General features: G+C 42.5%; 1 long non-coding RNA gene across 1 annotated transcript; it reads left to right on the top strand.

The window, feature by feature from the left end:
• Nucleotides 1-21,389: 21,389 nt before the first annotated feature.
• On the top strand, nt 21,390-60,850 carry LOC140694631 (uncharacterized). The gene is made up of 3 exons (XR_012070209.1): nt 21,390-21,628; nt 24,196-24,310; nt 60,617-60,850. It is a non-coding gene; the product is annotated as an uncharacterized lncRNA (long non-coding RNA).
• Nucleotides 60,851-72,089: the final 11,239 nt, after the last annotated feature.

The raw sequence follows: 72,089 nt of genomic DNA, 5'->3' as shown, positions 1-72,089 counted from the left end.
GATTCTCCTTTTTTCTTTCTATTTGATCATCCAAGGGGTTTAGATAGGGTATTTGTTTTAGGGTAAGAATCTTTAAAAAAAGAAAACCCTTGCAAATAGCGTCTTGTTAGGCATTTGGACAAGACAACCAGTAAATTCTCCCAGCAGTATTGAACCCCCTTGTTCCTCCAGGGGTTCTCCAAAGTATACATGTTCCAATTCTGACCCAAAACCAATGAGACTTTTCTTTTTTTTAATCACTTCACCACGGACAAAAGATATCACTAAAGAAGGTGAGAAAAGAACAGGTCCCCATCATCCAGAGTCCCTACCAAAGAGCCCACAGAAGTAAAGAGGAGATGAAAGAGAGAAACGTTTTATTTATACACACCGCAGGAGCCAACCAGAAAAGTAACTACCATGTTAAATGGTGAAAGTTAAAAGGCTTTGTTATCAACCTAACTGAATAGGGCAAAGGGAGAGGAGAGAATTGGCTTCCATGACAGGTTTTCTTCTACATCTATTGAATCTCAGGTATCTTCAGCTAAAGGGCTTTTGTATTAACCGTGGGTTCCATCTGACTTTCCATTCCTCGAACTTTGTTCTTCTTTTTCAAGATTCACTCATGTATTCTGAGCCCCTGGATTTTCCACGTGAATTTTAGATTGATTGTCAATTCCTGCAAAACACCACCTGGGATTTGGGTAGGCATACTTTGAATCCTTAGATCTATTCGTGGACTACTGTCATCTTAGTAGAATGAAGCCTTCTGTTCAATGAATATGGGATTAATCTCTGTGAATGTAGGTCTTAATTTCTCTTGACAGAATCTCTCATGTATTGTAGTCTTCAGTGTCCAAGTCTGGGACTTATTCCTCACTTCCTGTGGATGCTGATTCAGAAGATACATGACCTCCTGGAGAACCTCTACTGCCATGGAGCTGACATGGAACTGAGTCCTGAGAAGGCTTTAAATTCTTTTAAAAATAGGATTAATGTACTTTAATTACTCCATAGATGAGTAATAAATGGGTCACATTAACATAGGATTTTATTCCTTTTAGAATTAGTAGAGTAATACACAGTACGAAAAATTGAAATATTGCCTAAAAGAGAAGAGATTAGTAATTCCCACACACAGAGGTGACTGTCATGAATGATTTGGTGCTTATGTCTCAGTCTCTGTGTCTCTCAGTATGTCTCTCTCCATCTCTTTCTCTCACACACTCACAATCAGATCAATTTACATCTATACTGATTTCTCACGTATGTGGTCGTGCAGATGGGACCTTGGATGCAGACTGTGGGTCTGCATACTTCCACCCTGAGGCCTCCCTTGACATTGGGTTGAGACCAGGCACCCGCTTTTCCAACTGCACAGCATTCATTCATCCACATGAACCAGAACGAGTGGACCCCATCCCCTCTCCATCAACATTAGTGTTTCTTTAATTCCGACTGTTTCAACCAGTGCTGTGATGAACACCCTTGAAAAGGCATCTTTGAATAGGTGTGTAAGGATTTTAGTGGGATGAACTGTAAGGATCAGAACTTCTGGGGAAGAGATGCATCTGTGGCCCTTTGATGCATCCTGCACCCTGTTCTCCTGAAGTGGAGCGTCCCTTCACTCTTCCCTCCAGGGGATCTGCTGGAGCCTCTGCCTGCTTACATTGTCACCAGGGCTGGTTGTCACCTGACTAAAGACCCGCCAGTGTGATGGTGACCGGTGCTGTCTCTGCAGTGTTTCCCTCTGCCTGTGTTCTCACCTGAGAGGTCAAGCATCTCTAACACACACTGGCCACCTGCATTGCCTCTCATTGGAACTGCCCATGTCTGCTCTGTTTCTGTTTAGAACACTGGGTTTCAAAAGATTTTTGGACTACAGGGATGGGAAACCTTTCTCCAACCTTGGGTTATGAGGAATGCTTTTTCCAGGTTGCGGTTTGTGTTTCAAGCAGTTTTTCTGGGCTTTTTCTAATTTTTTTGATTTGTTTGGTTTTGTTTTTGCCACAGGAAGAGCTAAGCATCTCCCTTCTGTCTTCTGGCTGTGGTGTCACAGGGGGAACAGCAGTGTCTACCCTGAGATCATGCACAGAGTTACTAAAAGGGCTTCATTTTGTACATCACATCTTTAATCCTCCTGGATATCCCCTTAAAATAATAAAAATGCTGTTTCAAGTGGAAACAAAAAAATCACCAGCCCCAGCTGAGAACATGTGGGCAGGCACAAAAAGCCAACTTTCATAAAGTTTCATTGAAAGGGAACACCCAGGAGAGGTAAAGACAGGCAGAGAGAAAGAGGACTTGGGGTTGTCAGGGGCTGGGTGAGGAGGGAGGGGAGTGCGCTCTCTGGATCCATGGTTTCACTTTGAGGAAAGAAATAGTGTGAAACTAGATGGTAGTGATGGTCGCACAACAGTGTGAATGCCCCTAATGCTCCTGAATTGCACAATTTAAAAGGGGAAAAGTCTATATTTTAGTACATGAAACTCTAAAAAGAAAAATAAAGGATGCCATAAATGATGTGAAACAAACAAAGGAAACTAAAGAAAACCAAACAAAAACATCTCCAGCGGAAGGGACGTCAAGTTTGGGGGGGGGGACTGACGGTGGGATATTGGAGATCATTTTGGAGAAGAAGGTGTGGGTGGGTGCAGAGGGGGCTTTGCCCCAGGTGTTGGTGATGCCTGAACTGGTTCTCCGTTGCCCAGCAGTCCAGGTGCAGATGCAGGTTCAGGAGGAGCTGCAGGAGCGGCAGGAGGGAGCTCGGGGTCTCCTGCTGGATCCAGATCGTCCTTTTTTTGGTCTCTGACATCTTCCCCTGCCCCTGCCTCCTCTGTAACTATTGGATGTGGAGAGAGTTTTAAGTCTTGTGGAAGAGCTTATGCTGTGAGAGAGGAAAAATTTATCCACCTGCCTCCTTTTCCATGTGCCTCTTGAAAGACAGAAAACTTCCCAGAGCTTTCCAGACAGCTCCCTCCCAGAAAGTGCCCACAGGATGTGTTCTGTGACTGAATTTTTCCAGACAGGTGGTCTGAGGCCATTCTTTGCTCTGGTCCCAACAGTAGCCTCTGGGGACTCCTCCCTGTGTGGCCCAGCCCTCACCCCTCCCTCACCTACACACATGCACCAGCCCTGCCTTTCTGACCTTCGGGCTCTGCTTCGGGGGCTCCTGGTCCTCCACCTGACTTGCAGCGAGTTGGGCACGGTGCTCTAGGTCAGAGCCGGGTGTGCTGAGCTACCCGTCAGCCCCGAGCAGGTCCCTGGTAGAGCCCTGGGTGATGTCTGTGTCGGAGGCTTGCCCCACTGATTTCTGGGCCATGGTGGTGGGGACTCATCATTATCCAGACCCACCTGGAGCCTGCGCTGGCCCTCAGAAGAGTGGCACACCAGCCCTTCACTTGGGGAGGGGGCGTTGGTGTCCTTATTCATCAGCTTCTGTTCAGTATGTGGTATCTGGCTCTGCAATGACAGTGACCAGCAGCTGACCGGCCTGGAAGTCTCAGAGCCCTGCCCGATCAGGAACACACCTCATTCTGTCCACTCGACCCTCTACTGCCAGATCAGACTGGGATCTTGTTCAGCTCAGACACCCGGGAGGGAAAAGACATACCCAGAGAGCATGGGCTCCACCTCGGGCAGCAGGACCCTTCCCAGGTTCTCCACATCCCAGCCAGCCAGCTTTGACCTGGGCTGTGGATGTGACCGGGCCCCCAGGCCTCTGACTTGCTCTTGCTTGAGGCAGAAACCCATCCCCAACATGACTGCTCCACCTCCACCAGCCAGGAAGGGGCCGTGGTTCTACCTGGGTGGGATCTGAATGGTGGCCCGGCCTGGGCGGGCCTGCCCTGGGCCTCCCTGTGTTTCCTGTGGGTCTCTCTGGCCAAAAGGCTAGAGGCGCCTTGAGTGAGACCTGACCCAGCGCTGGCAGCGTTGGTACAGCCCCTTGCTGCGGGCTTTCCGGGGGCTGCGGCCTCGGGATACTGGGATGCAGCAGAACATGCCTCTGTCTCCAACTAGGTGAGCTGAGTAGGGACTTCTCTACAGAGTGGGTGCCTGGTCGCTTCAGTTCCAAGTTCTGTTGGGCTCTATTGCCAGGGAAGTGAGGTCACTACCTGGGGTCCACTTATCCAAGCTTCCTCCTGACACAAAGCTCCCCAAGCGCCTTTCTGGGCTGCCGATCTCTCATTTCTCACTCCATGCCGTGTTCACACACAGTGACACCAACTCAGCCCCCCCATAGCCCTGGGGAGGCCTGGATGCAACCAGTGCCGCAGCTTTGAAGACACAGCTGGGTTCATACCCGGCTCTCCCCACTCAGCAGTGCTATCCCCTGGACAAGCCACGTGCGTCTCAGGGTCTCCCCAATCCCCCATCGGCACAGTGGGTATCATTCTGGCCCCTGCTTCCTAGAGAAGCCATCCTGTCTCTAGACCTAGAAACACCTACTGCTTCTGTCAACCCCAAGGGCTGGCATCACAGGGAGCTCGTGCACAGACTCAGCAAAGGAAGGACCCCACAGAGGCCTGGCGGAGCGCAGAGCACATGCCACACAGGCCGGGGTCTGCCCTGGGGTCTGGAGAAAGTCACTTTCCTTGCTGCTTGCTTCCCAGCTCCCAGTCGTGAGACTGAAATTAAATACAACTCTGACATCGTCTGCTCTGGCATACAACCTCCTAGGTCATTCTGTCATGTTGACATACAGGTCCAGTGTCTCATCTCGGCCTCTGTGGTGGGCTGCCCCACAGTGGCTACCTATTTTTTTGCCTTCTGTTCCCACACAATTGTGTGATCCCCAAACCCTCCCCTGGAGGGTGGATGGACTTTGGGACCAGGTTCTGACATGTAGACTGACTTGTGAAAATGTGCGTGAGTTCCACTCATTTCCAGCTCCAGTGTTTCTTCTCTCTGTCTCTGTCTATCAGTGCCTCTCTCTCTGTCTTGTCTCTCTCTCTGTTTCTCTGTCTCCCCCTGCTTCTCTGTGTTTCAGTCTGTCTGTCTCTTTTCCTGTATGTATGTGTACATATATTTATATGTATATGTGTGTATTTATGTGTGTGTGTTGTTCGGGCCCACGGCATGTCACGTCTGAAAACCCCTTGATGACATATTCATTATTTTGAATTCATGTTACTGAAGAAAAATTATCTTTGAAAATTGTGCAAGAACGTTGGTGGGATCTTTCCTAAGGATCAGCACTGCTAGGGAAGGGATGCACCTGTGGCACTTTGACGTATCCTGCACCTTGTTCTGCCGGAGAGGAGCGTCCATTTGCTCTTCCCTCCAGGGGACCTCCTGGGGCCTCTGCCTGTTCACGTTGCCACCAGGGCTGGTTATCACCGGGCTAAAGACCTACCAGTGTGATGGTGGCCAATGCTGTGTCTGCAGTCTGTCCGTCTGCCTGTGTCCTCACCTGAGAGATCAAACAACTCTAGCAGACACTGGCCACCTGCACTGCCTCTCGTTGGAACTGCCTGTGTGTGTTTTGTTTCTTTTCAGAACACTGGGCTTCAAGAGGTTTTTGGACCACAGGGATGTGAAGCTTTTCTCTGACCTTGGGTCAAGAGGAAAGGTTTTTCCAGGCTGTGGTCTGTCTTTCCGTCTGTCTTTCTTGGCCTTTGTTTTCTGTTTTTGTTTGCTTTTATTTTGCCACAAGAAGAGCTAAGCATCTCCCTTCTGGCTCTGGTTTCACACTTAGGACAGCAGTGCCTACCCCGAGATTATGCCAGAGTTACTAAAAGGGCTTCACTTGTTACGTCTCATCTTTAATCCATCTGGGTTTTCCTCTCAAAATACAAAAATGCTGATTCATGTGAAAACAAACAAAAATTCACCCGTCCCTACTTAAAATATGTGGGCAGACAGAAAAAAAAAGCCACCTTTTATATGATTTCATTGATAGGGAACCTCTAAGATAGGTAAAGACATAGGGAGAGAAAGGGGATTAGGGCTTGACATGGGCTGGGGGAGGTAGGATGTGGGGTGCGCTTTGTATACAAGCTTTTACTTTGAGGAAGGAAATAGTCTGAAACCAGTGGTGTTGGTCTCACAGCATTGTGAATGCACTTAATGCTCCTGAAAATTGCACAATTTAACATGGGAAAAGGCTAAACTTTATTATTATAAACTTGAAACTAAAATAGAATATACTCTAATAGAAAAGAAAAAAATCTGACTCCATAGAAGATCTGTTTTTTGGCTTTAACCCTGTGCCCTCTTTTCTAGGCTTAGTCCTACTAGCTCTGCACCTTTTGTAAAACAATGTTGCCTTTAGCCTGAAATATAGAGAGCCTATTTTCAAGGCTTTGATCTTTAAGGTTATTAACACTTTTGCAGTTATATAAAGACAACAAGTTTCAGAATAGAAAATAACTTTTGTTTTGTTAGAGGGTTTACAGAGGCATTATGACCTAGTCTACGTAGACAGCTGCAGACCAAGATAATGGCAGACTAATATGTTGGAGAACCATCTTCCCCAAGTCAGACTTCAGGCTCCTTTTCTACTAAAAAGGGGAGGGGCTGTGGTTGGTTGTTGCAAACTTCTTGGTGTAGGATTTCTTTGTTCTTGGAATCCTTTGCAGCTGTCCACGTGGGTCAGATCATGGTGTTCATGTAAAACCTGCAACAAAACATACTTTTTCTATTCTGCAACTTGTTATCTTTATAGGAGTGCAAAAATGTTAATATCCTTAAAGTTCAGAGCCCTGAGAATAGGCTCTCCTGTTTATTTCAGGCTAAAGGCAACATTGTATTACAAAAGGGGCAGAGCTAGCAAGACTAAGCCTAGAAAACACGGCAGAGGGTTAAAGGAAAAGGAACAGATCCAATATGGAGTCAGATTTGTTCTTCTCTATTACAGTGACTTTTGGTGAGAGCTATGATGATGATTCCTGGGTGGGTCCTCCACTGTCCCTGGCTGGAGTTCAGGCAGGATCACTGCCAGATTCCCCATGACTTTGGACCTAATCTCCCGCAGAGAAAGTGACAATTATTGGATTAAAATTACCTGTCAAAATCCCTTCAATTGCCTGTAAACTATACCACAGCAGGGGATGTCTCATTCACCAGTCAACTGCCACTCTCCACTGATGCAAGGGAACAGCGTCGCGGCAGGATCCATGGTGGCCTGGACAGTGCACCTTCCTACTTTGCTCTCCAGCCTTGGCTTCCTAACTTTGATGCTTTAAAAGCTTCCGTCCCTCTTCCCTCTGGCCTGGTGTGAATGAACAAGATCCCTGCACCCACCTGGGCTGAGCCTAGGTCACGCACACAGCCCCATGCACACAGCCCACCATCTGCTGTCTACCCCTGGGCTCAAGTGCACCCTCTGAACTCCCCCACCCCAAAGGTCCGCGTGCCCAGTGCCTCCACCCTAGGGATCCAGATCACCATCAGGACCATCAACCACCCAAGGCCCACAGGCCAGTGGCTGGCAGCCTGGGATCACCCTGACCCATCGGGTCAGATGAGACACAGGGTGTGGGCATCAGGGAGCCAGGGCGGGAATTGGAACCGCCTTCAACCCAGCCTGCCTCGCCCTGTAGACTCAGACATTAACTATGAAGGTGCACACTAGGCTGCATCCCCCACTGGTGGCAGTAGTCATCATTACTGGAGCCCGGATTTCCCCACCCCAACCACAGGGTGAGGGGTGAGGGAGTCAGCTCAGGGTAGGGGTGCACTCAGAGTGAAGGGGATCCCACGGTGAGGGGGTATAGTTTGAGGAGTGTGGGGCCCGCTCAGAGTGGAACTGACCTGGCTGAGAGGTGAGGGGTACAGTTTCAGGATGTTGGGGGTCCTGTGGTGAGGCATGAGTGTGTAGGGGCCATAGGTTAGGACCTAGCAGGACGGAGTGTCAGGGCAAGGACTTCGGTGTGAGGAGAAGAAGCCCTGTCTTCAAGGTCTGGTGGGAAACTGGGCCTGGCCAGGGGTGGGAGGGTAGTAACAGGGAGGGGAAGGTGAGCAGGGGAAGTGGGGCTGGCGGGGTGTGTCCTGGCCCAGGGCAGTCGTGGTTCTAGTTCTGTGCCAGGACCCAGTCGGTGGCGGGGTGAAAGCTCTGGGAATGGAGACCCGGCGGGACGAGCAGGAGGGGCCCCAGCCGGCTCCTCCCGGCCCCAGTGGCCAGGTCCGGTAAAGCAGGAGACCCACCCGAGCAGTTTGCGCTGTAGGCGGGAGGAGGAGGGGCGCGCACGCGCAGACGGACAGACGCGCGGACGCCGGAACCGCCCAGAACGCGTGGAAGCTGGCGGCAGCCGGTTGCTCCTGGACCAGCTCCTGGAGGAGGAACATGGCCTGGGGTCTGGGCCGCCGCTTGCCCTCGGCTCGGCTGCCGCTGCTGTTAAGGGGGCGCTAGTGGGGGCCGCTGCTCAGGGAGCCGGCGGGTGACGCCTGGGCTGTGCAGCTGGGAAGGCGCACAGGGAGGGGTGCGGAGGTGAGGTCCCGGCCGCGCGTCCCGCTAGGACCCTGAGGCGGGTCCCAGCCGCCGCTGTGGTTCGTGGTAACCCCGCTATTAGTAGTTCCTGAACCCCGCGTTTGTGCCGCCGCTTACACCCGGATTTAGGAGAGCAGGTACAGCCCCAGGAGGTGGGAGTGTGCTGGACGGCTCCGGAGCATCTCCAACCAGCCCTCAGACCATGGCCTGCTCCTGGGAGGCGGGTGCGGTGCGGTCGCGGGGCCTCGGATGGAATGGGGGCTGCCCCATGAGAGCCCCTGGATTTGCTCCCATCTTCCCCGCGGGCTGACCTTGGGGGCGGCCTCTAAAGCCCCAGGTTCATGGGACTCAGGTTACAGGTCAGTCTGCTCCTGGGAGGTGGGCTCGGTGCGATCAGTGTGCTGGGATGGCTGCAGCAGCAGCAGGAAATGGTTGCAAACCCCGCTCTCTCACAGGGCAGCCCCAATCAAGCCATGGCATCCACCGCCAATCCCTGACAGCACAGCACCCGCCTTCCAGGAGCAGGCTGACCTGTAACCTGAGTTCCACGAAACTGGGGCAGCAGAGGCCAAGCTCAGGCCATGCGCTGGGGAGTTTGAAACAAATCCACGGGCTCCCATGGGCAGACCCCATAACCCGCCACTGCCTTCGACCACACCGCGCCCTCCTCCCAGAAGCAGGCCGACCTGCGGACCGTGCCTGGAGCAGCAGAAGCCGAGCCCTGGACAGGCCGTGGGGGAGATGGGGGCAAGTCGACCAGTTTGCCAGGTCGCTGCCCATCTCCCTGCCGCTGCCCCAGGTTCGTGGATCACTTTTTTTCAAGTCAGTGGGTTCCTGAGAGGCAGGTGCGGTGCAGTCAGGTGGCGGGGGCTGCGGGGAGGGGTGCTGCCCCAAGGGGAGCAGGTAGACTTGCTCCCATCTCTCCCAGGACCAGACCTGGGGATGGCATCCGCTGCCTCAGGTTTGCAGGACGCATGTCATGTCAGCCTGTCCCTGGGTGGAAGGCTCAGTGTACTCGGGGCAGCCTCAGTGGCTGACAAGGATTGTAGATGTGGGCTCTAGCCCACCATAACTAACTCTCCTTTCTTCTCTTGCTTCCTCAGTTGGTGGCTGTATCGGGTTTTTCATTATAGGTTATTGCTGGATAATGAACATAGGTTTCTGTGCTATATAGAAGAAATTTTATTTAAAATCTCTTTTTATATATAGTGGCTAACATTTGTAAATCTCAAACTCCCAAATTTATCCCTTCCCATCCCCTTACCCTGGTAACCTTTAGATTGTTTACTAAGTCTGCAAGACTGTTTCTGTTTTGTAGATGAGTTCACAGTGTCTTTTTCTCTCTTTTTTTAGATTACACATATGAGTGGTATCATTTAGTATTTTTCTGTTTCTGGCTGCTTTCACTTAGAATGACGATCTCTAGCTCCATCCATGTTGCTGCAAATGGTTTTGTTTTTTCCTATTCATGGTAGAGTAGTATTCCAGTGTATAAATATGCCACAACTTCTTTATCTAGTCATCTGTTGCTACATTTAGCTTGCCTCCATGTCTCGGCTATTGTATACAGTGGTGCTATGAATACTGGGGTGCAGGTATCTTTTCACATTGGAGTTCTTTCCCGTTATATACCCAGATGTGGGATCGCTGGGTCATAGGCTAAGTCTACTTTTAGTTTTTTGAGGGATGTCCATGCTTTCCATAATGACTACACCAAGCTGGATTCCCACCAGCAGTGTAAGAGGGTACCCTTCCCTCTACAGCCTCTCTAGCATTTATCATTCATGAACTTCTGAACGATGGCCATTCTGACTGGTGTGAGCTGATACTTCATTGTAGTTTTGATTTGAATTTCTCTGTTTTTTAGTGATATCGAGCATTTTTTCATGTGCATATTGGCCATTTGTGTCTTCATTGGAGAAATGCTTGTTTAGGTCTTCTGCCTATTTTTGGATTGAGTTGTTTTTTTTCTGTTATTAAGTTGTATGAGCTGTTTATATATTCTGAAAATTAAGGCTTTGTTAGTCGTATCATTTGCAAATATTTTCTCCCATTCGTAGGTTGTTGTTTCTTTTTGTTTTACTTATGGTTGCCTTTGCTGTGAAGAAATTTATGAGTTTAATTACGTCCCTTTTGTTTATTTTTTCTCTTATTTCCATTGCCTGGGTAGATTGCCCTAGGAGAACTTTGATAAGATTTATGTCAGATAATGTTTTGCCTATGTTTTCTTTTAGGAGATTTATCATGTCTTGTCCGTCTGCATCTTAAGCCCGTACTCTAGATCTGTGCTTCAGTTTTGAATTTTGAGCTTCTTGGAGAACACCTACTCTTAGCTCATATGTCAGATTCAACATGTCTAAAGCTGATTTCATAATCATTTTTCTTGCAGCATCTCCACTTATTCAGTGGTATAATCATTCTTCCGGTCTTGAATACCCTAGGCTTGGAATGGTCTTTGATTTATATTTCTCTCACCACCCTCCACATATTGTCGGCTTCTGGAACTGTATGCTTTTGGTTTCAAGCGTCTATTCTGATTGCTGATACTCTGATGAAGAGCTTTCATCCCTGATACATGAGTTTTTCCTTCTGCTGAATTCTTGGATATTCTCTCCCCCCGCTTTCAGTCAACCTACAGTTTTGACGCTCCAACATCTAGAGTCAAGTAGAGACTTACCACAACCATATCTCAGCCAGGTAGTCTCGACCTTCCATCATTTTGGCCTTACCTTATGTGTTCCAATCATTATGTGACTTAGCCTCCTAGGGTAACCTGTGCCTTATTAAAAACCAGGAGTCACCAGCCTTTTCCTATCCAGTCTTCAGTTAAAACAGCTTAGAATTGCCCTGAGAACTAGTTGGAGCCCCATTCCCTTCATAGAGTCTTCCCTATTTACTTCTAGCTCCTCTTTGTATTCCTGCAATGTTTATGATCGGTAGCCTGTAATCTTGGCTTTGAGTACTGACTTGGTACCATTCCCCGGTGGTTTCCAATGTGTCTCCTCACTTAGCTGGTAACTGGAGAAGACTCCCTTGTTCAGCCTCCTTTATAACCCTCACCCTGCTTAGCATCGGGCCATAGCAGGCATCCAGGCAGTGCTTATCTACTTTATTTATTCGCAGGGGTGGTGGTGTGGATTATTGCTAATAACTATTAATTCAGTGTTGCAATTAAAAAAGAAAGCCAAGAAAATCCATAAAACTTTATCTCCATGTTCAGTTTAGCTCTTTACCTCAATAGTTTTCTTAACTCTGTGTTTACATTCACATAGTGTTCAGTGCTTGTACAGTTCCCTGAGGCAAGCAGGTGAGATATCATTATGTTTGACTTTCACGTTACATTTCATATTGGATATATTTGTGCAATGACAAAACCTTCTTTTATAAGTAAACAGCCGGAATCCCAGAGAGACTAAGAGCCTAACCCAGGGTCACCTGGTTAGAGTTTGGCACAGGTCAGGATTGCGTTTCACATCTTCCAGCTGATCCTCTTCCAGTGCCTTTTCATTCCAGTGCTGGGAAATGTAGCCCCATCAGCCAAACGGCCAAGTCGCATTGCTGCCCCTTTACCTGCCAGTGATGGCAGTGCTACAAAAAATGGCAAAGGAAAGGTCAGAAATAGGAGTGATAAAAGACATGGAAGTGCTGGAAATGGATCCTCAACCTCCTCCTCCCTATTTGAGCGCCTCACAATTGTCCAACTCTGACAGTGCTGTTCATTGTTTATAACAGAGTCTTTAAAATCAGACTGATCTTTTATAGGACATGCTTTTATCCTGGTCCCTTTCCTGCTAGTAGTCACCGTCATGGGCAGAAAGTGCCTGACTGGGCTCTGTTTGTCACGTTGGTGGGAGGGAAAATGGGAGAGGGAGCGTGTTGAACTGAAGCCGAGCTATTTACAGCTCTGTTGTTCTAGGATCAGAGCAGTTCCACTCTTGCTTTCATCACCTCTCCACCTCCGAGTCCAGCCACCCACTCCTGCCTGCTTCCCCACATGCCACGTCCTGGGGGAGGACAGGGTGGTGGGCAATGCCACCTCCGCCCTCCGCTCTGGGAGGTGCAGGGGTCTGCTTTAACTTTTGAGCTGTTTTGGTAATTGGGCTTTTCCAGCTTTTCTAGACATCTCCTTTCCAGCTCTGAGAAATTGGAGATGTAACTTAACCGTACATGGACTATATTGATGTATTCAGTGGCATTAATGTGATGTTGTCTTTAAGGTGTTCTGTGACTGGATAGGAGGTTTTTAACTCACAGGATGCTTCACATCCAATTCTAAAGGCCTACAGGATGCAGGTGTAATTCAAGTTCTTACATGTCTGTAAGGCAGACATGAACATTATTTGATAATATGACCATATGTTCATAGATTACGGTTAGTCCGCCGGCTCTGTATCTAATAAAAGTTTAAATTCCAAACGCTTGAAGAAAATTTGCGGACCATGTCTTTTTGCCTGTAACTAGTTGCAAAAACTGAAATCACAGCTCTACCACAAGCCACAGTGTTTCCCAGTAGAGAAAGCCCTCTACTTTTACAACCTGTAAGTAATGCGGTGGTTCTTTGGGTGAGATGAGGGATGCCACAGTATTTTGTAGGGATAGTAGAGTGGCATGACAAGTATTCTGGGACTGGTTACAGTTGAATCTCTACTTCCTGTATCCTGGACTGATTACAGAGGCAATGTTAGTGCGATAACCAGCTTCTGAATGCAAGTGTAGCTAGGAAGACAACAGAGAAAATAGAAGGGTTATAAAGTAATGGAGGGACTTCATAGCAGTACAAATGGTGACTTTGAGACCACCAGCTGCTGACGTGAACTTGGCAAGAATTTGTGAGAAGCGGTGGGTGTCATTGCAAGCAGGAGAGTCCTGCAGCTTTTGGGGTGAACAGGCAAAGGGGAGAGCAGATATGGTGGCTACCCAGGGTCTATTTGTGTCCTGAATGTGAAAATGTCTGGTCCCCTGTTCAATTTGCAGCCACAACTTCACATGACTCAGGGCATTATTTCCACCAGAAAACCATAAAAACATAAACAACCTCTGTTTCCCAAAGTGTTTGTTCTCGATCTGAGATGATTGTCCTTTGGTGGGAGGAAAGTGGGCGATGGGGCCTATTACATCACCCCCTTTCACTGGAAGTCTACCTCGCTGCTTTTCACCCGACTCCTAGAGGTGCTGTCATTCTGTTACACCTAGGCCTGTAAGACGGGCTCGACTGAATCCTCACGTGAAGAGGAATGGTTACGTGCAGTTTTAAAAAATTGCTTGGGTCATGTGGTCCTTTGTTCCCTCCATTGGAAATCACTAGTCCAGAGCAAGTAGTATGCATCTATAGAAACTATATTGTTTGTAAGATGTCTTCAGAAGTTTTGCAGTAGGTTTAAATATTTGCTTGGTGATGGCATCTTGATTGTTTGAAGGAGGCAACCCTCACTAGGGGCTTTGTGTGCTTCCTGTCTGAGAGTTCCTTTACTGGCAGTAGAGTGTTTGTAGGCAGAGTTAGAAAGTTACCTGGTCTGAGAATCTGAATTTGCCCACAGCTGGGAATTGGCAGAAGAGTCAGTTATGGAAGGAAGGCTTTAGGATTATCTGGTAACAGAGTTCTGGTATCCAAACCCTGGGAAACCTCAGCTTTTGTAGAGTATGTTCTGTAACAATAGGCTATTGGATAATTTTAACACTTGTTATGGGATGTAGAGTTGGGGAAAACCTTAAAAATGAAAGAACCTTAAAAGAGAATCTCCAAATATTTTAAAGAAGACAGTTCTCAGAATGAGAGCTTTTCTGGAAAAGACTAGTCCTTCACTTCACAGGGGAAGCAGGGAGCAGGTGTAACTGCACTTACGGTAACTTAAAAGGTAAACCTTACCCTCCCACTTGGCTGTTTCCTGGTGTACGTTCATCTTCCACATCTGTAGTTTCAGACATGATGTGTCATTTTCTGGTACTCCATTCTGCTTCTGAGTGACAGACTGACACAAAGACACATAGCAATTGAAAAATTGCGCAAAGGACTTTATTGTTAAAAATGTAGACCTGTGGCAGGGTGCTGCATTTGCAACTGACTTTCAGTACAGAGAACACTTAAAAGAATGCAGTGTTATTTCTTTTTTTATTCCTTTAAGCCTTTGAATAGAAGGTTTTCTTTGCAGAGTTTCTGGAGTACATCAGAACAAGCAGGAACTAAAAATACCTTTAAGAAAGCACCAGTATAGACGTTGCTTATAGTCTGGTATGTGTATTAAAGTTAATTCTTTAAAGCAGGAAGTTGTAACACTCAATTTCTTAAGCATATATAAACATTCTTGACTCAGTGACATTCTTTGTGAGGTGAAGCTGCTTTTGCTTCCATTCTGAGCATTGAAATGCCTTCTATGATTCTTCTACCAGTCCTCAATATTTTATTTTCCCTCTGTTGTGAACTTGTTATTAAACCTGAAGCAGATATAAATATCATTAGCTTGCTACATATGTAGATATTCAGTGTTACATAGTCAGAAAGTTTGTGTACATCACACGTATCTACTTAATTCCCCCTTTTCCAACTGTGTTCCTGATGAAAGGATGGTGGGAAATGGCATTATGGGGATATGTCTTACAGTACACAGTGTTTTCCCTTTTCCCTCTACCAGATCTGGATATTCTTTCAGCTTTCGGCTTCTAGACTTACTAGCTCTTTTTCTTAAGCCAGGTGTAAATCATCCCCCTGCTCACACACACATGCGTACACACACACACACACACACACACATTCTGCCGTAGGGAGTAGTGTGCACCATCCCATCCTCCCACTCCAGCTCTGGACCCAACCACTGGAGGCAGTGTCTTGCACGAATTCATTTATAAGTTCCTTTTTAAAACTCGAGTGGTCGGGAAAAACTACTGATATCCACACCTAGTAGGCAGGCCCTCAAGGACAACTTCTATGGTTAATGCCAGGTTATCTTAATGTTTGAGTACCTGGGTTTCATGTCTTCCTCTACCACCTGTGTGACCCGTGATTTCCACATTTCTGTCTCCCGCTAGACTTTTTCTCTCCAACTCTGGACTCTTACAGTCTTCTGCTGATTTGACATCTTCACTTGGAACTCTGATATCTTAAAACCAACATGTGTAAAAACTGAGCTCTTGGTCCTCCTACCCCCCAAACTGGTTCTTTCTGCAGCCTCCCCCATTCAGTTAATGGAAACTTAACCCTTCCAGCTGCTTGGGTCAAAAAACGTGGGGTTATTCAGACTTTCACTGACATACCACATGAATTCTGTCAATAGATCTGGTTTAACACTGCCTTTAAAACATATCCAGAACCCAGCCACTTCTCACCATGGCTCCTGCCTCCACTGCTGCTTCCCTGCCCTGAGCCACTGTCCTCTCCTCCTGCACAGCCCTTCTCAGAGGCTTCCCTCCTTTCATCTCTGACCCGTTTCGACAATTCTCACCCGGCAGTCAAGTGAGCCTTGAAAACCTAAGTTAGATTGTGTCGTCCTTCTGCAGTGCCTCCCCATTTCACTCCGGGTAAAAGCCACAGTCCTTACAACGTCCTCCAAGGCCGTACAGGATCTGCACTGACCCTTCTCCGCAGCTCCAGCCGTGCCCCCATTCTGGAACATGCGAGGTGCACGCTGGCCTAGGTGATGGTTATTCCGTCCAACTGGGACTCCTCACATCCTAGTCCTAGTTCTAACCTCAGTCCTCAGTGTGGCCAGCTTTGGTATTTAATACAACATCACCCTCATCCCATACCCTCAACTCTCTTTACCTTGCCCTTTTTTCATTTTTCCATGGTTCCTCTTTCCTAACATGCCACCTCCTCTGCTGCTCTGTTGTGTGAATTGTCATCGTCACCCCCCAACCCTGCTAGACTCCAGCCAAGCTCCGTGAGGACAGTACTTTTGTTTTGTTTATTGATTTATTCCAAGTGCCTAGATTAGTCCTGTGTACATATTAGGCAGTCAAAAATTATTTGCTGAATAAATTAAAAGACTATTTTAAAAATGAATCATCCTTTCAGGAACGGGTGAGGAAAGGAAGCTGCATGAATGAAAATGGTGCAGTAAATAATGATATTTGCCTGTTGTTCTTTGTGTGATATATATATATATATGTGTGTGTGTGTGTGTGTGTGTGTGTGTTTTAGTCTTAATTTGGTATCCCAGTTTCTCAATTTAAAAGCTGTATTAAGGTGTAATTTACAGGCCATAAAATTGACACATTATAATTGTACAAGTCAACAATTTTAGCTATTTGTAGAGTTGTGCAACTGTGTCCTCAAAAAGTCCCCTTGTGTCCGTCCATACGCAGTTCACCCTGCCCTCAGTGGCACCCTGATTTTATTTGTTTTTGTTTTTTTGGCAATCACATCTCAAAAGAATAATTTACACAGCAGTACTAATATAGCTTTGCACTTTTCGAAATGACACACTTAAATATGAAATCAGCGGTCATTGCTGAATGTAGGTAGCAGTATCAGACATTGGTGAGAAGAATGGACTTGAGTGTCAGACTGGCTGCAGTCTTACCCAGCTCCAACATTTACCAAGTTACCCAAATTATTTTCTGCCTCAAGCCCTTTATCTGTTATATGGGGGTAATAATAGCAGCTTACAGAGTTGTTGTGAGGATTAAGCAAGCAGGGAAACAAAATTTAGTATAGTGGCCAGCTTATGTTATTACCTAAGAAATAGCGTTGCAGGTAGAGAGCAAAATTCAAATCAGTTTCTAAAGTATGTGTAAAATATGATCCAGTTCCTGCCTGGTTTGTAAACACGTATGCTTACTGCAGAATGTAAAAGCAGGCTACTTTCCAACAGAAAAGATCATTTCTCAGCATTTCTTTCAAAGGTAGTTGCAAAATCATTCTTACTAAATTTTCTGTGCCCATCTCTGACAGAGCTTTGACACCAGGGAGGTAATTATCTACTATTTTGTTAAAATCATGCTGACCATCAGAAAGTGTTCTCAATTATATTTTAGCCTTTATGTTGGGAAATACTGTGAGACTTCTTCTAAATTAATGGGGGGTGCATTCATTGTAGCTCTTGTAACCGGATAAGCCTGCACTAAATTATCTTTTTTTAACTTTTAATTAAAGTAATTAATTAATTTCTTGCAGGGGGTTGGTAATTAGGTTTTTATTTATTTTATTTTTAGAAGAAGTACTGGGGATTGAACCCAGGCCCTTGTGCATGCTAAGAATATGATCTTTCACTTGAGCTATACCCTCCACCCTAAATTATCTTTAATAAGGTCTTTTTCTCTGTTTGTTGTTTTCTTTTATGTACAGATACACAAAGCAGGGTCATCAGAAGCCTCTCAATTCCAAAAATAATAATAGTGAAAAATATTTTGCAGTGACAGTGAATCCTTGGCAGATGAGGAAAGATTGTAAAGTCCTGAATGAATTCAGAAGGTATTGTTACATTAACATACATGTAACCATGGTTCTCTTACCTTTATTTTTCACTTTATAATGAAGATACTCCCCACCCGTCAAGGTTGCTTTGTTTGATATAGGGAATATCTGAAGCCTTTTCTGCAAGTTTTTTAAATAAGTAAGAGCAGGTAATTTATCAGAAGTGTGAATGGTGTAATCTGCCCTGTCTAGTATGGAAGCCACCAGCCACATGTGGCTATTGTGAATTGAGATGTTCTATAAGTGGAAAATTCATAATAGATTTTCAAGAGTTCGTACAACAAAAATAATGTAAAATATTTATTAATAAGTTTTAAAAGTGTTAATCACACTTTTGAAATGATAGTATATTGGCTATTTTGGGATAAATATAATTATTACTGGAATTAATTTCACTTGTTCCTTTTTATTTTGTAAATGGGGTTACTGGAAAATTGTGACTTGCACTATGTTTCTATTGACAGTGCTGGCTTCTAAATTATTGCAAATAATATGAAAAGAAAACTTTGATTAAAAACTTTGCAATTTAGTAGTTGATTTACATCATATTAGTTTCAGGTGTACAACACAGAGGCTCAACATTTTTATAGATTATATTCCATTTAAAGTCACCATAAAATAATGGCTATATTTCCCTGTGCTGTATGATACAGCCCTGTAACCTGTCCATTTTGTACATAGTACTTTTTACCTCTCAATCCCCTACCCCCTTCCTGCCTCCCCTCTCCTCTTTCTCCCCATTGGTAACCACCAGTCTGTTCTGTGTACCTGTGAGTCTATTTCTGTTTTATTATAGTCATTAATTTGTTTTATTTTTTAGATATACATAGAAGTTAATACATAGAATATTTGTTTTTCTTTCTCTGACTTATTTCACATAGCATAATACACTGTAGGTCCATCCATGTTATTGCAAATGGCATTATTTTATTTTTTATGGCTGAGCAGTATTCCATTGTGTGTGTGTGTTCATGTGTATATATGTGTGTGTATATATATGTATATATATACATATATATATATATATATATATATATATATATATATATATATAAAATATACCACAACTTCTTTATCAAGTCATCTGTCAGTGAACATTTGGGTTGTTTCAGTGTCTTGGCTATTATAAATAGTGCTGCTGTGAACATAGGGGTGCATGTGTCTTTTTGAATTATATTTTTCTCCAGACATATACCCATGAATGGGATTGCTGGATCACACATAAGTCTATTTTCAGTTTTTAAGGAACCTCTATACTGTCTCCCATAGTGGCTGCACCAATTTACATTCCCTCCAACCGAGTAGGAGGGTTCCTTTTTCTCTTAAAAGGTCAAAAATTCTCTACATATATATACTTTCCTTACAGTTTAGGACACAATTTGGCAAAAGCCAGATAGAAATTAATAGGAGTAAATACAGTATTTTTTTTAAATGTCCATGCATTATGGATAGATATGTTACTGATGAGTTGGTTCCCTTTTTTTGTAGATGCAGAAGTTTTTATAGCTTCACAGACATTTCAGTCTTGCAGAGAGAAAAATTTCTTTGCATTTTGCTGAACTTGTCCAGGTGGCTTTATCGAATTTGGTCCAGGCCTCCAGAGGTGAATACACATCCAAACCTGAACCATTTGAATGTCTGCAAGAGTTTAAGAGTCTAGAATGTCAGATCTGGACTATAACTCTGGTGAATGACATCAGTGAGTGGACTCAAGAAAACTCCATTTGAGTGCAAAACCTTTCATAATTGAAAAAAGGCTTTGAAATTGTGGCAAAGCCAGAGACTTTTATGTCACATATGGCCACAAACACATGGGGACAACCACAGGCCTTCTGGAGTGCCAAGGGAATTCCATGTGAGGAGTCCAGCACTCACAGGAATCCAGCAAGTCCCTGCCAGCCAGAGCACCTTCATTGCTACTGTGCAGTTTTGAGCAAATGTCTTTTCATCAGGTTCAAATTGGTTTGTTGTTATTTTATTGCATAAAAAAAATCAAACAACTTCTTGCTCCCTTGGTGAAAGTAAAAGCAAACATTTTCTGATTTCTTTTGACAGAGACAACATGAGTCTATGAATCTAACCTCATCTGTGATGGTCTGCAGCTGGGAGCAACCAGATCAGTGTCAGCCCCATTGCAGCCATTGGCTGGGAGCCTGCATGTTATCTGGAATGATATTTGAAACATGTCACACTAGCCGTGTCTTCGCTGTGGGCTGGGAGGCGAGTCAGTCAGAATCTGCATTATGGAATGTATGTTTCAGATCCAAAGCTAGGAGATCTTTTTTAATAGCCAGAGAATATAGTCATAAATATATCTATTAATGTATTTATGCAAGAACAATTTTAAAGAGTTTTTTATTACAAAAATTTACCCCCCAAAATTGAAAATGAAAGAACAGTGGAGTTAAAAATCATCTGTACCTTAAATATACATAAAGAAACTTAAAATCCTCTTAAACATTTTTTTGTTCAAATGAAGATATTTTTCCCTTCCAAAAAGGAAAATTATTATTTCATATTTTTTTTGCTTTCTCCTTTTATTATATATTCCATATCAATAAATATAATTCTTTTAAATCCCTTTTAATGGCTGTTTAACACTATATTGAACAGATATGCAAATAGTCCTAGGTTTCAGAAATTTAAAAAGTTGTCATTACAATACCACTGCAAAGAATATTTTGGTGTTTCTATTTTTAGTTACTAATTTGGACTAAAATTAACAAGTTTGCTTTTCTTCATCTAAAACATTGGTTATTTTATGAATGAACTGTAAGGATTTTAAATAACTTTTCAGTAATTTCAACAAAGAAATTATCTTTTTTTAACATTTTTTATTGATTTATAATCATTTTACAATGTTGTGTCAAATTCCAGTGTTTAGCACAATTTTTCAGTCATTCATGGTCATATACACACTCATTGTCACATTTTTTTCTCTGTGATTTATCATAACATTTTGTGTCTAGTTCCCTGTGCTATACAGTGTAATCTTGTTTATCTATTCTACAATTTTGAAATCCCAGTCTATCCCTTCCCACCCTCTACCCCCCTGGTAACCACAAGTCTGTATTCTCTGTCCATGAGTCTTTAGATTCCACATATGAGCGATCTCATATGTTATTTTTGTTTCTCTTTATGGCTTACTTCATTTAGAATGACATTCTCTATGAGCATCCATGTTGCTGCAAATGGCGTTATGTTGTTGGTTTTTATGGCTGAGTAGTATTCCATTGTATATATATACCACTTCTTCTTTATCCAGTCACCTGTTGATGGACATTTAGGCTCTTTCCATGTTTTGGCTATTGTAAATAGTGCTGCTATGAACAAAGAAATTATCTTTAAGGCAAAAATGTATGATGGTTTGCAAATCTATTTTTATTATATCTTCACTTTTACCAGTGTCATATGAGTGTGTGTTTGCACAAGTGCTTTAACTACCAGCAACGTAAGAAAAATCTGTGTATTAAAAATGTGAAAATAGCTTCCTTGTTTGTGTTTTCATTCTCCCAATATAGGTTTTGGATGACAAGCTTGTATTTGCAAAAGTACACAGCCTGTGGGAGGTGCTCTGTACATACGCTGAGATACTGCACATAAAATTGCCTCTGAAGCCCAATGATCTGAAAACCCGGTCCTCAGCCTTTGATAATTTCAGCTGTTTTATGAAAGTCCTCCAAGTGGATGAAAGTATCATCAAGCAGGAGCAAGAAATTTTCATTACCCTATTTGAGAAGAGCTGCGTGAATGACTTTTATATTCAGGATAGAGATACATTCTTCAATCCAGCCACCAGAAGCCACTATGTAAGTCTAAACCGAGTTTAGCTGCTGTCTTGTGGGTGATATAGAACCTGCTGCTGAATTATCAGTGATTTGGTTTGGTTGGTTTGGTTGGTTTGGTTTGGTTTTTAAAAGCTGCCCATAAAAAGGAAAAAAGAGAAAGAAAAGAAATATGCCTACAGATTCCCGTTAGGATAGTAAAGAGTGGCTGGTTAGTTACCCTGTGTACACCACACGCTCTCTTAGAATCTTTTCAGGTTTACTTCATCCTTTCTCAGATCAAGTATCAAGTAAGGGACAGTGTTAAAAAAAATTCGGGATAAACAGGCTTGTGAGCTCCGGGATCTGCAAGGCAGCTTTCCCTCCCCATGGTGTAAGTCAAATGGCAGAAATGAAATAAAGCACCTCATGTATCCTCCGGTGTTAACAGGAAAAGGCTAATCTTCTTGACCTTGTTTCTTCCTGGGTAAAATGAAGATAATATGTCGGGAGGCGACAAGCTCATTTACGGCAGGAATCATGTTGTCTGGTTCACTGCTGAATCCTAGGCACCAGGAAGGCTGAGTTTAACGAGTGAGTGAATGAATGAACTGTAGTTCCCCCAGAGTTACCATGTGGGGCAGTGCAGATTAGCAGCTAAGAGTATAGACTCGAGAGGGGAGGGTACAGCTCAAGTGATGGGGTGCACGCTTAGCACGCATAAGGTCCTGGGTTCAGCCCCCAACACCCCCTCTAAAATAGACAAATAACCCTAATTACCTCCCCACACCCCACCAGAATTACCGTATTATCTCCCCGCCACCAAAAAACAAAAAGAAAAGTGGCCAAGAGTGTAGAATCCGGCTGGAACACATGTGCTGGTTTCTTGCTGTCGACCTTGTAAAAGTCATTTAGCCTCTGTGTTTGTCAAGTTCCTCATCAATAAAATGTGAATAATAATAGTACCCACCTCGTAGAGTTGCTATGGGGGTTAATGAATCTGTGTCAATGTTAGAACAGCCCTGGCCAATACTAAGTACTTTGCATCTGTCAGCTCTTTTCATAATTACTGATAGATGTTATTATCAACCAAAGAAGAATTAGTTCTTTCTAAGGGAAATGCATGTTAGACCATTTCATTTATCATTTTCTGTAATTCAGGCTTTTTCCCTCTGAAATTCCATTTTCTGTCTGTGCACTAGAAAACCACAGGGCTTTGCAAATTTCATCTGTCTGGGTTCTTGTCATGATGGCAATACTGCAGAGTGTTGACATTTCTTAGGGACTCCGTCTGAGATGACAGCAACCCCTCAAATTCAGGAGCGCTTCTCTAACTGATAACATCTCGCATGAAATGAAGTTTTTAAAATGTAACAGCTTCAGACGCTTAATGATGCCATAAATGCAAGGATGTTATATCTAAGCTCTTTAAGTAAATCCTGTCATTGAAATAAAGGAAATACTATATTATAGCGCTCTATGACTTTGTTATCTTTGCTATCCACTTATCTGACTCTCTAAGACCAAAGAAAGCAAAGACTGAGATTGATCATTACTACTGTGTGGTACACGTATTTGTGGATGAAGACAATAGTGAAATGCACTGTTTAACATATTAAAATGGACACTAAACAGCTGCTTGATGCACATGCATGAACAGAACAGGGAGCTAGGGGCAGGGAGCAGTCACTGAGCTTCCTGGATCAGAGACACAGCATAGCAGTCCAGCCAAGCAGTCCACATATTTCATATTTATGTCCCAGCAAAATTAGCAGTGAGAGTCTTAAATGAACTTTGGGGACACTTGCAAACAGCTGTCATGATTACTAATGTGGGACACCAGGATTCTACAGTGTTTAGTTGGCATCTGTGCACAACCAGTTCTTTTCCACTAAAGCCTCTTGTAATTGCTGGTCCCACATCTAGGCTGAGGAATCATCTCATGTGGTGTTTGGGAGGGAGGTAAGTGGAGTCAGGACCCATGTTAAGGCTGGGTGGGTAATAATCTGGTTCTAGTACAGGAGAAAGGAAAGTAGGTCAGGTGGGAAGGAGAATGACTGGATTTAAATTTTGTTTCTTGAGTAAGCTAAATATATAACATCATGTCAAGTTTCTTTGTTGTTTATATTCCATGTGCTGTCACCGAAAATCTACTGAATTGTGGGGACAAAAAAGCCTGGGTTTTAGAATTGACCCTGCCCCTAATCAGCCAGAGTCCAGGTTCGTCTGGGTGTCCAAGGAGGAGGCTGGACCATCAGGTGTCCCTCCACTGCAGCAGTTTGGGCACTTGGGTGGCCTAGGATTTTTGCTGTGGAAGACTGTCCCGGTTGTAGGACATTAAGCATCTGCAAGGCTCTCACCAGGTACCCATGGTGGTCCCAGGACTGTAACACCCAAGCGTTCCTTTCCACCCACGTTTGCAAATGACCCTCAAGGGGTTAAAATTAACCCTGGGTGAGAATTATGAAAAATTATATGGTACCTCCATCCCTCCTGGCAAGTGAGGGCCCGTTATTTACAAATGACCACGGAGTGTTAGCACCACATTTTATCAACAGAACATGTGAACAGGTTGTGACAGTGACGTCCACCTGTTTGCTTCTGCTTCCCAGTGCAACTTCAGCCTCCGTCAGAGGACCTCAGCTGCCCCAGCGAACAGGGCCTTCTGTACAGGGAATGGGCTCCTCCTCGAAGCATAGACAAGAAGCAGCCCTTAGATCTCATCAGGTGAGCTGTTGTGGAGAGCACTCCAGTGGGAAGGGCTCAGGGTTGTCCTCATGGCATCTATGTGTGACAGTCCTCCAAGAGTGTTACCAACCAGGAAGCTCACAGGAGCTCTGAGATTTGTTGCCCCAAGTTTTTACTGCAGGCTTTATTACAAAGCCATGATTTATTGGGTCACTACCGACATGGCTAACCCAAACCCTAACTGTAAGTCAAACCTTTCCCTAGCCCAAACCATTGAGCCCCTTCCTCTCCTGGTGGTCACTCACTTGTCACAAATCTCAAAGCCCCACTCCTCTAATAACATGGTTGGTGTCTCTGGCTGGCCAGTCCCCATCCTGAGTCATCTCATGAACACAAGCCATCCAAGGTTCCACCATGAATAGCAAAGACACTCCTATCTTGGGAAATTTCAAGGCTTTAGTAGTTGCCGTCCAGGAACTGGGAGCAAAGACCTACCAAATTCTTCATTAAACAGGAGTAAATGTTAGATTTCACTTAAATTATAAAATAAGAGAAATTCTCACTGCTTTGCTGTATCTGCTGTTCGACACCGTTTCACTACACCACGTGACTGTAATGTCGCGCTCAGCATATGTCTTCTCAGAGCACCAGTGCCGGCTGCTCCCCGGGAGCTTACGCTGTTTGGGCAAGGCTGCTGGGGGGAGGGAGGCCAAGGACAACCGAGCAAACAAAAATAATCGGGCGAATAAGGAAACAATGTCAGATTGAAATGAAGGAAATAAGACAGTGTTGAGATGGGAGACTTGGGGGGAAGTGAGTCAAGAAAGCTATCTTTGAGTAGGTTACATGTGAGCTGAGATGGTGATAAGGAGGTTGGACTTTGAGGATCTGGGAAAAGCCACCCCAGGAATAGAGGCAGCTTGTCCATTGGCCCCGAGGCACAAATGTGCTCAGCAGGTTTGAGGAGATACTGGAGCCAGCGCTGGTGAGAGTGATGAGACACGAGGTTTAGAAGGGCATCAGGAGCACGGAAAGGAGTGTAGACTCTAAGTGCAGTGAGATGCAGTCATGATAGTTTAAGCACTAAAGTAATTTTCTCTCACTCACATTTTGCAAAGATAATGTGGAGAATGAATTGCAGGGACCCAGGAAGCAGGGAGGCCGGGTAGGAGGCTCTTGGAGTGGGCCAGATGAGAGATGGTGGGAGCCAGGGAGGAATGCGTTTGGGGAGTGGAGCTGACACGATGCAGTTATGGGCTGGCTGTGGATGGTGAGGAGAAGAGGAGGGTCAAGGTAGCCCCAGGTAGGCCTGGAGCCAAGTGCCTTTTCTTTCTAATCTCAGTGTCCCATGCAGGTGCCCACCTACTTGGGCAAACCTCTTAACCTTCAAAGTGAGGGTTTTAAAACACTGAAGACTTTTTGTTTGTTTCACATTTTACGGAAAGATTCAAACATGTACAGAAGTAGAGAGAACAGCACAGCCAGCCTGCCTGTATCTGTCACCCAGCTCCAGAATTATAAACTCAGAGTCACTGTTGTTGCATCTTTCATCTCTACCTCCTCCCCTCCCCCACTACGGGATCATTTTGAAGACAATCCTACATAGCTTAACCTTTCATTAGAGAAATGACAAGGTCTCTTTCAAATACAATTGGAATATTCCTTTCTTTTTTAGGGTTACAAAATAATTCCCTGATTGTCACAAAAATACAGTTTTAAGTAGTTTTGGGGTTGAAATCAGGATCCAGGCTAGGTTCAGACCTTGCAACTAGCATATCTCTCAAGTGGGTTCTAATCTATAATTTTCCTGTTTCTCATTTTCCTTGAAATTGCTGAGGGGTTTCTCTATTTCCTGTTTGGCTAATTTCATTCTCCCCTGTGGTGTTAGACTTGTTTCTCCATCCTATGTATTGGCTTTAGCTAAGTGATTTGATCCTCCCCTAAAAGCTTGATCTGATTGTGGTTCAACTTTGTGCAAGAATACTTGTTATGTGAAGTTTTGTACTCCTGTAATAAGGTACATAATGTCCAGTTGACTTTCTTTTTTGTGATGACAGCAGCCAATAATGATTGTCACCCGGGATCATTATTTCATAAGGGATTTTATTTCATGTGGTCATACTCTAATTTCCTCCCTCAATTATCAGCAGGATCACAGTCATGAAGAGGCACTTTCTCATTAACCCGGGTTATCCTGTAGAACACAGTTTTAAAAGAGGACACTTGTAAATATGTAAATATTTAAAGTTGATACATTTTTCTTTCTTTTCAATTTTTTTTTTCTAATGGAGGTTCTGAAGATTGAATCTAGGACCTTATGCATGCTGAGCACACACTCTGCCACTGAGTGTACCCCATCCCCCTTGAGATTCATATTTATATGATATTTTCCTTCTGTTATTTTTGTTTTATGTTATGCAGAATTTGAAGGCAGGGCAATGGGTTTGATGGCTCTTTAATCATTCTTTATGGGCTTTTGGGGTTTGTGTGTGTGTTTGTGTTTGTAAAGCAAACAATTTTCCCACTATTTTAAGTATGTTTGCTAAGGAAATTATGTTGATCTTTTCCCTGCTCCTGGTCCATGTATTCCCTTGTTGCTTCCCACTGGTGGCCCCTTGAGCTCTGTGACAAGACTAGCATGTCGTTAATGCAGGTTGAAGGAGATCTGAAGAGATTTATTCAAGGAGATGAAATTCGTAGACAATGTATTGGAAAGTATTGAGAAAGTTATTCGTTAAGAGAAGGTCTGGGGTTGAAGTGTTAAGTGCACAGAAATCTAAGTGCACCATGAACGACCAAGACAATTATTAACTCCAGGAAAAACAAAGTAGGGAAGAAAATGTAAGTCTAGCAGACAACTTGCTACAGCTGTGAACAGTCTGTACAGAGTCCTAAAAATGTAAAGCAAGGATACTGAGCTGATGAAAATTATAATGTAATTGTATCAAAAGGTTGGAAGAATGAAGGTTTGGGTGTGTAGATGAGATGGGGTTTGAAAGACAGCTTAATCCTCATTTTCCAAAATAGAAGTTTAAATAGGTGATACATAAAGCTGAAAAAATCAGTAGGCTGTGTTACAAGGATATTAGTCAGAGAAAGGGAGTAATTATCCCAAGAGTCAGCAGTAGGAGCTGAACATGGTTGCTTCTGGCCAGGAAATGGGGCGGTTGTTGGGAACTGCTCCTTTTTACAATTGGTATTCGAGAACTGTTTGACTCTTTATTGAATGTATGGTATAACTTTGATAAAAAGAAATCAAAGCTGAATTTTGAAAAATTGATGTTAATAATTGGGGTGTTTTTGACAGAGAGAGATAACAATCAGACAAAACTACATTTGAAGGGATCCTCATTATTTCTAGCCTTTCAGCAAGGACTAGGAGGCAGACATCTGTTTAAGGTTCAAAAAGTCTTTCTGACCTTCTTGCCGACATGTAACCTTGGGAAGTAATGAAATCCCCATCACTGTAAATATCCAGGCAGTGGCTGCCTGACCAGCTCTCTAACTGTAGCAGGGTGTGTTTACCATTGGCCAATTGGAGCAGGCAACTTCTAAAATTCTTTCAGTTTTGAATTTGGCATTTTCAGGACGGATAGTTGATAAGAATGTATTACAAAAAGCTTAACAAGAAAGAGTCCAAGACATCTCAAACCCATTGCCAGGGTTTTCTCTGCCAGACACCATCCTGAGCCTGCCATCCGTGAGCCAGGCCACAAAGCCCAGTCACATGAGAATGAACACACTTTGTCCCTCCTATCTGATTTGGCATCGGGCTCAGCCCTTTTCCCCATGGAATGGTCCACACCCAGGTCTCTGACGATGGAGCTGGCCTCACAGCAGCCCTGTGAGTGCTGGTCCAGCCCAAGGGGGTTCCTGCGTGAAGTTTCCCAGGACTCCAGGCTGTTCTCAGAGCTGAGTCCCCCCTAGGCTAAGCCCACGGAGCTCATCTCAGCTCCAGCCTGAGCCAGAAGCCTCAGAGAGAACTCAGAGCTGAGGAAATCCACAGGTTTTACCCAGCACTGCCGAGTCAGCAGTGAGCCAGTTGAGGGAAGTATCAGCAACAGCAAGACACACCTGAGCAGCCGTCTCATTGTTCCGCCTCATCCCTAAACCCTCTGTGTCTGCCTGTCTGTGTCTGTCTCCCTTTCAGGATCAGCCTGGTACCACTTCATGCCCTGCCTCCTTTCTTCTAATTTTGCCTCCCTGGCCTGTTCCATCTACTCCAGATTAACTGAGAAACGTTGAGGAGCTTTTAAAACCTAGGAGAAACAGACGTGCTAAATACAAAAAATACAGGGCAGTACCTTCCTCAGTCACATCCATCCTGCCCTCTCCCATTCCCACAATGAGTTTTATAAATATTTTGTCAGAGAGACATTGCACTCCCAGTTGTTATCATTATCAGCCATTTCCTTATTATCTGTGGTTTACCATGCATTTGCTCCCGGGACGTTCCCGAGATAAGGCAGGAGCAGATGACTGAGCCAGTTGTTGATGTCCACTTGTGTCAAGCCTGTTAAGAATGATCTATGGCGGGATTTGTTGAATGTGCCAGACTGTCCAGTGAGTGGTGATGATCCCTTGTAACTGTTCCGGAGTTGGCCTCGTCCCCTCTTTTGCTCTGTTCTCATTTATCTCTCTTCAGCAGGTGAACCAGTGATCTGTACTTCTATGATATGTAAAATACTTCTTATTTCACGGTAGAATTTGGGGACTGCTATGGAAACGCATGTTTTAAGTGTGAATTGAGCCAGGGGTATAAACTTAAAGCCCCCTTGATTTAGAATCAGAAATTAATATGATGGAGGGAGGGAATAGCTCAGTGGTAGAGTGCATGTCTAGCATGCATGAGGTCCTGTGTTCAATCCCCAAAGCCTCCATTTAAAAAAGAAATAAATAAACATAATTATGTCCCCCCCAAAAAATAAAAAAGAAATTAACATGAGGATGAAGCTACAGAGTGATTATGTGTGTCTTCTGAAACTACCTTCTGTCTTTCTGCAGGAAATTCTACGGAGAGAAGGTCAGAATCAAATTTGCTTGGCTGGGCTATTACACTCAGATGCTCCTCCTGGCAGCATTCTTGGGGGTGACTTGCTTTCTGTATGGAAATTTTAATCAAAATAACTGTACCTGGAGATAACTTCTTTTTATTCCTTGTTACCGTGCTTACTTAACTTAGAATGACATTCTCCAGGAGCATCCATGTTGCTGCAAATGGCCCCATGTTGTTAGTTTTTATGGCCGAGTAGTATTCCATTGTATAAATATATCACTTCTTCAGCCAGTCATCCATTGATGGACATTTAGGCTGTCTCCATATCTTGGCTATTGTAAATAGTGCTGCTATGAACATTGGGGTGCAGGTGTCATTCTGAAGTAGGATTCCTTCAGGATATATGCCCAGGAGCAGGATTCCTGGGTCATATGGCAAGTGTATTCCTAGTCTTTTGAGGAGACTCAATATTGTTTTCCACAGTGGCTGCACCAAACTGCATTCCCACCAGAAGTGTGGGAGTTTCCCCTTTCTCCACAGCCACTCTAGCATTTGTCATTTGTGGATTTTTGAATGATGGCCATTCTGAATGGTTTGAGGTGATACCTCATTGTAGTTTTGATTTGCATTTCTCTGATAATTAGTGATACTGAGCATTTTTTTATGTGCCCATTGATCATTTGTATGTCTTCCTTGGAGAATTGCTTGTTTAGGTCTTCTGCCCATTTTTGGATTGGGTTATTTCGTTGTTTCTTATTAAGTCATATGAGCTGCTTATATATTCTGGAGATCAAGCCTTTGTCAGTTTCATTTGCAAAAATGTTCTCCCATTCTGTAGGTTGTCTTTTTGTTTTACTTATGGTGTCCTTTGCTGTGCAGAAGCTTGTAAGTTTCATTAGGTCCCATTTGTTTATTCTTGCTTTCATTTCTATTGCTTGGTAGACTGCTCTAGGGGAACATTTCTGAGATGTATGTCAGATATTTTGCCTGTATTTTCTTTTAGGAAGTTAATTGTATCTTGTCTTATGTTTATCTTGCTGAAGAGACTGTCTTTATTCCATTGTATATTCTTGCCTCCTTTGTCAAAGATTAGTTGACCAAAAGTTTGTGGGTTCATTTCTGGGCTCTTTATTCTGTTCCATTGGTCTATATGTCTGTTTTTGTACCAATACCATGCTGTCTTGATGACTGTAACTCTATAGTATTGTCTGAAGTCTGGGAGAGTTAGTCCTCCAGGCTCTTTCTTTTTTTCTTCAGTAATGCCCTGGAAATTTTATGTCTTTAATGGTTCCATATAAATTTTATTGTGATTTGTTCTAGTTCTATGAAATATGTCTAAGGTAATTTGATAGGGATTGCATCAAATCTGTAGATTGCCTTGGGCAGTGTGATCATTTTAACAATATTGGTTCTTCCAATCCAAGAGCATGGGATACCTTTCCATTTTTTAAAGTCTTCTTTAATTTCCTTCACCAATGGTTAATAGTTTTCTGTGTATAATTTTCTCACCTCTGTGGTTAGATTTATTCCTAGATATTTTTTTACTTCGGGTGCTATTTTAAAAGGGATTGTTTCTTTATTTTCTTTTTCTGTTGATTCATCATTAGTGTAAAGAAATGCAACTGATTTTTGAACATTAATCTTGTAACCTGCTACATTGCTAAATTCTTTGATCAGCTCTAGTAGTTTTTGTGTGGACCTTTTAGGGTTTTCTATATATAGTGTCTTATCATCTGCGTATAGTGACACTTTTACCTCATCTATTCCAGTTTAGACCCCTTTTACTTCTCTTACTTGCCTGATTGCTGTGGCCAGGGCTACCAAGTCTATGTTGAATAGGAGTGGTGATAGTGGGCATCCTTGTCTTGTCCCAGATTTTAGTGGGAAGCTTTTGAGGTTTTCACCGTTGAGTGCTATACTGGCTGTAGGTCTGTCATATATAACTTTTATGATGTTGAGATATGTTTCCTCAATACCCACTTCGTGAGAATTTTTACCATAAATGGGTGTTGAATTTTATCAAAAGTTTTATGCATCTATTGAGATGATGGTGTGGTTTTTGTCCTTTCTCTTGTTGATGTGAAGTATTACATTGATTGATTAGCATATGTTGAACCACATTTGTGTCCCTGAGATAAACCACATTTGAGCATGATCTATAATATTTTTTATGTGCTGTAGGATTCTATTTGCTAGTATTTTGGTAAGGACTTTTGCATCTGTGTTCATTAGTGATATTGGTCTGTAATTCTCTTTTTTGGTGGTGTCTTTGCCTGGTTTTGGTATCAGGGTGATGGTGGCTTCATACAATGAGTTTGGGAATATTTCTTCTTTTCAATCTTCTGGAAGAGTTTGAGAAGTACTGGTATGATTTCTTATTTGTATGTGTGGTAGAATTCCCTGGTGAAGCTGTCTAGTCATGGACTTTAATTTTTAGGGAGGTTTTTTTATTGATAATTCGATTTCATTCCTAGTGATCGGTTTGTTCAAGTGGTCAGTTTTTTCTTGATTCAGTCTTAGTGGACTGTATGTTTCCAGAAACTTGTCCATCTCCTCTAGGTTATCCATTTTTTTTCCATGTAGTTTTTCATGATATTCTCATATGTTATTCTGTATTTCTATCTTATTTGTTGTAATTTCTTCATTTTCCTATCTTATTTTGCAAATTTGTGCTCTCTCTTTTTTCTTCTTTGTGAGTTTGGCCAGAGGTTTGTCAATTTTATTTACTCTTTCAAAAAAATTGCTTTTGGTTTGATTGATTATTTTCTCTATTTTTTTAAAATCTCTATTTTATTTATTTCCTCCCTGATCTGTATTATTTCCTACATTCTGCTGACTTTTGGGTGTTTTTGCTCTTCTGTTTCTAGTTCTTTTTACTGGTGGGTTACATTGTTTATTTCATATTATTCTTCTTTTTTCAGGAAGGCCTGTATCGCCCTAAACTTTCCTCTTCGTACAGCTTTTGCTGTGTCCCATAAGTTTTGTGTGGTTGTGTTTTCATTTTCATTTGTCTCAAGGTATTCCTTAATTTCAAATTTTTTTTAACATTTTTTATTGATTTATAATCATTTTACAATATTGTGTCAAATTCCAGTGTTCAGCACAATTTTTCAATCATTCATGGACATATACACATTGTCACATTTTTTCTCTGTGATTTATCATAACATTTTGTGTATATTTCCCTGTGCTATACAGTGTAACCTTGTTTACCTATTCTACAATTTTGAAATCCCAGTCTATCCCTTCCCACCCTCTACCCCCCTGGTAATCACAAGTCTGTATTCTCTGTCCATGAGTCTATTTCTGTCCTGCATTTATGCTTTGTTTTTGTTTGTTTGAATGTTTGTGTTTTTGTTTTTAGATTCCAAATATGAGCGATCTAATATGGTATTTTTCTTTCCCTTTTTGGCTTACTCACTTAGAATGACATCCTCTAGGAGCATCCATGTTGCTGCAAATGGCATTATGTTGTCGGTTTCTATGGCTGAGTTGTATTCCATTGTACAAATATACCACATCTTCTTTATCCAGTCACCTCTCGATGGACATTTAGGCTGTTTCCATGTTTTGGCTATTGTAAATAGTGCTGCTATGAACATTGGGGTGCAGGTGTCATCCTGAAGTAGATTTCCTTCTGGGTACAAGCCCAGGTGTGGGATTCCTGGGTCATATGGTAAGTCTATTCCTAGCCTTCTGAGGAATCTCGACACTGTTTTCCACAGTGGCTGCACCAAACTGCATCCCCACCAGCAGTGTAGGAGGGTTCCCCTTTCTCCACAGCCTCTCCAGCATTTGTCATTTTTGGATTTTTGAATGACGGCCATTCTGACTGGTGTGAGGTGATACCTCATTGAAGTTTTCATTTGCATTTCTCTGATAATTAGTGATATTGAGCATTTTTTCATGTGCTTTTTGATCATTTGTATGTCTTCCTTGGAGAATTGCTTGTTTAGATCTTCTGCCCATTTTTGGATTGGGTGGTTTATTTTCTCTTATTGAGTGATATGAGCTGCTTATATATTCTGGAAATCAAGCCTTTGTCGGTTTCACTTGCAAAAATTTTCTACCATTCCCTAGGTTTTCTTCTTGTTTTATTTCTGTTTTCCTTTGCTGTGCAGAAGCTTGTAAGTTTCATTAGGTCCCATTTGTTTATTCTTGCTTCTATTTCTTCTAGGAGAAAATTTTTGAAATGTATGCCAGATAAAATTTTGCGTATGTTTTCCTCTAGGAGGTTTATTGTATCTTGTCTTCTGTTTAAGTCTTCAATCCATTTTGAGTTGATTTTTGTATATGGTGTAAGGGAGTGTTCTAGCTTCATTGTTTTACATGCTTCTGTCCAGTTTTCACAGCACCATTTGCTGAAGAGACTGTCTTTATTCCATTGTATATTCTTGCCTCCTTTGTCGAAGATGTGTTGACCAAAAGTTTGTGGGTTCATTTCTGGGCTCTCTATTCTGTTCCATTGGTCTATATGTCGGTTTTGCTACCAACACCATGCTGTCTTGATGACTGTAGCTCTATAGTATTGTCTGAAGCCTTGGAGAGTTTTTCCTCCAGCCTCTTTCTTTGTCTTCAGTAATGCTTTGGCAATTCTAGGTCTTTGATGGTTCCATATAAATTTTATTATGATTTGTTCTAGTTCTGTGAAATATGTCCTGGGTAATTGGATAGGAATTGCATTAAATCTGTAGATTGCCTTGGGCAGTGTGATCATTTTAACAATAGTGATTCTTCCAATCCAGTAGCATGGAATATCTTTCCATTTTTTAAAGTCTTCTTTAATTTCCTTGATCAATGGTTTATAGATTTCTGTGTATAATTCTTTCACCTACTTGGTTAGATTGATTCCCAGATATTTTATTACTTTGGGTGCTATTTTAAAGAGGATTGTTTCTTTACTTTCTTTTTCTGTTGATTTATCGGTAGTGTAAATAAAGGCAACTGATTTTTGAACGTTAATTTTGTAACCTGCTACTTTGCTGAATTATTCAATCAGCTCTAGTAGCTTTGGAGTGGACCTTTAAGGGTTTTCTATATATAGTAACATGTCATCAGCATATAATGACATTTTACCTCTTTTTTTCCAATTTGGATCCCTTTTATTTCTTTCTCTTGCCTGATTGCTGTGGCTAGGACTTCCAGGACTATATTGAATAGGAGTGGTGATAGTGGTCATCCTTGTCTTGTCCCAGATTTTAGTGGAAAACTTTTGAGTTTTTCACCATTGAGAACTATGCCAGCTATAGGTTTGTCATATTTAGCTTTTATTATGTTGAGATATGTTTCCTCTATACCCACTTTGGCGAGAGTTTTTATCATAAATGGGTGTTGAATTTTATCAAATGCTTTTTCTGCATCGATCGAGATGATCATGTGGTTTTTGTCCTTTCTCTTGTTGATGTGATGTATTACATTGATTGATTTGCATATGTTGAAACAGCCTTGTGTCCCTGGGATGAACCCCACTTGGTCATGATGTATAATCTTTTTTATGTGTTTTTGGATTCTATTTGCTAAAATTTTGGTGAGGATTTTGGCGTCTATGTTCATCAGTGATATGGGCCTATAATTCTCTTTTTTTGTAGTGTCTTTGCCTGGTTTTGGTATCAGGGTGTTGGTGGCTTCATAGAATGAGTTTGGGAGTATTCCCTCCTTTTCAATCGTCTGGAAGAGTTTGAGAAGGACTGGTATGAGTTCTTCTTTGTATGTTTGGTAGAATTCCCCGGTGAAACCATCCGGTCCTGGACTTTTATTTTTAGGGAAGTTTTTAATGGCTATTTCTATTTCCTTTCTTGTGATCGGATTGTTCAAGTGTTCAGTTTCTTCTTGATTCAGTTTTGGTGGACAGTATGTTTCCAGAAACTTGTTCATCTCCTCTAGGTTATCCAGTTTGTTTCCATATAGTTTTTCATAATATTCTCATATGATATTCTGTATTTCTATTTTGATTGTTGTAATTTCTCCATTTTCCTTTCTTATTTTGCTAATTTGTGCTCTCTCTTTTTTCTTCTTTGTGAGTTTGGCCAGAGCTGTGTCGATTTTATTTACTTTTTCAAAAAACCAGCTTTTCGTTTGGTTGATTTTTTCTATGGTCTTGTTAATCTCTATTGTATTTAATTCCTCTCTGATCTTTATAATTTCCTTCCTTCTGCTGCTTTTTGGGGCTTTTTGTTCTTCTTTTTCTAATTGATTCAGGTGGTGGGTTATCTTGTTTATTTGATATTTTTCTTCTTTTTTAATTAAGGCCTGTATCGCTATAAACTTCCCTCTTAGCACTGCCTTTGCTGTGTCCCATAGGTTTTGAGTGGTTGTGCTTTCATTATCATTTGTCTCAAGGTATTTTTTAATTTCAGCTTTGATTTCCTCATTGATCCATTGTTTTTTCAATAACATATTGTTTAATCTCCATGCTTTTCTTTTTTTGTCCTTTGTTTCTCTGTTGTTGATTTCCAGTTTCATGGCATTGTGGTCAGTAAAGATGCTTGAGATAATTTCTATCTTCTTAAATTTGTTGAGGTTTCTTTTGTGTCCAAGTACATGATCGATCCTGGAAAATGTTCCATGTGCACTTGAAAAGAATGTATATTCTATTTTTGGGGGGTGTAAAGCTCTGAAAATATCCACCAAATCTAGTTTTTCTATTGTAGTATTTAATTTCTCTGTTGCCTTGTTTATTTTCTGTCTGGAAGATCTGTGTAGTGATGTTAATGCAGTGTTAAAATCTCCAACTATGATTGTATTCCCATCAATATCCCCCTTTATCTCTGTTAGTAATTCTTGTATGTACTTAGGTGCTCCTATATTGGGTGCATATATATTAACGAGTGTAATATCTTCATCTTGTATCACTCCTTTAATCATTATAAAATGTCCTTCTTTATCTTTCTTTATGGCCTTTGTTTTAAAGTCTATTTTGTCTGAAATCAGTACTGCAACACCTGCTTTTTTGGCTTTTCCATTTGCATGGAATATCCTTTTCCATCCTTTCACTCTCAATCTATATGTGTCCTTCTCCCTAAAGTGGGTCTCTTGTATGCATCATATTGAAGGTTGTTGCTTTATTATCCACTCTGCCACTCTATGTCTTTTGACTGGAGCATTTAGTCCATTAACATTTACAGTACTTAATGATAGATGTGTGTTTATTGCTATTTTGAACTTATCTTTGCAGTTGAATTGGTATATCCTCTTTGTTCCTTTCTTCTTCCTTTTGTGGTTTGGTAATTTTCCTTTGTATTATCATGGATTTTATTTAATTTTTGTGACTCCCTTGTAAATTTTTGACTTGTGGTTACCCTTTTTTCTAAATCTATTAACCTATACCCGTTTTTAATAAACTGATAATAACATGATCTCAAACCCATCCTACTGTTAAGAAAATTTAAAAAAGAAAGAAAAAAAATTCTATATTTCCCTGCCTCCCTCTCCCACTCTCAGTGATTTGTATGTCTTCTTTTATAATTTCGTGTTTTCTTTATTTGTAATTCATGAGTTATCACCTTTCCAGTTGTACGTTTCTCATTTCTGTAGCATCCTGCTGCTTTTCTATTTGGAATAGCCCTTTCAATATTTCTTTTAGCATGGGTTTAGTGTTGCTAAACTCCTGCAGCTTTTTTTTGTCTGTGAAACTCTTTATTTCTCCTTCTATCCTAAAGGATAGCCTTACTGGATAAAGTATCCTAGGCTGCATCTTTTTTTCATTCAGGGCTTTGTATATATCTTGCCACTCCCTTCTGGCCTGTAGTGTTTGTGTAGAGAAATCAGCTGAGAGCCTTATGGGGGTTCCCTTGTAGTTCACTCTTTGCTTTTCTCTTGCTGCCTTTAGAATCATTTCTTTATCCTTGGCGTTGGCCATCTTGATTATGATATGTCTTGCTGTGGGTCTATTTGAGTTCTTCCTGTTTGGGACCCTCTGAGCTTCCTGTACTTGTATATCTGATTCCTTCTTTAAGTTTGGGAAGTTTTCAGTCATGATTTCTTCAAAAACCTTTTCAATTCCCTTTGATCCTTCTTCCCCTTCTGGGACCCCTATTATGTGAAGATTGGGACGCTTTATATTATCCCATAGGTCCCTTATGCTATTATCATTATTTTTTATTTGCTTATCTTGTAGTTCTTGTGAATGGGTGCTTTCTGTTGCCCTTTCTTCTAGATCACTAATTCGTTCCTCTGCATTAACTAGTCGGCTTTGCACAGCTGTTAGATCATTCCTCATCTCTGTCAATGAGTTTTCCCATTTTGCTTGGCTCTTCTTTATAGCTTCAATTTCATTTTTGACATATTTTATTTCTCTAAGCATTATCTCTTTTAATTCCTTCAGCAATTTGATCACTCTTTTTTTGAAATCTTGATCTAGTAGGCTATCGATGTCTATTTCATTGAGCTTTCTTTCAGGGGATTCCTCTTGTTCTTTTAATTGGGAAAGGTTTCTCTGCTTCTTCGTCTTGCTCATACCTCTCTGGCACTGTGGTTTATGGAGTATCAGTTGTCTATTTTGGATCTTAAGGATTTTATCTATCTAATGCGTATTTAGGAATAGAACTTAGGAAAAAAAAGAAAAAAGAAAAAACAAAAAAAGAGAAAAAAATAAGAGAGAGAGAAAAAGAGTTTTAAAAGAAGGGAGAAAGAGGGTTTGAAAACAATGTATAATGAATAATAGAAGATCGAGTTGAAGCAGAGTATTAATCATGTGGAGACGTCCTTTTAAAACCTTTAAAAAAAAAGGGGGTGGGGAGATGAATATATGTGTTTGAAGCCTGTGTCTAATCAATAACAGGACATCAAAACCCAAGAGAAATAGAAATGAATTAAGAAGTAAAAATTAAGAGAGTAATTGAAAATAGAAGAGGTAAAAACAGATTAAAAAAAACAAAAACAAAAACAAAAAAACAAAACAAAACCAAAAAACAAAACAAAACAAAACAAAAATAGGGGGTTGTCGGTGTTCTCCTGGAGTGTGTGTGCTTTTAATGTGATGTCCTTCTGTCTTGTCCTGTTTTGGAAGCTCAGCTTGTTTTCATAGGCCCTCCGTTGGCGCCCTCTTCTGTGCTGCTCCCAGCACCTGTCGGCAAGCAGATCGCGCCTCCTCCTAACACGGGGTCAGATGCAGCTCTCCTCTGCTGCGGGCGGGCGGGTCACTGCCCCTCCGGATGCCGCAGTCAGATGTTGCAGACTGGCCAGGCAGGAGGGCGGGTCGCGCCCCTTCCCAGCACCTTGGTCGGGGTTGTGTTCCTGCCCGACAGGCGGGGGGCCGCTCTCCCCCTGCCTGCGTCGCCGGTAGCTCCGCTGCTCTGTGCGGCTGCGCGCTCTGCGCCGGCGCTCCGCCCTGGTCGCGCTCCGCCCCGTTCGGCACTCCGCCCTGGTCGCGCTCCGCGGGTGGGCTCGGGGAAGACAGAGGGGCAGCCTCGTCCCTGCGCCGAGCCAAGACACAGCTGCTTGTTTGTCTTTGTGGAGCAAGTTCTCTGGGGGACCAGAATGGAAGGATCCTATCTGCCCCGGGCTGTAGGCCCGTCTCAGTCTGGCCCTTGAGGCTGCTAAGCCCTTTGGTGTGGACACAGGTTTCGCCTCTGCCCCCGCCTGGGTGCTCAGCGCTGGAGAATATGGCGGCTCTGCCGGGCCCCGCCCCTCTTCCCCTGAAAATTTCTGCGGGTTTTCAGAGATGGGGGTATGCACCCTTCCCCCGAGAGCACATCAACCTTGCTGTTTTATGGAGGGCCCAGGTTGTTCTGTCCTGTACACCCACAGCCCCGGCGCCCAGCCCCTTGCAGTCCCCCGGAGTTTCCTCCGTGCAGCCGCCCCCGTCCTCCGCCCAGATTATGCAGCCTGGCCCTGCCCACCGCTGCTGGCCCGTGTCTCAGGCTGGGTGTCGGGGGGACGCTCTGTGCCCGTTTAACTTAGTTCTGTCAGACAAGGGCTGCTCTGTACAGATCCGAGCCTTGGAGGCTCCCCCTCCGTCCCGCTGGCCTCTCAGTTGGAGAGGGGAGACCCAGCGAGCAAGCGCCAGGCCTCCTTTGCCGCTCCCTCCCCACGGGACCCGTCCCGTGCTGCTTTGCCTTTTGTTCTTTCTTTTTTCCTTTTCTCCTACCAGATTTTTGGCGTCTTTATCTTTTGAAGAGCGCGATGATCATTTGGAGTTCCGCAGGTGCTCTGGTTGGCTGAGTGGGTCTGTACATGTGGGTCTTGGTGTATTGTGGGAGAGGGTGACTTACAAGCGTCCTTCTACTCCGCCATCTTGCCCGGAAGTCTCAATTTTGCCTTCTAAGTTTCCTTGTCAGCATTTAGTTAGCCTCTGCTGGCCCCACTGCCTCAGGCAGTTGTAATGTTAAATACTCACTGCTGATTGTTTCCCACACACACTCTGGGGACTGGCTGTTTGCACAGCATGAGTTTGAGATAGGTCAAATTGTGACAGCTCTCTGGGGGCGGATTTTTTGAGTAACTTCAAATCACTTCTGTCCCTACCTTGATTGTGAAACTGTTGCTTTTAAAGGCCACCATATAGGTGAGGATACGGGGATGGGGGTAGATCAAGATACAATGCCACAAAATTCACTATCATTATGGAAATTTAGCTGTTTTTTTTTCTCAAATAAACACCCCCCGGATTGCTGGAAGCCTTGGTTTAATTTCCAGAGACTGCAGAGGTTAATTTTGACAAATTTTGCCATTGTCATTGCTTCATAGAGCCCTAAGTTTTCCATGATTTTTACTCAGATACTCTAGAAGTGTATCCCATTTGCATTTGTTTTTAACTGAGTTACTTGTAAGACTAACTAATTCTACAGCTCCAGCCCCATTCACATAAGAGTCCATCTGCATGGCTTCTCCTACAGGAAGCAGTGTGCAACCTGTTGTCAGTTTGTTGTTTTTCTTATTAAAATGCAGGGGTTTTTAAAAATATGCTCATGAATAGCCCTTTGTCATTTTTACACATAACAAAACTTCCACTAGACTGTGGCTATTTTTTTCCCTCTCTTTTCTTTGCTTTAATGAAGTTCTCACTTTTAAGGATTTTCAGTACAGCAATATGTGGATGCTGATCACACGGTTGAGGCATTTAACTACTGTCTAAACCTCAGTCTTTGCTCTGATTCACTGTCTAGAGCATCTGAACACATCTACTGAACCCCATATACCAATGGATGCTGACAGCCCTAATTAAAAATATGCTTTTTAAGTAAAGCAAAAAATAATAGCTTTGACACTGGAAAAGACAAATCTCAAATTTCCTAGCTGATCTTGCTTTCTGTGATCATTAGCTACATCATGTTTATAGAGCCGACAGGCATATTGAGCTACTGATTTTATTTCATCGGATTTTAGAATGCAGAACACATTTCAGGCCCACTTATAGCACCATATGTGTATCTTTAAGGATATATACATATGATGATGTCTTTATTATAAGTGCCTTATTTTATTTTAAGTTCCAAATGCTGTGAACCTCATTAAGGAAACCTTGGAACTGCAGAACTGAAATTTTTTATACCACCATCATCCCGTAGCATCTCTTTTGCACTTAGATGTTCTGTGGCAGAGTATTTTTCTGCTCCCAAGAAATGATCAATGTTGAAGGGGAAGAAAAAAACCCTCCTCTAATAAATATATTCCAAATCACACACTTATCTGAACAATGGCCACCATTATAGTCCACACCAATCCATCTACTCACACTGACTCAGAGTCCTCAACAGAGACAATCCACCACTGAAGTCAGGGTTCTCAGCACACGTCCTATCCCCTCTCCATTCCTTGTTGATTCTGACCTACTTTTGTCCAACACGTCCTGCCAGGCTCTTCGCTTCCTGACTGCAGTTTTTAATTTTTACCTTTGGGTTCCAGGCTGCGCCTAGTGATTTCCAGAGAAACACCAGACACCTGGCTCATCAGGAGGGGTGGGAAGGATTTCAGGAAGCTGTTACCCTAACTCACTTGCAGATCAGTGAGTGGCTGTTGTGAGCATTCCTTCTAGATCTCTGACATGCCGGCTGCATCCACCCCAGCAAAATAACGTAGCTCCTCCAACTACCTCTGCCTCCATTCATCTGGGTTTCTGCTTTCAGTGACACTCAGATGCTGCTGATGGTCATTATATATATATATATATTTTTTTTAATTGAAGTATAGTCAGTTACAATGTGTCAATTTCTAATGTACAGTACAATGTTCCAGTCATTCATATACACATATATATGTATGAATTCCTTTTCGTATTCTTTTTCATTAAAGGTTATTACAAGATATTAAATATAGTTCCCTGTGCTATACAGAAGAAATTTAGTTTTTTTAGCTATTTTTGTATATAGTAGTTTATATTTGCAAATCTCAATCTCTGATGGGCATTTTTAAAGCCACATCTGGAACCCTTGCTGCAGAAGAGTCTGAGGAATATATTTTCAACCTCATAGCCTTTTGGTTAGAAAGTTGGAATAAAGGCTGAGCTGGCTCACCTAACTTGTCTGCCTTTGTGAGTAAAGAGGTCTGGAGTTTCAAGGCCCAATGAAATGTCCCAGCCCTTCAGTAGCAAACTCTGAAAGCAACCAAAGTGCTCCCATCTACAAGAGCATGACTTGTCCTTAGACACTGCTGGACATAACCACCAATGCTGTCTAAGGCATCGTCTTCATCTGGTGCACACTTTCTTTAGATGTGTAATATCCTGATTAACAAGACAAGCTGGTTTGGATTCCCAAGGTCACAGGCAGCCTTCTGCCTGACTTTGGTGTATATGTGTTCATTGAAGAGTCCTCTCTCAGATCAGCTAGAGCTGCCTAGTGTGTGGTTTGCCAGAGAATGTGGGTGCAGTGCTCCCCACCAGAGTCCTACCAGTTGTTTTATTGCAGGAAGAGAGAGAGCAAAAGAGACAGAACAGGAAGTTCTTGTCCAGCCTCAAGCACAGTCACCCCCGCCCAGGGCTCTTGCTCTGGGACACAAAGAAGTCCAGGTCAGCAGCGATGTGGCCCCGGTGTACTCCAAAACATGGTTTGGTTGTACTGGGATATCTGTGTCTTTCATGGACCCTGCAAAGTTCTCGGCTTTGTGAAATGGGGAACTAAGGAACTCCTACCCATGCCTGTAGCTCCCAGGGTTTGTACCCTTATGGGTTTTGAGGATTTACTGGCAACTCATTCTCTTTCACCAGGTCATTTCTCGGTTACACGGCAGTCCTGTGACTCCCTTATCAGAACTACTCCTTAAGTTCAGGATTTAGTGAAAGGTGCCATTTTACCCTGTAAGTTCATGTTCAGGAAGGGGGAGGAAGACAGCACAGATCAGAATTGCTGTTCTGCTTTTTCTTGTTGTTGTTTTCATAAGCCATCTCCTGTTGTCGAATAGACACTGAGCAAATGAATGACTGTTACACTCCCATTTGATCGATGAGGAAAATGCCACTCAGGGAGAGGAGGCAAATTTCCTGAGGTTCCAAAGACAAAAAGGGATGAGCACAGAATAAGATCTCTGCAAATTTCTTGGCTGTCATTAGCCTTTAGGTCAGTGACAGAGTGCCGTGTGTAGTAGTAAAGTTGTAGCGTGCTTTTAGAAGGGTGCAGATGTTCTTGTTTTTGTTGATACAATCACATTGTTTTGTCTGGGACTCTGAAAAAGAGAAATGGGTTAGAAAATGTTGGCTTCTCATCCTTGGTCCTTCCTCACCCTCACAGATATGGACCCTTCCATCTGTAGCAGGAATAAGACAGCCCCAGCCTTCCCGTCTCATGAGATTAGTACTCATTCATTTCATTCCTGCCCACCTGTAGGTGATAAAGCACAGCATGATTTTCATGTCCTGCTTCATTGATTCTTGTGAAATTAGGTGTTTGAAGATAGAAACTCATGAAAGGAAGATGATTTTTAATATAAAGTGCAGCAGTTTTCTTAGCAGAGAAGGAAATTGAGGATTTTCTTCATTGAAAATCAAGAGAGATTTCAAGAGCATCTGTATTTCTCATGCGTAGATTAAAATGACAAAATTTAGAGGGATTACAGAAACACAAGGAAGATACCAGAAGTGTCTTTAAAGAGCTTTTCTAAGACTGGGCATGTAAAGAGACTGTTATTTGACAGAGACCCTCTCCTCACCCATAGTCCCTCTCCTTAGGTTGGAAAGGGCCAGCGTTTCCCCTGTGTGCAGTCCTGGTGCTTCAAGTGAGTTGTGGCATAGGGCGGTGCCCATGGTGCTGCCTTCAGTTTGTCCATTCTAAGTAACCCCTGGCAGTCAAAGGGCGTGTGTTTTGCAACGGCATGAACCAGCCGCCATGCTCTCCGAGGTGTTTGCTCATCTCAGCTCATCCCGGCTCAGGTGATGGCAGAGCAGATAGTGGTGGCCAGAGGTCAGCCATGAATAGCAGGGAGCAACTGGAGTCAGCTGGGACCCAAGTGGCTAGGAGTTGCAGGTGGAATTCCCAGGACTTCCCACAGCTCATTCATTCAGCTAATAGTTCTCCAGCACCTGTGATGTGCTGGTGCTTCCGTTGTGAACAGAACCAAATCCCTGTCCTCATGAAGGTGACGTTCTAGTGGACATGAGAAATGATACACGCAGAAGCAGACCCAGGTCAGGACACATGAGTGCTGTCTACTTTGAAGTGCACAAGGTGAGATCCTTTGGGAAGGAATGTATGATACAGGAAAATGTGGGGGAGAGGATGGCCGTAGCCCAGGTCTTATTTGGGTCCCTGGGATGCACCTCGTGAAGTGTGGGTCCTTGGTTTGCACAGGAACAAATTCAAGAGAGAGCCACATTTCAGTAAATGTAGATTTATTCGGAAAGATATATACTCCGTAGACAGAGTGGGCTGTTTCAGAAGGCAAGAGAAAGGCCATGAGGCGTGGGGGTTGGGTGCTCCAGTTTAAAGTAAAAGTAGATACACACTCCACAGACAGAGTGTGGGCTGTCTCCCTCAGCAGAGAGAGCAGCCACGAGTTGTGGGGTTGTTAGTTTTTATGCGCTCAGTATCTTCATATGCTAATAAGTGGGAGGAATATTCCAACCGCTTTGGGGAAGGTGTTGGGATTCCCAGAAATTGGGCCACCACTCACCCTTTGACCTTTTATGGTCAGCCTTGAACCTGTCCTGGCACCTGTGGGAGTGCCATTAAGCATCCTGCTGTATTTCGGTGAGTGTGTATTGAAGCTCAAGATCTACTGGGAGTTGACTTTCCCACCGTCTTGTTGCTAATGGCTGTGCCATTGTTTTAATGGCTGTGCCCGGCCACCTTCCCTCCTGTCTCATGAAGGAGCTCTGGACTGATTGCACAGTTGCAGAGCAGGGGACAGAGTGGAAAGAACTTCATAAGTGGATGGTGGAAGGCAGTGTTGGCAGAAGAATTCTCAAGTCAATTACAAAGTAAGGGTTTTCTGTTTGCCGGGGGTACCTGGTGTCACATTAGGGAACTGTGAGCCTTGGGTACTTCAGTGAGTGGGTGGCTCACTGTGTATACTGTGTTGCTTCTTAGGCGGCCCGAGGACAGTTGGCTTATAGGTGACCCATTCATTCAAGCAGGGGTCTCTTTGGGGATTTTCTGCATGTGAGGCTAACATGGGTCACATGGGGGGCAGGACCGGCCAGTCAAAGCTTGGTCCACAGTCACCTAGTGCCCTCAAGGCTTTCATCCCATGGATGCGTCACCTCCCCCTGGATGGGGATAAGGGCACAAGTGGTAGGGCAGCTTCTCAGTGGTGGAGGCATTGCTCTCCAGACCCAACACTCAAGAGCATGGACCCCTGGTGTTGGCCACAGTCTTGGCTAGATCAGGCTGTTGGGTAGCTGAGCTCATGAGATGTGGGTGCCATGCTTCCATTCTCACCAAGAGCTCTACTTTTGAAGGTTCTGGTCAGACAGCCACAAATACTCCCTAGCCCATAAACAAAGAACAGTCTCTTTCACTTGGGAAAGGGCACACAGAAGGAGAACGGATCATCCCGAGAGCAGCAGAGGCCAAATCAGTCCTGCCATCAGGGGTCTGATGGACGAGCCAGCTCAGTTCCTCTTACTAGTTGTTTACTTGGAGTATCTGGGGTATTTCGGTGACCTGCAAGTGTCAGGAAATAGTACACGAGGGCTTTGTATATTTTCTGGTCCGGTGTTAACTCACCCCATTGTAGCTGTCATGCAAGGAAACAAAACTTGGTGGACAACAGGCCAGGGCCTCTGCTCTCTGGTGGAGCCAGGAGATTACGGTGTTAAGTATGACTGCGAGGGCATCATATCTATGTTGAGAGGCCAGATGGCCTTACATAACTCTCATGCTGGATGTCTAAGCTGCAGAGGGAAACTGGATTCCATCCAGCTCTCCAGCCAAGGAGGAGATCAGACTTGACCTCCCCCGCCAACTGTGAGCTCTTTGCCTCCATTCACAGCAGCATCTATAGGAAAAAGCTGGGCTGCCACCTGCATTTCCGTGTAAACATCCGAGCAGCCACAGCAATGGCCTCGTGAGGGTTGGTGTGCCCAAGGAAGCGGTGTGTGGGACGGAGGGAGTAGTGCCGGGATCAGACACCGGGCGGGCAGGCAGGTAGTGACGACATCTGTGCAGCACAGGCGCCATGGAACTGAGCCAAAGGGAGGCGGGTTTTTGAGCAGGGAGCCTGGGCAGTGCCGTGTTGTTCGTAAGAAGATCCTGGGCTCTGGATCCACAAAGACGTTGGCTTGATTCCTGACCCCAACCCTCACCTTGGGCAAATGTTTGAAGCCTTCTGTGCCTCTGTTTCTTGGTGTCCCAATTGGGGACAATGGGAGCAATTACCTCTGAGACTCAGGAGGGACTTTATAGATGTCGTTTCATTACGCTCACAGCAGCCCACGAGCACGGTTCTAGGTCCCCCAGTTTACACGTGGCAGACGGGTAACCTTTTAATCAGTAATCACGCAGCTAAGAATGGTCATAATCAGCATTTGAATTTGATCCCTGTGTCCAGATTATTTCTATTCTCACCCAGTATTACTGGAAAACAAGTAAACTCAGAACAAACACTGCTGGGAAGTGGGTGCTTGAAACATGTTTGTCATTGGGCAGTGCTGAGTTCACGTTCCTCACAGCCCGTCTGAGGCTCCCTACGTCTCCGACTGCCCCTAGTGGGGTCTGCAGGGCTCTGGGCAGCTTCTCCTTGATCTCTACCCCAAGGCTCTCTGCTCTCTAGAGGTTGATACTCAAACCTGACTGCTCAGTAGAGCTAATGTCTAAAAACAAAAAAATGGTTGGGAGGGTACGGCTCAGTGGTAGAGCATGTTCTTAGCATGCAAGAGGTCCTGGGTTCAATTCCCAGTATCTCCATTAAAATAAATAAAGCTAACTACCCCCCCAAAAAAGGAAAGAAGTATTTAAAAAACAATAAACAGTACAAAGGCCCCACTCCAGGCTGGGGCGCACTATGTTTTAAAGGCTCCCAGATGCTTCCCATGTGCAGGAGGGTGAAAGCTACCCCTCTACACCTCTTCTCGTGAGCTTGTCAACTCACACCCATTAGCCTCTTGAAACAGGAAAAGTACTTGTCTCAGCGTAGAACTTTCTCCTGATTTCTAGACTTTTATTTGCCTACTGGACATCTCTCCTGGAGCCTACAGACACCCAGCCAGAACTGAATCAGTTGTCTCCTCTCACGACTTGCTCCTCTTCCTGCCCTTCTTATTTCAGGGGATGGCACTATAATTTAGGACACTGCCAAAGCCAGAAAGCTGGCCGTCATCTTTGACCTCTTCCTGCCCTTCCATCACACCTGTGGCCAATCCGTCCACCTGCTGAAATGTTTTCTTCTCTCTCCTCCTGGCGGGGCCTCAGCAGGCCTTCACATGAATCTGCCAGTAGGTCTCCCTGCCTCTATCTTGTCTCTTTCTAGATCACTTTGCATGTCCCCTCTACCTCGGAGGCACACAGAGTCCTTTGTGATGTGTAGCTGTGATCTCTCCACCTGGTTGCTTCACCTGCCTCCCACACCCTGTACTCACTTCTAGACTATTTGCAGTTCCTGGAAGAGACCTGGCTCTCTTTGGCCTCCCTCCTTTGCATGTGCAGCTCCCCAGGTAGAAATGTCCATAACATTATACCTTCACCTGATCACTTCTAGGGCATCTCAGAACTCACCACAGTGGCTCCCTCCTCTGGGACAGCCCTGACTGCAGTTCTGGCTCTCTGCCCCGAGCACCCTCTGCTGACTGTTATCCAAGCCCCCTTAACACGCCTCCTCAGCCATCATTTCACGATGAGTCCTGTGCACCTAGGAGCTCCCGGAAGCAGGGACTGTGTCTTTTGTCTCTTTATTCTCAGAGCATGGTAGAGACTCAGGTATAACGGTGGAGGGAATAGTGGTTATTCTGGAATTTCTCTAGAGTTGGGGCCTAGGGTTAACAGTCTGGTTGGAAGAAGGGCTTAGGGTATTTACCCTGAAGCCACATTTTCAATTAACATTTCATGTTGTTTTTGTCTACTATTTCAAGTTACAAGTCTTAAAACAGAATGACGATTTCTAAAAATTACTTTACTGAAGATTGAGGAAAATGGCAGTTTTCCATATTTAAGAATATTATCTTAATTTTGTGTGACTGGGGTGGTGGAAAATAGAAATGCAGGGGCTACTAAAGCATTCTCATCCCCTTCCCCACCCTCAGGTCCTTCGGACAGAAGAGACAGAGGGATGTGAGGAGAAGGCTTGGAGGGTGGACCGTGCACTGCTTTTAAATTATGACAGTTACTTCTGCTTTTATTAACTTTCTTTTTTAATGGAGGTACTGGGGCTTGAACCCAGGACCTTGTACATGCTAAGCACGTGCTCTACCACTGAGCTATACCCACTCTTCCCCCTGATATTTGTGTTTTTAGTAGGCATAATATGCTGGTAGCAGGTACTTTAGCATCAGACACAGTAACCTGCCTCTGACCATCACGTTAATACCTTTCCCCTGAGCTAGAGAACTACATAGTCTGTTTTCACAAGTTCAATAAGTTATCTAAATTTTCTTTTTTCTTAAAAAAAGGCATTAACTCATGTTTCTCTTCAGTATCGCCTATAAATAAAATGTGGTTTTGTTAATCATTTACCAAAGTGTTAAGTGTAATAAATATTAAGTACAGATTTCTGAAGCATCAGTTATCACTGGAGATCCACATTCTGCTGTTCTCTCTCTCTGTTCGTCACCTTACTTCTGGAGTTCTGGAAGCGGCGCCAGGCAGAACTTGGGTAAGAATGGGACATGGTTGAGCAGGAAGAACAAGCCCTTCCAGAATAGGAGGCACGGTGACCACACGTGGAGATAGATGAGATTACCCAGGAAATGCGGGCGCTGTTTAGATGCACTTTAGTCTGTTGACTTCTGGACTTGTCAGCCTTGGCTTCATGTTGGAATCACCAGGGGACCTCAAAAAATGTTGGTGCCTGGATTCCATCACTGCAAACTCTGATGGCACTTAGTGGCCTGGGGTGCATTCTGGCATAGGGAAGTTTTTAAAGCTCCTCTGGTTATTCTAATGTGCAGCCAAGGTGAAGGAGCACTGCTTGGAATGGTGGACACAGAAGAGAAGTGTGGTCCTTCATTCATAATAACAGTAAAAATGGGGAAATGAAAAAGACTGGTATAAACGTATAAGAAAAGAGGCATTGATTTTTATCCTTTCAAAACACCAATAAAAAAATGCAAAATAAAAATTAGCTGCTATGGCATGAATGTAGAAGGAAAGACACATTGGTTTTTATAGTTGACTCCCATTTTTTCACATGTGCATTCATTATTGCGGCCTCCTTTTCATCATAGACTAGGTGCCCCTTTGCCTTGAACTAAGTCCCAGTCACTGCTCCCCCTCCCGTTTGGGATGTGCACAAAGCAGCGTGGCTCTCATCCTAAAGTCAGAGAAGGGTAGGAGAAGCAGGGAAACCTTTGTTGATGTGCCATCAGTGTTTGAGCAGTGTTTGAGCTAGGCATTTTCTATAATTGGAAATGTAAATTTATTGCTGCCACTCCTGCTGCAAAATTAAAAAAATAAAACTATACATCTTTGTATTAACATTCCAGAGCTATGAAAAGATGGTTTTTTGAGTCATCTGTATTATTGCTTCTTTCCATCAGCTGAGATAATTTAGAGCTGATGGTACTTGCAGTCAGCAGCAGCAGGACAGTAGGTTGTGAGCATGAATAACACTTGGAAAGAAAATGCTTTTACTAGGAGCATCTGAAAATGTCTCCAACTATAGATTTTATAAATTGAATCACAGATCTACAGAATGTTGGCACTGAAAAGGTCTGGAGGGAGCAGGTCAAACTCCTCTGTTTATAAATGGAAAAAAATGAAGTTCAGCTACCAATAGAAAATGACATTTGTCTTTTACAATGTAATAAGCTTCTAATAATCCCCATTATGAATAGTTCTCATTGTTTACAACTGAAGTTGGGCGTAAAAGCATATGTTGGTAAAAGACTGTACATTCAGAAATGAAAGCTGAAACTTAGACAAAATTAGATGTTCATAATGTTTTTGAGTCCAGAAAAACAAAAACTTATATTGGCAGCATACAAAAAATACTGAAGAAAAGTATTTTGGTCATTTAAACTGCCAATTTTAAATTTAAAATTGCCAACTAATAAGTTTAAATTTTCATTGGAACATGCATGTTGAAAAATTGAAGATGAAGACTCATTTCATTTTATCGTTCTTCCTTATTTAAAAAATTGTTTAATCTTTTTTTAGTTATTTAATTGAAACATTTTACTTTAATTGCGAATGCATGCTCCATTGTTTAGAGCGGCCAGCGTTGTGGTAGTGAGACCTTGGGAATGAAGTTGCCTAAATACATATTTGAACAGAGTAGCTTGCTTCCTGGTAATCTTGGACAACTTAAATTCTCTGTGCCATAGTTTCCGATAAAATAAAATAAGAGAGTTGCTTCCTCATGACTGTGGTAAGGACAGGTCGAATTAATGTTCAGAATCTACTTGAAAGACTTCCAGGCACAGAGGAAGGGCCATGTACTTAGTTACAGCTATTATTATTCTATATCTGGTTTTATAATCCAGGTAAATCTTGAGTCTTACTGATTTCATCTCTAAAAAAAAATCTAATTATAACCTCTAAAAGGAAAACTCTAAAACTTCATAGTTGAAGCTAATTAACGCATAAAATTCAAACAAGAAACACACAGCGGAGACCAGTTAACTGCAGACACCTGTGAAAGTTCCTGTCCTGCACGGACTCTAAGCTGTCACTACAGTCACTTCTGAAATCAAAGGCAAGCTAAGGAATAGAGCTTTAAAACTTGGCCTTGTCAGGTATCCAGACGCCTAAGCTCAGACCGTGGCAGGGAAACAGTTTATTGTTCACATGTGCATTTCCAACAAATACTATTAAAATGAACACTGTATGTATTTTGTTGTGTGTTTTACATCGATAACAGAAAAGAAAAGAAAAAAAAAAGGAAAAAAACCCCATGCAGTTACAAATAAGGAGGCTGTGTCTGAAAATTATTATTTTTTTAAATTATGTTTAGGATTTAGTGACCAGTTAAGAGAAAAATCATTTCATTGGTGTAATCCCTTGATTGACTAAACTTGTTTTTTTAATTAGGAAGAAGAGCGTGTTTCCTTTACCACCTGGGGAAAGTGGGTACCTATAACCCTTTGTGCAAGTGCTCTTTTTCTGGGTAAGAACCTGCCACAGACTTTTTGAAATCTAATGTGAAATGCTGAGAAAACTGAAAATCAAGCTGGGAACTATGTAGTCTCGTAGAGAAAACTTTTACCAGAGAACATCTGAGCCTACACAGGGCGCCACTCTGGAGGTTCCACAGTCTCTTCTGCTCACAGTGCTTCCCCCAATTCTTTTCATCTCATTTGTTAAAATCAGATCAGTGGTTTAGGATTCTCCAGGGTCTGATTAAGAGACCAGATGGAGGTATTAAAAATTCTAAAATTTTCCAATAATAACAACCAAGGTAAAATGTCTAAGAATAGCCTAACAAAAGGATAGTAGGAACTAACAACAAAAATAATAAGAACTACTGAAAGATATAAAAGATGCTTTAATCACATGATTTTAGATTAAAAGATCATATCTCCAAAATATCAGAAGTTATAAAATTGATTTGGGATTTATTGTGAATAAAATCATATTAGTAATATAATAATTAATAAGATAATGAGAGTTTTACTAGTTCAAGAATAGCCAGATTAGAAAATAGGACAGGAAGTCCAGATATGGGCCCTGATATCAATAATAATTTAATATAAGAGATGGAAGGCATGACAAATCAGGGAGATAAATAAAAGATATTCAGTAAATGGAACACTTGTTAGCTACTTGGGGGGAAAAGAAAAGATTGAAATCATACAGTGAACCATATATTGTGATAAAGTCCAGAAACATTTAAAAAAGTTACACAATTAGAAAAAAACTAGAAATAAATATGGATGAATATACAACCTCTAGATGAACAGTAAGTTTCAGAGGAAAATATATAAAGATTTCCATGCATCGGAAGCATCCTAATTTTAAACGAAACACCAGAGGATGTTATTTGTTTCCAAATCTGACAAGGGGCTAATTCCTTCAATACATAGAGAGTTCAGATCACTTCAAAGGTAACATCAAAAAATCTCAGGAGCGTAGAAGGCAGAGAAGATGAACACACATTCACAAAGGAAAAAATAGATGTCACACTCCAATGGTAATTCAGTCAGTGCACATCAAAATGAAGTAGTTTTCCACCTCTTGAGTGACACAGTTCTGTTTATGAGGATGAAGTGCCAGTGATCACCAATCCCATGCCTAGGTTACTGGATATTTTTTGTGAAGTATGGTTGATTTACAATGCTGTGTTAATTTCTGGTGTACTCCTCAAGTCTTCTTAGATAGCAGTCTGGCAGTTCATATCAAGAGTCAAAAATATTCATAGGCTTTAATCCACTCATTCAGCTTTGAAAAACTTTTAATCAGGAAGTATTTCAAAAAGTCAGGGAAATGTCAGTATGGATGCAAGTCACAGACATAGTTTTCTATGTAGATATATATAAAATCTCAGCCAAAATATTCTTCCACCCTTCACATAGTAGAATATTATGCAGCCATGAAAAAGTGTGTCCATGAGAATATTTTATGACATGTCAAAGTGTTGTGCTTATGATAGGCTTGAGAATAAAATTAATATATAAAATGATTTGTAATATACAAACAATGCACAGTTCTGAAGGAATTATGTCTATAGGTAGAAGCATTTTTCTTATTTTAGTGTTTATTCATTTTCAGAGTTGGAGTCGTTTGATAGTAGGTGACAAAATCAATCTCCAATGTGTTTAAACAACAACCAAAGAATGGGGATGCATGGGATTTATTGGTTCCTGTAAATGAAAACCTCAGGTCTGAGGTCTGGCTTCAGTCAAGGAGAGATACTGTAGCCCAGATGATGTCAAGGGCTGGTTTTGTCCTGTCTTCATTCTGTGTCCAAAGATGTCTCAGCATGCTGCTTCTAGGCACTCAGCATCCCAGATCACACATCCATCCAAACCAAGAGAGGTCTCTTTTGCCAGCTTCCTCTCTTGATAGAGGAAGCTTATCATTCACATGGGCACCAGCACGTATCTCCTCACATAATAGTGGCTCTTCCTGGGTTATTTGCCAATTCACAAATCATGTGCGAGGCCAATAGAATGAGGGGTATTATTTGTCTTAAACCAACTGAGATCTACCTCTGGTGCTTCAGAAAGAGTGGGTCAATCGAGCTTAAATCACAGGGCTAAAAACAGAAGGCAGGTTATTTATCCTAAAGCAAATTCTGGGTCCTCTCCTAAGACTGGGGACAGATACAGGACAGCAGTTCTGTCCACTACTGAGTACTTTCAAATTTTCTTTAATGAGCAAATATTAAAGTTATGATCAGAAAAGATGATAAGTAAGAAGAAACTTGAGGAAGGAGAATGGAAAGCTTTCCTGTTTTGTAAGAAATACTGAACCCATTAAGTGCTTGGAAGAAAAATGGAAATGTGTCAAGTTTGTAAAAGTTCTGAAATGAATTAGAATTGATTTCACAGACCATGTAGGAGACAGTGCTATACAGTTAGTGTGTCTTTGGGCTCTTTGAGTATTTCAGTTCTTTCACTTAATAGATGCTTCATTTGGGGCAAATTGCATCATCTCCACATGGCTCTATTTCCTCATTTGTAAAAGAGATATAATATTACATTCCCCACAGAGTGATTGTGAGGATTTAGAAAAATAGATGTGTGCTGAAGCAATAGTAAGCATTTAAGGAATCTTAACTATTATGATTACTTAATACATAATTAAAAAATTATTATGCAGACTTTTTAAAAATGCATACTATTTAAATGGCCTATATGTGCTGTACAAGAGAGGAAGGCTTAATATACCTTCTATAATACATTTTTCTCAGCCTTAACTAATTTTCACATTTAATCACACACACACCAAAAAGTTATTCCTTCCACAAGCATGAAGCCTTAACTGTGAAGAAAAGGATGATGAAAGAGAGTAGAGGAGGAAATAAAATGCTTTCTCTAGAAACTTATGGCTTAAAAACTAAGAAAAACACCTTTTTAAGACTTTGGTCACCATATTCATAGCTAATACTTAGGTAGAGTTTTTCACATGCCTGTGGTTAATGTTCTAATTGTTTTCACAATTAGTAAATCATTGACTCATCACAATAGTCCTATAAATTGCTATTATTATCCCCCCATTATATGGGTGAGGAGATTGAAGCCCCTAGAGGTTAAGAAATTTGCACAAGGCCCCACGGCTAGCATCAGAGCTGGGATCCAGATCAGGAGTTTGGCTCCAGGAGAGGCTTGTAAACACTCCCTTTGCTCTCCCCTGCAGGTGCAAGCCAGCTTCCTGCTATTACTGTAAGTAACATGATGTGGTTCACTTAGTCTTGAAATTCACATTCTTTGTAGCTTTCTCTGGGGCAGCCATCAGGAGCAGCCAGGGACACTGAGTACATGCTTCTGGACTATGACCAAGAAGGTAGATGGAAGGAAAACAGTTTAAAAATGGGATCTTTAATGTGCATTCTTCAGTGGCCAGAAAATAACCTGCCTAGTGAGGAACTGAAACCCTATCAGCCACGTGAAAATTATGCTTCCGACACCCCCGTTGCCCTTGGGTCCACACAGTCAGAACTACAACGGATCAGGGACATGAATCTTGTGCAAATGCAGGGAGTAGGAGTACCTGCCATTTTAAGATCTCAAGGAGTATGAGAAGCATGTGAAGCTTTCATCAGCAGAGACCTGCTGTCACTTCCACTATTTCCCTCAGGGCATGTCCGCAGCTTCACTGGTCCTATTCAGAATGAAGACGACAGCTAGCACCTGCTGACCCCTGAATCAGTGATAGGTTCTCCCTTGGAAGGAAGCATATCCCCTTCATTGGTTACAACTAGTTCATAACCTAAGTACTTCTATAGATGTAGAAGGGATACTTTCATTGGTTCTGCTATCACAGACTTGTCTCCAAAAGAACATGCCACCAGTTACTCCATTTTCACCCATTTAAAGATATACTTAACAGGCTTCCTTCTTTAGTGCAGTTTTAGGTTTACAGAAATAGTCACAGAAATTGGAGTTCCCATATATTCCCTATGCCCTGCACACAGCTGCTCCTGCTGTCAGCATGTTACATTAGTGGATGCACTCATTCTTTTTGACATCCTTCATTCCTCCTCCCCTAAAGTTTAACATGCCTGATATTCACGTCTCTTGTGGCATTTACGTGCGATTTACATCACTTCTCACGTTTATGTGAGGTTTACAGCACATGCATGTTGTCTGTTTAAGCGTGGGGTGGGGCAAGTTTTCTGTGTAAAAATACGATCATTAGTGAGTCTCATGCTGCTGGGTTTTTGGGTTGTCAGGTCCTGTTGACCATTGCTTGAGTTATTGGGATCATTGTCTATGGACTTTCAGTGTTCATTGTATTTTCTGCAAAACTTCCCAAGAACCTGAATGGAAGAGACCCAATCCAGAAGTACCTGACTGTGCAGGTGGGCCACGCCCATCACTGCTTCCCTCATCAGTTTTATCATCATCGTGACCCTGAACGCCATACATGAGAAACCGGCAATCATGATGACGGACTCTGGTAAGCTCCTCCTGCAGCTGAGGTCATTTCTACACCAGTTTTAGAACCAGGTCAAAACAGAGACTGTGTCTCTTAGGCACTTCAATTCCAGTACATTACAGTCTTTAGAAAACTTCAAGTGTAAACGTATTTTCTCTAGCCTATGTGAGAAGTGAATTAGCTCCAGCTTTGCATTAGTGAAAGGGACAAAGGAAGCATTAGAATGTCCAAGCTCTGTGTAAACAGGTCAGTGCTTAATAATAATTTCAATTACATTAGATCATGTACCCTATTGTTGAAAGTAAATAGTCTCTGTATTGCAAATAAGTGGAAGATGGTCGTGGTTCCAGTGGCACACTTGCTTGTGTGTTACAGAGAGGACAAGTAATCACAGTGTTATATGTCTTCCCCCCATGCTTTTCTTGTTAGTGTAGCTCCATTCTCATCAGCTGTGGCTTCTTTAATAAATGTTTCTTCTCTCTGGCTTGTATCCCAGCCAGCGGCTTAGCGGCCCAAGTTAAGTGCTTCCCACACGCTGCATGTGGCTGGGTGGTTCTCCCAGTGGTCTGCTCAGTGGTCATCTTCTGAAAACACTAAGACCAATTCAAATTCAGAACTAGGAGGATGACCCGTTTTATGTTCCCCAAATGCTTCTAGCAAGTTGCCCCGTGCTTTGTTTGTTTTCTTCAATAGTCCTACCTTACTGCCGTTCAGGGAGACAAGAGAATATCAATTAGCAGGATGTATAGAAGTAGCTTTCTGTCAACTTACACCTGACAGAGGACAGTTCTTGCCCATTGGATACAGTTGTGCTTATAAATTTTAAGGAACGGGTGACTTTTTTTTTTTTTGCCTTGTGGGATATTACGTTCATAATGGGATAAACTCTTACCACAGTGTGTACACTTGGAATTAGCATAGTAGCTATGTTAAGGAATTCAAAACAGCTTAAATGAAAACACTGAATTGTGTGTGTGTATATATATATATACACATATTTGGCATGTTAACTCATGTGTCCGTGGCTTTGATTAGGATCTAAAAGCCATTCACAGTTTTACAGACTATACTTTTCTTTATTCTAACTGCAGAGTTCCCAAGGACCAGACTGACTATGAGAACAACCTAGCCATGAAGGTGTTCTTGTTCCAGTTTGTCAACTACTTCTCCTCGTGTTTCTACATCACATTCTTTAAGGGCAGATTTGTGACTTATCCAGGAGATCTGGTGTATTGGCTGTGAAAATACAGAAATGAAGACATGTGAATACAGCTTTGTGTTCTGACAGTCGAAGCTGTTTCAGATTTTCTCTTAGTTTCCCAATGAAGAGTGTCTTTACTCTCTGTTCCTTAGATTTTTTTAGGCATAAAATAATGACTTTATTTCATGTTAGAGCTATCTAAAATTTAAATGAGATTTTCTTTCTAATATTCCAGTGTCACCCAGGTGGCTGTCTCCTTGAACTGATGACACAGCTGACAATAATCATGGGAGGACAGTCAATCTGGAATAACGTACAAGAGGTGTTACTTCCTTGAGGACTAAGTCATGTGATCTTTGTGTGAGAACAGCCCACCCATCCAAGTCATTTTCCTGCATGCCCATCTCTAGAACAGGGGAGACTCTCTGCTTATTAAAGCTCTCCAGATAAGATGATCCAGCCAAAAGTGTAAACGTACCTTCTGATTAATAATTATGCTTAAATACCTTCTTTTTTAGGTTTAACTTAAATCCTCATGTGCTATAGTTTCTGCTTATTAGCCCATCACTGGGGACTGACTGATCAGAGCCCTTTGAGAGATGGCTCTTCTTGGGACCGTGAACTAAGTTTTCCCACAACTTCCTGCAACTTTCTCCTCCTTTTATACATGCATTTAAAAATCCATAACACGAATTTGTTGAGTGTCTAGTATGTGCTAGTCAGTGTATTAAATGTTGTACATATATGTGTGTGTGTGTGTGTGTGTGTACAATTTAATCACCCAAACAATCCTTATTCTTGTCTTCCTTTTGCAAATGAAGATCCTGTGGCTTAAAGAGGGTAAATGATTTGCCCAAGCTCTCATTGCCAATAAGAGACAACTGTGGGACTCGGATGTAAGACCCTATCTCACGGAATCCATGTTCTTCTAAGAACAGAGACTCTCTTGTGGTCTTAAGGCACAATGTTACATAATGTTTTAAGAAATACTTGTCTAAAATAATAACTACAGAGGTTTTGACTTACTGTTCTCTTCCTAAAAATGAGAAAAGCAGATGTTAGCAAAGGTCACACTGTCCTTTTGTTGTTCACATAAGCCCAATCCCATATCAAAGTGGACAGTCCAGTGTTATCTGCAATTTCTGAACATTTCAAGGAGCTTACTGTATTCGCTTTCTGTTGATGTTGCAACAAGTATCCCCAAACGTCATGGTAGTAGGAAGAAAAAAGAAAAAGTCCCCACTAAACAACACAAATTTAACCTTGTAGTGTTCTTGAACGCAGAAGCCTGCTGAAGTCAAAGTATTGGCACGGCTGTTTGTGAAGGCCTCAGGGGAACCTGTGTCTTTGACTTTTCTGGCTTCCAGAGGCCACCTGTGTCTCTTGGCCTGTGACCTCTTTTCTCTCTCTCAAGGTCAGCATGGTTGTGTGCCTCTGACTCTGATCCTGTGGTCACATCTCCTCTCCTCTCGCCCCTCTTCTGCCTCCCTCTTCCTCCCATAACGACCCTGGTGATTACACTGGGCTCACCTCTATAATCCAGCTCGTCTATCTTAGAGTCAGCTGGTTAGCAACCTTAAGTGCATCTGCAAACATAGGCCCCCTTTGCCAGGGAATCTGACCTCTTCCTATGTTCTGGGGATAAGGACATTGACATATTGGGGGGGAACGTTTTTCTGCCTACCACACTAATCTTTTTAAGATAATTTCTGGCTTTGCGTTTCTGTTCTCATGAAACTGTTATTCTCTCTTCTGTCTTGCCTTCCACACCAGCATTCTGCTCCTGCCCAACCTAACTGCAGAGCTCACCCCTCTCTGTGGTGTCCCCCAAAACCACTTACACAAGCAGGTCTTACTGTTGTTTGGAGCATGGAGGAGAAACTCAAACAACTTGAATTTTGAAATAAAAAACCTCCATCATTTTAAAGTCTTCCATGTTACTATAAAAAATTTTATTTTTTTAACTTCATTTTTTAATTTTTAAACTATTTTAAACTTTGTAATTTTTTTAAACTTTACTTTTTTTCTTATCATCCTTCATTGTAGGCTCCAGAAACCTGCTCTTCTGCCCACCGCATCCAAGTTCCCTTTCATTGTTTCTCCTCCCTTTCCTAACCTTCCTTCTCTCTCCCTTATTACCAAGTTTCTGTCCATTCTGTTTATAGGGCAGTTAAATTATTTTTTCTTTCTTTCTTTCTTTCTTTCTTTCTTTCTTTCTGTTTTTGCAGAGTGAACACCTTTGGGTGTCAGTGCGTCCTGCCACATTTCTTCACAAGGGCTTCATCTTTCAGCTTCAGTGTGGATTACTGGGGTCTGTCCCTAAACAAAGGCATTTCCCTTGTCCCCCAGCTCACCACGCCCCTCAAGAAAAAGATTCTGATCTCCGCTGTGAAATGAATCTTTTTTTCCATCCTGTGCAGTAGACAACTCTTACCCTGAGCTCACATTCAGATATTTCCAGAGGAGTAAAAGTAGCTCGTGTGCAAATAATACTACTTTTCTCTGTGAAAAGAAATAGATCAGATAGAGGAAACACTTAACTCAGATTACGCAAAAGCATTTCCTGAAGGAAATAGGTTAAATATTTAACAGTAAATTTTGTTGAATCTGGTTATCAGTGAGCTACTTTTACCAATCAAGAAGGATATATTTCCTAAATTGGTACTGAGAAATTCATGTGGAATGAAACTTGCTCACATGAACTAGTTTAAAGTAAAGGATGCATTATAGTATCTGTGGTCTGTTTATACCTTCGCTTAAGTAAGCACATTGTTGTAGGTTCCAGTGAGCTGAACTTTGCCTCCATGTATTTCTACTATGGGCTAAAATATTTAGGGAATCTATTTTGAATTATGTTCCCCTTGTTTGAAAACCAGGAATGCTGAATGGTAGCCAAGTCCGAGGGTGGCTTGTGTTTTCCTCAGTGCCTCTTCTCTTTGTATAAGGTGCCAGTTTCCTTCTTAATTTTCCATGTAAAATCCTAACATACCAAAGATCTAACAATTACTCGTGCTGCACCAAAACTATACCCATCCTCAAAAATACATAGGAAGGGAAAAGAAAACTTATCAAAGCTAGGGACTATTTTCATGCTATTTAAATATGTCTAAAGGAACATAATGAAATGAATTTCACCATATCTCACCTGCCTCCACCCCCCCAATCCCATGTGGGATTCTTGAGTAGGATTCTTGGAGCAGTGATGCCGTGATCCAGGCTCCCTCTGGGGTCCCCCCAGCACTTGATCGGCACGTGGTATAAAGTAGGTCTCAGTCCGAGCCAGCTGAGTGAGTGAGTGACTCACAGGCATCGAATGCGTAACATCAGTGAATTAACAGCATTCTCTGTAGGACTCAGAGAATAAGCTGAGTGCCCTGTGGCCTTCCCAACCTCACATACTATTTTGATGTTGGGGTCATTTCTGGGAATGTTATTCTGTACTTGACAAAAGGCTAGTAAAATTCCAGGGTTAAGCAACTTGCCCTAGGGAGATTTTATGATAAAATATTAAGAAAAATAGTTAAATGTCCAAAATGACACAGCATTGTCCTTTGGTGTTTAGATAATGTATGGCTGTAATTTTCTTACTTTATATGTTTTCTACATTTTCCACCGTGTGTATGCACTACTATATAATAAGAAAAAGCAAATGTTTAAAAGAGAAAATCTCTCTTCTCCGGATATGATTTGATTAGAGGGTGAGTCAGATACATTTAATAAGAGAATCTTAAATACATGTGTCCATAACTCACTCTTGAAATTCAGGAACAGGAAACTCAGGAATGAAATAGATTAAGAGAATCAAAGATACTTGTATTCAAGATTAGCAAGTAGGAGTGTCCTCAACAGAAATGGTTATAATCTATAATTCAGGGATTATATGTGATACTGAAGGTACAAAGACAACATGAAGTAGAAAATGCCACGTGGCAAGCACTGAGTAAAGGGCAATTTACTATGATTATGCCAATATGTTTGGTCAATTCCCAAGCAAATGATTGTGTAACCCCTGTTAGAGGGAGAAAGCTTCCAGCCTTGGCTGGAGAGGGGGAAGGATTCACTGTCTGTATTTTTCAAAATGTCTACAGGTGCTTCTCCTGTGCAAATTGATATCCCTGCACGAGAACCATAACCCAACAGAAAACCCAAAAGACCGAGGACAATGATGGGTAGACGACAGCCCAAACTTTTCTGCCACAGATGAGTGGTTCCACTGAGGAAGACTGAGCAAGAGGCTCAGATTCTTAGCTAAGGACAAGCATGTCGGGACTTCTAATACGACCTAATGCCATCGATGGGGGAGGGCAGTTCAGCACAAGAAGGGAGCGCCAGGTGAGTTAACATGGAAGTTTCATCCCGAATCCAAACCGTAATGGATTTGGGTCCCGGAGGGTTAAAGCCCTGCTTCCCTGGGGCATGGACCGGATTCCACAAGAGGCTGAGACAGGAAGTATGAGGCAGAGAAAAACTCCCCCAGGAGACTCCCGTGTCTGGGTGCCAGGAAGGGTGATGGACGAGCGTGGTCTCAGCGCCACCCGCACCGCAGGGGCCCGAGGGGCTGTGGAGCTGCGCGCTCCCGGCCGAACCTCAGACCTGACTGCAGCGCTCTGGGCTGCGGCCTGGGGAGCGGCTTCAGCAGCAGTCTGTCCCCGTCCTTCTCGTAGGTGCTGCAGTGACCCCCACCCCTGTGGCCACGGTGTTCCCAAGCCAAGGGTCTAAGTGACTTCAACCCTATTTACAGGTGGCCACAGCCGGTTAGCCTGTGCTGCTCAAAAGGAAGATCCCACATGGGGTTTTGATGTGTTAGGGGGGATTGTTAATACCTGGCCTGCTTTGAATCATTTCATCCAGACAGCAGCCTGGGCAGTGGAAGTTTCATCTCCCAGTTTTATTTCAACTTATTTGTTGAAAGTATAGTTGGTTTACAATATTGTGTTAATTCTTGGTGTACAGCATAGTGATTCACTTATATATATATATATATATATATATATATATTCCTTGTCATATACTTTTCCACTATAGGTTATTAAGTAATTGAATGTAGTTCCCTGTGCTATACAGTAGGATCTTGTTGTTTGAAGCAAAAATTGCTAAACAAAGTAACAAAGTAAGCAGACTAAACCTAGCCATGTATATGACAGAGTTGAGTTTATCTCAGTATTTAAATGTGGTTTTGATCTCCAGGATCACTTTATCAACTTATCATAAGTAAAGGGCCTGTGGACCACTTCTCAGAAAAATGTTTTAAAATCATGAGATTTAGAGAATAAAGAAGGAAGATAATTATACTGAAAAGCAGATATCAAAATATAGAAATGGGCATTTGTGATACAGTAATATCTGAATTATTGGAAGAACGTGTTGAATAAGAGGATCCAGTGATGGGTCTACTAACCACAACATTCTGCCACAGCAGTGAGTGTCAATCATCTTCTGAGATCTGCAACAATTGCATTTTGAATGTAAATAAAGTAAAATAACAAATAAGTCATGAAGTGTGGATTCAGATTCAGGGGTATCTCGAGTCCATATCCCCACCACTTCCCCGAGCTCCCTGCTCTTCCCCTAATGTCATTGAAAGAAATGGGGAAAGTTTGTGAAGCGAAGGGCATGTTCCATTGCAAAGAAATCTCATAGCAAACCTGGGAGCATGGCCAGTGAAAAGTTAACGCTGAGACTAGAGTCAGTGGGAAACCAAGCAGGGGCAGCTCTTTACAAGTCACATCATACCCTCAGTGTGTGTCCACGTGTGTGCATCAGACGTGTGGGCATGTATGATATATACACCTGCCTTCCGTGTGAAGCCGCCTCACTGTCCAAATTTGAAATCCATCCAGACGTGCAGTGCAGTCAGCCGGAGCTCAACCAGACGCTAAGTTGCCTGTTGTTGCTCTGTCTCTTCTGCTGAACTCCACGAGTACACCACACGCCAGCTGTTGCTTTCAGGGACAACAGCTCTGTAGGCTACAGGTCCATGCCTTGTTTCACTGCCAACTCCAATTTCCTTTGAGGACAAATTGCCATTTGAAAAAGGGGGAAGCATTCAGTTGGCCCACAAGCCTCTGAGTGAGGAAAAAACATAACCTTAGAGACAGCTCTGTGGGACAGCATCCAGGAGGGGCAGAGCACTGGGCTGAGAGTCGAGGCTGTGTTTCTTTCAAGCTCTGCACTGAATTTGAGGTGGCATGTCACTTCTTTGGTCCTTGATTTGTACAGCTTAAATTAGGTTCTTGGACCTGTTCGATCCAACGTTAGAGTATCACTTTTCTGCTCGGTGACCCTCCATGGCTCCGCAATTCCTTCAGAGGGAAAAATGCCCACATCCTCACGGCAGCCTCTTAGGCTCCACCCCCAAAATCACCACTTATTTCCTATTCACTCTGGCCCACACCAGTCTCCATGCTGTGTGTCCAGTGTGAGGGACCTCCAGGCCTGTGATCACTGTTCCCTCTGCCCCTCCTCTGCCCACCCCTTTGCCTCCATCTTTGCCTTATTCAAAGGTCACTGCCCCAGCCCCACTTCTCCCTACAGACATTCCTCGCCCTCCTTTATTTTCCTCTGCAGCACTTATCACCAGCTCAAAGACCCTGTATTACTTTCTTTTACTTATTTTCTCTGACGATTTTCAGACTGGAAAGGCCATGGTGGATAATAGCAGAGAAATGGGGGGAAAAAAGACAAATTAGGGAAGGTATCTTCTAAAAGCTAAAATGCCCACCTGAAAAGGAGGTAGGAGATAAAGTAGTAGTCGTTACAATTTTGGTAAGCCCAAGGTACGTGGTCAGGACTAGTTTTCACAATATTTCAGGGTACGGAGGCAGCAATAAAAAGAAATTTATCCTGAAAACAAGAAATTAAATTCTTTGGAAGATGATGTCTTCAGCTTGAAATGTCAGTAATACTTTTATGACCTTGGTCTGATAATATCCTGCCTTATAATTTGATCTGTTTGGCAGCTGGGTCATGAATCTAATGGTGCCACAGATTCAGGAGCAGAACAGACCACCCCACAATGGGAACAGGACAGCCATCTGTATCCCATGGGCAAACTGGGGTTATTTTATGAATACCCTGAAATGAGTCAGTCATCAGTGGAGATTTCTGTGCTGTCGGTTATACTAGAATATGCTTTGGGTCACAGAAGCATCGGTTACCGAGCCAAACAATGACCTAGCATACCGAAACGGAGCCCGCTTTTCTCCGTTATATGCATTTATGCAGTCAGGCTTTCAAACAGGGTGCCTGTGTGTATCTTTGTCAATATTTATGTTGCACAAAGCTGAAGATTTACTGCCAAGGAATGAAATGGAATACTCATTCAGGTACGTCTCCACCATTGATTCTCAGATCCTTCTGATCATGTCGTCTAAGGATGAACTCAGAACCGTTACTAGATGTGACTCAGCTCGGGCTGTAGCCCGTGTGGCACAGCTGTTGGCTGATATCCTTCTAAACAGAGTCATGTGAGCCTGCCAGCCTGTGCAGAAAGCCCACAAGAGCATCCTGCCTCATGGTAGCAAGGTTCACAGGGTCACCCCTTCCACAACTCACACCTGCCTTTCGCATTGTTCCTATTTCTTCTGGCCGATGGTTTCTGCCTAGTTCCTTGAGTGACCTCGTGGAAAATCACTGGCTTGAATTCAGGATGAATTTGCTGATCTGGAGTATCGGTAGAACACAGATCCCCTAAATCTCCAATGTCTTTGTCCATTTCTGTACATTTGCTTGGGCTCTGTTTCTCTTTGATTGAACTTGGTTTTGAGCTCTCGGTTGCCTTTAAATGGTTGCATCTCAAAATAGATTTCCATAGGAAACGTCATCTTTTCTATTATGCATGGCACACTTTTATCTACTAGAAGGCTGATGATGTGCACGTTTTGTATCTGAGCCCTTTCAGCTCACCACTGCCTTGAATTAGTTTTTTTTTTTTCAAGCTTAGGAGACAGGAAAGGATTTTGGTCAATAGGATTTGCATTTATGCATGCGGGTTCATGTCTGCAAAGGCACCCCTTTGTGCTTCCTGTTTATAAGTCTACAGATAGAGGGAGTTTTCTTTCTCCTAAATTGCATTCTATATATAAAATAATAGTTTTTAAAAATATACAATATGCATGGAAATGCATCTGGTTCCCTCGGTGAATGAAAGGTCATTTTGTGGCATCTTCAGTCAGCTATGCTTTGTGCCCTGGTGTCTGATTTGAGTTTCATCTTTGCTTTTGTTGTGTTTAGTGACCAGGTTCCATTAAGGGTGCAGCTGCTGTCCCTGGTGTAGAAATTATGTTCGTTTATTCTGCTTATTATCAAAAGGACTTTAAGCCAATATCTGTTATTAAAAAATGAGTCATAATTTTAAATATGTCTTACTGGGGCTATTATCAGCATTAATAATAACAACAACTTTCTGAGGGCAGCATATCATTTGGTATTTTAACACACACGAAAAAAGCCTTGGAAAAAAGTTATTGTTCTAGTTAAGTCAAATAAAGGTCATTGAAAGGAAAAGTTGTATGCTTCTGGGAGAAATTGATAGGACTTTTATAACTTTATAGTCTCATTAAAATACCAATTAAATAATTCAGCCTAACTCTACCCTACATAACAGGATGGAGTAACAGCCATTCTAGAGAGATTTTTCAGATTTATTTGTTTTCCTATTATCTAAATAATCCCTAACGAATTAGAAAATTCAATCCATTTCTGAGAGTAGGCAGTGTGTTATTCTGTATTCAACACTGGAGTGAAACTTATTTTGTGTTCTTTTTGTTCATGGGAGATAGAATTTCCAAGTGCTTTTTGAATTATTTTTGTTCCTCTAAAATAAAGTGCCTTTGGTGGTGATCTCCTGACCTCAGTTTCCTCCTACCAGTTTTCCCCATGATCATTAATGACACCCCACCTGCCTTTTTAGTTGTGCCTCTTAGCTGCTGAAGGGGAACAGCTACTGACAGATGACCCTGGAGCCCTCCACCCGTGCTTCGTTAGGCCTCGCACCCAGCCACCAACCCTAGTCTCCTTCGCCTGAAGTACCTTTCTCTGCTTTTCTGCCTGGAAGGAGTCTTGCCAAGCCTTGGCAGGAAACCCTCCACTTTTTAGAGATTTTCTGCTCTCCTCTCTAGGCATGAATTAATTGCACTTGATTCTTGTCTTGATGGTGTGTGATCGTGTCCGTGCCCATTGTGCTCCCCGGCTGGACTGATCCTGTCGGAGGCAGTAGTCAGGCTCTTCATCTTCCTGTCCATGTCTGGAGCACCTCAGCCTGGACCCTGGTTCTCATACGTGTTTAAGTGACTTGAGCTTGGAGTTTCAACACACTCACATACAAGCGTTAGGTGAGTTGGCGGTAGCATTGCCCCCAAGGCCCCCACAAGCTTCTATATGGCATATGTTTTATTCTGAATGAAATTTCTCTTTTATTTGTTTGAGTGAATTCCCCACTGTCCTTTGAGATTATTAGAGTAACCCTGAGTTATTAACCACAATAGCTCTATCCCCACCAGCAAAAGATCCTGCTGTCTGAGAACTCAGACATGGGACATAAGAGAAATAATCTATCAGTCTTAAAATCTGGAAGCCATAAGATACCGTTTTGTACTTAGAGCACCCACAGCACAAACAGCAGTCTCTCAAGAATTTGGCGATGCCTTCCCAGAGGGCGGGTGCCGTAAGTGAAATGCAGTGAGTGATGAAGTGAGAGCTCTTTGTCTCTGGTATTGCCTTTTCCACCCTTGCTGTGTTAACTTGATCTTCCCTTCATATATTATGTTCTCCATTTAATTTACTGCAGTTAATATCAGTTGTTCTTCAATATCTCCTTGCACCCGCCCCCTCCATCCACTCTCTCTCCAGTCCTATCTCACCCACACCTCTCCTGCGCACTCCAGGACCAGGCCTGTCTCCCCCACACCCTCACCTCTGCTCTGTCTGCCCACCACCTGCACTGACATTTCCATAACTCCACAGAATGAACTTTCCAAAATGGCAGCTGAGTAACTAGGGGGGATTGTATACCTCTTATGTCTTTACCGATTCATTCGTTTATCTATCCAACAAACACTGAGCACCTGCTATGCCAAACACTGTATCAACTGCTGGGGAGACCAAGACAGGTAAGACTTGGTGTCTGCACTCCCCAAGCCAGGCGAGACTTGGCGAGTAGTTGATGGGTTGCTAAGCAGGTGAACACAAATTGGACTTCCTAGAGCTGGAAATATTTGAACTGAATTTTGAAAGGGGAAAGGAAGTTCACTCTCTAATGTGTGGTAGAGGGAGTGGACACTTCATGCTGAGAGGTAGAGACATATAAGAGTACACGGCATGAAGCGGCTTGGCCAGACTGAAGAACAACAAGTAGGGTTAGAACAAAGTATCCAAGGTGGGAATATCTGGTGCACAAGGCCTGTGTCACGAGGGGTCTTGTGTGCTTAGACTTGAATGTATCCTTAAAGAAACAGGGATATATTGGAATATATGTAAGCAAGAGAATTGCATAATGTTTATGTTGAAGAATATCTGGTTATACTGGCAGCAGAATGGAAGATACTATTTTTGGGGGGAGGCCCATATTTTGGGGGGAAAGGATATTTCAGGCACCACCCCAGGTAACCCAGACAACAAGTGGCACACGCCTGCAGAGAGGCCCTGGGCAGAGGGATAGTGACATGGGCGGCAGAAATGGTGACTGCTGCAGAGGTGAGCACAGGGCAGGGGCGGCGGACCACAAAGCTGCTGAGGTGACTTTCCAGTGACCCATCTGGAGAGCGGATCTGCAGGAGAGTGTAAGGGGAGAAGCTGGTTTCGAGGAGATGGTTCTGTGTGTGGCATTTGGAGTGCGAAGAGTCCATGGGACATCTGAGGGGTGATGTCCGTTGTTAAGCTGGATTCACCAGTCAGGAGCTCAGAGGGGCTGTGGGTGAGGCCGTGGGGGTGATTCAGTCCTGCCAAGTGGAGGATTGAAGACGAGGCCCTGGGGAAAAGGGCCATGAACAAGGCAAATGGGAGAAGAGAAATCCACCAAGTAAGAAGAATAGCAGAGCAGTTGGGAGAAAACTAGTTGAGGCAACACAGAGAAGGCTGTAACCTGGCTTAAGAGGGATTTGAACACTGACTAAAAGGAGCATAGTGAGAAAGGGGGCTGTGTGGGGCCAAAAAGCAAGAGCTAAAGCCCACCTTTAATTAACAAGACTGGGGAAAAGGAGGAGGAGGACTATACTTAGGTAGCCTTTAAAAACCAGATCTGTGTGTATCTGTGTGTGTGCATATGTGCACACACAGCTTTCTGCCTGGGCTTTTTAAATTTATTCAAGTAAAACAAAAGTTAAGGGGGGAAAACCTTCCACTGAGAGGAAAGTATTTGTCCACTGCAAAAGCTACCTGGTAATCAAATAAACAGGAGCTGAAAATGCCCACTGGTTTGAAACACGCAGCCACCGGCAGTGCAACTACTGTCTCAGTGCCGCGGTGAGGGCCGTGGTGGATGCAGGGCTCTGAGCCCTGGGGGAGTCTTCAGCGCAGGTACTTCTCCAAGAAACTGGACTTTAAAGGGAAGAAGAAAGTGTAGAAAGTATCAGAGAGCAATACAGGACCATGAGAGAGGGTTGGGCGAGGGTTAGTTTTGTTTTACAGTGGGCGTTTCTGGCCTTGCGGCGTTGCTGGGGCTTTGGTCTTTTTGGTCTTTTTCCAAAAGCTTTTTAGAAAGTTCTTCTCGCATGAAAATCTGAACAGATTTAATCATGTTGGGTTATTTCTGGTGTTTTATTTTTTAATTAACAAATTATCTGGAATTTATTTTAATGTCATAAATGAGAACACTGTACCAGGACTTCCAATGATTTAGCTAAATACTGCAGTATTTGAATCTACTGATTTGAAGTGTCAGTTATATAATATTACTAAAATCTCATAAATATCCACGTCTATTCTTGAAATGTAATCTATTTCATTCATACTCTCAGTGCACTATTTCTATACTGTTTCCATGACCATAGATTAATACCTCCTAGAGTTGGTCCTATTTTATCCTTTTCCAGAATGTCCCTAATACTACAAATTCAGACATCCCTCCTCATTATTTTATTTGTATATATGGGTATATTTCTGGAAAAACTTCAGGATCACCATTCAGATTTTTTTCTTATATCCATTTGGGGTTATTAACTAAATTTGCATTCAGATACTAAATTTATTTTGGAGAAAAATTGTTCTATGTCCCACAAACATGAGTCTGCACACTGAAGAGAATGGTGCATTCAACTGTTCATTCAATCATCATTTGTTTTTCTTTTTTTAAGTCATTTATCAGAATCATCTTAATATTTTTCATTAATTTATTTCTGAATAGTATGTGCCTTTTTTGTCATTATAAATAATATCTTTTCTGGGTTTTGAGCTGGGTTGATTGCTAATAAACTCTTAATTTCTGGCTTCTCTTGAATAAGAATTAGATCTGACAGTGTGAGGCCCTATTTCCAATATGGTGACTGTGAGCAGTGCATTTCATTAGGATGTCCACTTGCCTAATTGCCAGTGGCTGTACACACTCCACACATTTCTGCTACTTACCTGCCCCCTGTAGGCAGATGAGTTCATGTAGGGTTAGGTGGGTTATGGACACAGATACTGACATCACTGCTGCCACGCTGCTGACTCTGTGGCGTCACTAACTCTGGTTCTTGCTTTCTGACTTCCCTGAATATGACAGCTCCTTTTGGGCTGTGTACCTGCTGCATCTTTCCAGCCCTGTCGGCTTTTCTACAACATACCCCGGCCTCTCAGGTCAGAAGCAAATGTCAGCTCCTCCTACCCATCCACCCCATCCACGGTCTTGCTGTTCCTGGCCAGAGTGGTCCCTACCCCTTGACTGAGCAGTAACACTAAAGGGACTATAAATTTGCCTCTCATCCACTGTCTTAGTTACATACCTGTGCTAGTTTACTTAAAAGGTCTGCCAGCTAGGAGGGGAGGGTCTAAAAGTCTTTTAGATCTCTGGCCTTATCATTTCTAACCGCTGCCCCACCCCATGGAACAGCTTACCACAGATCTCTGCTGCCCCATCTGTAGCAATGCCCTGTAAATTACAGACAGAGAGAAAAGAACTTCTAAGCCAGCACCATAACTCTGACTTCCTGTGACCACACAGACCATAGAAATATCAAGATAAAAATTCCTGAAGAAGGATATTTTGCTTATGAAGGCACTTTAATTGCATACATTTCTGTGACTTTTAATAACTTCATAGACTCTCTGAATGTGCTGCACTCAACCTCCCAGACTCAAGGGAGCTTGCTCATTTGCCTATTTTCAGTGTATTTCTTCCAACATTCTCTATGCATAGCTTTCCCAAAAGTACATTTCTTATTTCTATTTAAATTGTTAGATACATCCAAAACAGTCTTTTTTTTTAAATTTTTTTCTTTTTTTCTTTTTTTTTACATTTTTTATTGATTCATAATCATTTTACAGTGTTGTGTCAAGTTCCAGTGTTCAGCACAATTTTTCAGTCATTCATGGACTTATACACACTCATTGTCACATTTTTTTCTCTGTGACTTATCATAACATTTTGTGTATATTTCCCTGTGCTATACAGTTTAATCTTGTTTATCTATTCTACAATTTTGAAATCCCAGTCTATCCCTTCCCACCCTCTACCCACCCCCCCCGGTAACCACAAGTCTGTATTCTCTGTCCATGAGTCTATTTCTGTCCTGTATTTATGCTTTGTTTTTGTTTGTTTTTCTGTTTTAGATTCCACATATGAGCGATCTCATATGGTATTTTTCTTTCTCTTTCTGGCTTACTTCACTTAGAATGACATTCTCTAGGAGCATCCATGTTGCTGCAAATGGCTTTATGTTGTCGGTTTTTATGGCTGAGTAGTATTCCATTGTATAAATATACCACATCTTCTTTATCCAGTCACCTGTTGATGGACATTTAGGTTGTTTCCATGTTTTGGCTATTGTAAATAGTGCTGCTATGAACATTGGGGTGCAGGTGTCATCCTGAAGTAGATTTCCTTCTGGGTACAAGCCCAGGAGTGGGATTCCTGGGTCATATGTTAAGTCTATTCCTAGTCATTTGAGGAATCTTCACACTGTTTTCCATAGTGGCTGCACCAAACTGCATTCCCACCAGCAGTGTAGGAGGGTTCCCCTTTCTCCACAGCCTCTCCAGCATTTGTCATTTTTGGATTTTTGAATGACGGCCATTCTGACTGGTGTGAGGTGATACCTCATTGTAGTTTTGATTTGCATTTCTCTGATAATTAGTGATATTGAGCATTTTTTCATGTGCTTTTTGATCATTTGTATGTCTTCCTTGGAGAATTGCTTGTTAAACAGTCTTCTTTTAATCCTCAATTACAAATCATCTTGCAAGATTGTATTATTTCAACACTGAGAGTGAATAATATGCTTCAAGATTCCCAAGTTTATTATCAGCAAATAACTATGGTTGGTTAAAGATTTTTAAGCATGTTATTCCTACTAAGGGTATATACGTGAAAGAAACAGGTTGTAATTAGTCTTCTTCCCAGAAATTTTATATTTGCCTTTTGTATGGATTCTTTCTCTGTTGAACATTAGTATTACCATGAATGTCTTTTCTCTTTGAGATTTAGTTCACCATTTGCCCCTCTCTCTTTACAGGAGTAAAGGAATTGATGTTGTCCTTCCATCCATCCACCACTCCATGTTGTGTGTCCATTCCTTCAACAGGTATTGAGTTTGGGTTCACCACCTGATTTGTGGCCTCTTTCCAGTGGCCCCTCTGTTGGCTCTGGAGAACAATATATTGGAAATCAGAGTGGGTACGTGGAAACTTGACGACCCAGTATAGACACATGGTGCCAGAAAAAGCCCAGGACATCGCAGCATGGCAGCCCCCCATGCAAGGAACAGCAATTCTGGCTGTGGTGGACCAATGTGGGTAAAAATGCTTCATGGGGTGAAGACCTTGAAGAGTCCAAAAATGCATTGGCGTTGCTTCCTAAGGAATCCAGTGTTGGGTATTGTTTAATATGAGAGGAAGATGCTAACATTATCATCGTTATAGACAACATAGTTGTTGCAAATGTAATTGTTATAATTTTTCATATTTTTTTAATAATTATTATTTGTGACTTGCAAGAGCTTTTACAGAGGCAGTTGTTAAGAAGCATGGCCATTATACTGTTGCTGAAGTGTTAATTCAGTAGAAGCATGGTAATAGTATTAATAAGTACTCACTCCTTTGATCCTCACATGACTATAAATGTTACCCAGCAGTGCTTGTATAATGGAGATAGAAATCTATCTGTTTAAGAGTTTGTAGAACCTAAAATAAGAGCAGTCATTCCACCGTATTTTACCATATATTCCAGACTATCAGTTTAAAGTAGGAACTACCTGATGAGGCCATGTAAACCCTTTGTGCATCCCCAATCATTCATTACCTTCCTGGTCCCCTGGGGCAGAGGTTCTTCCAGAAGGTGACCCCTTCTCTCCTCCCCACCCCACTCTTGGCCTTTGCTACCCACTGTTGGTCATTAGCTAAGCATCCTCATGTCCTGCATGTGTCTGA

This window comes from Vicugna pacos, unplaced genomic scaffold (genome assembly GCF_048564905.1).
Source record: "Vicugna pacos unplaced genomic scaffold, VicPac4 scaffold_67, whole genome shotgun sequence".
Taxonomy (NCBI): Eukaryota; Metazoa; Chordata; class Mammalia; order Artiodactyla; family Camelidae; genus Vicugna; species Vicugna pacos.
Note: the sequence above shows the minus strand (reverse complement) of the source record. Positions and strands in the feature narration are given on the sequence as shown.